At 38.2% G+C, this 72089-nt stretch overlaps 2 protein-coding genes and 1 pseudogene across 2 annotated transcripts; 2 read left to right on the top strand and 1 right to left on the bottom strand.

Annotated features, from left to right (window-relative positions):
* Positions 1–5598: 5598 nt before the first annotated feature.
* LOC138901824 (uncharacterized) lies at positions 5599–6048 on the bottom strand. Its single transcript, XM_070189619.1, has one exon. It carries the CDS (start codon positions 6046–6048, stop codon positions 5599–5601), a length of 450 nt encoding a protein of 149 aa, XP_070045720.1.
* Positions 6049–28977: 22929 nt separating this feature from the next.
* On the top strand, positions 28978–43757 carry LOC117273439 (putative late blight resistance protein homolog R1A-3; annotated as a pseudogene).
* Positions 43758–50431: 6674 nt separating this feature from the next.
* LOC104120404 (putative late blight resistance protein homolog R1A-3) lies at positions 50432–56812 on the top strand. Its single transcript, XM_009632157.4, has 3 exons — positions 50432–50955; positions 53990–56265; positions 56482–56812. The coding sequence occupies exons 1-2, from the start codon at positions 50512–50514 to the stop codon at positions 56252–56254; spliced, it is 2709 nt and encodes a 902-aa protein (XP_009630452.1). The 5' UTR covers positions 50432–50511; the 3' UTR covers positions 56255–56265; positions 56482–56812.
* The last annotated feature ends 15277 nt before the right edge of the window (positions 56813–72089 follow it).

Raw genomic sequence — 72089 nt, 5'->3', positions numbered from 1 at the left:
AATCTCTCCAGCATCTCGGGCTCTCAATAATCTTGAAATCAGCCCAAACAACAATGATATGATGTATTAATAATAATAACTGAGACTGAGATAAAATGTGCAAGTAAAAACTGAGACTGAGTACATGTAGTATTTAGTAGGCAATTCAACAATTACGTGACCTTTGTGGGTCCCAACAGTACTGTCACATAGCCTAAGCATGATTTCTAACATGATTTACAGTTAAATTTTATCAACACATAGAGAGCATACAGCTAACAACAAAATATTCAACTTTACAGTTTCCCGAGACGGACCAAGTCACAATCCCCTTGGTGCATGCCCACATGTGCGTCACCTAGCATGTGCGTCACCTCCAAAATAATCACATGATACAAAATAGCTCCAAATTGAAGTCCCATTTTCAAAACTTAAACCCACTGCCCACGCTTTTCTGACTCCCGAACGCGGTCAGTGCCTCGCGTTCGCGAAGCACAAAATAGCTCCCATCCAAAATCCACCTTCGCGAACGCGACATCACCCTCGCATTCACGAGCACAAAAATGCCTCTGCCTTAATGCCTTCTATGCGAACGCGTTCAACCCCTCGCGAACGCGATGCTTCTTTCCCCCTCACTACGCGAACACGACACTCCCTACGCGAATGCATAGACCAATTGCCTAGGGTCCTCAGTTGCTTCCTCTCTTCTTCGCGAACGTGTAACACCTCTTGCGTTAGCGATGCACACCCAGTCCACCCTTCGCGAATGTGAAGAGAAAATATTGCCAGCCTCTCAGTTTCTCTTCGTGAACGTGAGGCTCCATTCGCGAACGCGATGAAGGAAACCAGATGATGTATAAGAAAAATTCCAGAAGAGTTCCAAGTACAAAATCCAACCTGTTAACCATCCGAAACTCACCCGAGCCCCTTGAGACCTCGACAAAATATACCAACAAGTCCTAAAACATCATACGAACTTAGTCGAACCCTCAAATCACCTCAAACAACGCTAAAATCATGAATTACACCCCAATTCAAGCCTAACGAACTTTGAAATTTCTAATTTCTACAAACGACTCTGGAACCTATCAAATCACGACTGATTGACCTCATATTTTGCACACAAGTCATAAATGACATATCAGAGGTATTCCAATTTTCAGAATCATATTCCGACCCCGATATCAAAAAGTTAACCCCCAGTCAAACTTCTCAAAAATGAAACTTTCGGCATTTCAAACCTAATTCCTCTATGAATTTACAAATAATATTCCGGACACGCTCCTAAGCCCAAAATGATCATACCGAGCTATTGGAATTATCAAAATTCAAATCCGAGGTCATTTACATATAGGTCCATTTCTGGTCCACTTTTCTAACTTAAAATTTTCAATTATGAGACTAAGTGTATCATTTCACTCTGAGTTCCTTCCAGACCCGAACCAACTAACCCGATAAGTCACAAATTAATTGCAAGACATAAATTGAGTAGTAAATGAGGGTAACGTGGTTAGAATATTCAAAACGACCGGCCGGGTCGCTACATTCTCCCTCTCTTAAACAAACGTTCATCCTCGAACGGGTTTAGAATAATACTTGGAGTCTCAAATAAGTGTGAATAATTGTTCTGCATCTCCTGCTCAGTCTCCCAAGTAGCTTCTCCGCCTGGCTGGCCTCTCCACTGCACCTTCACTGATGCTATGTTCTTTGACCTCAGCTTTCGAACTTGCTGATCTAAAATAGCCATCGACTCCACATCATAAGTCAAATTACCGTCCAGCTGTACTGTACTGAAATCCAGAATGTGAGACGGATCCCCGACATACTTTCGGAGCATGGATTCAAGGAACACTGGATGAACACCAGATAGACTAGGTGGCAAAGCAAGTTCATAAGCCACCTCCCCAATTTTCTTAAGTATCTCAAAAGACCCAATGTACCGAGGGTTCAACTTACCCTTTTTCCAGAACCTCAACACACCATTCATGGGTGAAATCTTAAGCAGAACCTTCTCCCCAACCATGTGAACAACATCACGAACCTTCCTGTCGGCATAACGCTTCTGTCTAGACTGTGTCGTGCAAATCCGTTCCTGAATCACTTTGACCTTCTCTAAACCATACTGAACTAAGTCAGTACCCAATAGCCTAACCTCACCCGGCTCAAACCAACCCACCGGAGACCGACACCGTCTCCCATATAAATCTTCATACGGAGCCATCTGAATGCTTGATTGGTAGCTATTATTGTAAGCAAACTCTGCAAGTGGCAGAAATTGATCCCAAGAACCCCCAAAATCAATGACACTAGCACGTAGCATATCCTCCAATATCTAAATAGTGCGCTCGGATTGTCCGTCCATCTGAGGGTAAAATGTTGTATTCAACTGAACCTGTGTGCCCAATTCTCACTGCACTGCCCTCCAAAACTGTGAGGTAAACTACGTACCCCGATCTGAAATAATGGACACCGGCACACCGTGTAGGCGAATAATCTCACGAATATAAATCCCAGCCAACCGCTCCGAAGAATAATTAGTACCGACTGAAATAAAATGCGCAGATTTGGTCAACCGATCTACTATCACCCAAACAGCATCAAACTTTCTCAAAGTCCGTGGGAGTCCAACTACAAAGTCCATGGTAATATGCTCCCACTTCCACTCCGGAATTTCAAGTCTCTGTAGCAATCTACCCGGTCTCTGGTGCTCGTACTTTACCTGTTGACAATTTAAACACCTAGATACAAACCCAATTATATCTTTCTTCATCTGCCTCCACCAATAGTGTTGTCTCAAATCCTTATACATCTTCGCGGTGCCTCGATGAATAGAGTACCGCGAACTGTGAGATTCCTCGAGAATCAGCTCGCGCAAACCTTCTACATTAGGTACACATAGCCTCCCCTACATCCGTAATACACCATCATCTCCAATAGTGACTTCCTTGGCGTCACTGTGCTGAACCATGTCCTTAAGGACAAGCAGATGAGGATCATCATACTGGCGCTCTCCGATGCGATCATATAAAGAAGACCGAGAAACCACACAGGCCAAAACTCGATACGGCTCGAAAACATCCAATCTAACAAACTGATTAGCCAAGGCCTGAACATCCAAGGCTAAAGGCCTCTCTGCTACCGGTAAGTATGCTAAGCTACCCAAACTCTCCGCCTTACGAGTCAATGCATCAGCCACTACATTGGCCTTTCCGGGATGATAGAGAATGGTGATATCATAATCCTTAAGCAATTCCAACCACCTTCGCTGCCGCAAGTTAAGATCCTTCTGTTTAAACAAATATTGTAGACTCTGATGATCTGTATACACCTCACACTGGACACCGTACAAGTAATGCCGCCAAATTTTCAAGGCATGAACAATAGCTGCTAACACAAAATCGTGGGCTGGATAATTCTTCTTATGTACCTTTAATTGTCTGGATGCATAGGCAATCACCCTACCATCTTGCATAAGTACTGAGCCCAGACCAATCCGCGATGCGTCACAATACACAGTATAGGACTCTGAACCTGTAGGCAACACCAATACTGGAGCTGTAGTCAAAGTTGTCTTGAGCTTCTTAAAGGTTTCTTCACATTCATCCGACCACCTGAACGAAGCACCTTTCTGGGTCAATTTAGTCATAGGTGATGCAATAGACGAGAAACCCTCCACAAAACGACGATAACAACCGGCCAAGCCGAGAAAACTCCGAATCTCAGTAACTGAGGATGGTCTGGGCCAATTCTAAATTGCCTCTATTTTATTCAGATCCACCTTAATACCTTCACTGGACACAATAAGTCCCAAGAATGCCACCGAACTAAGCTAGAACTCACACTTAGAGAATTTGGCATAAAGTTTCTCCTCTCTCAGCCTCTGTAATACAATACCCAAGTGTTGTGCATGCTCCTTCTGTCTATGTGAGTACACCAGAATATCATCAATGAATACCACGACAAATAAATCAAGATATGGCTGAAATACACTATTCATCAAATGCATAAATTATACTGGGGCATTGGTTAGACCAAAAGACATCACAAAAAATTCATAGTGGCCATAACGAGTCCTGAATGTCGTCTTTAGAATGTCCGAATCCCGAATTTTTAATTGGTGATACCTAGACCTCAAATCAATTTTGGAGAATACCCTCGCACCCTGAAGCTGGTCAAATAAATCATCAATACGCGGCAATGGATATTTATTTTTGATTGTAACTTTGTTCAACTGCCTGTAATTAATGCACATCCGCATAGTACCATCTTTCTTTTTCACAAACAAAACCGATGCACCCCAAGGTGACACACTAGGACTAATAAACCCCTTTTCAAGGAGTTCCTGAAGTTGCTCTTTCAATTCTTTTAACTGAGCTGGTGCCATACGATACAGAGGAATAGAAATGGGTAGAGTGCCCTGCACCAAGTCAATACCGAAATCAATATCCCTGTCGGGTGGCATACCCGGCAGGTCTGTAGGAAATACATCCGGAAAGTCTCGCACGATCGGTACTGAATCAATAATAGGAGCACCTGTATCAACATCTCTCACAAAGGCCAAATATGACAAGCATCTATTTCCAACCATACGTTGGGCCTTCAAATACGAAATTACCCTGCTAGGAACAAGATCAAGAGAACACCTCCATTAAACTTTTGGCAACCCCGACATCGTCAACGTCACGATTTTTGCGTGACAGTCTAAAATAAGATGACATGGAGACAACCAATCCATACCCAAGATTACATCGAAATCAACCATACCGAGTAATAAGGGATCAACTCTAGTCTCCAGTTCCCCAATAGTTACTACACACGACCGATACACACGATCCACAGTAATAATATCGCCCACCGGTGTAGATACACAAACAGGGACTCATAGGGCATACCTATATAATGAGAAAAATAAGATGATACATATGAGTAAGTGGAACCAGGGTCAAATAATATAGAAGCCTCCCTGTGGCACACTGAAACAATACCTGTGATTACTGCGTCCGAGGCAACATCATCTGGCCTGGCAGGAAAAGCATAGAATCGAGCATGCCCGCCTCCTGATCGGCCTCTCCCTCTTGGGCGACCCCTAGCTGCCTGACCCCCACCCCGAGATGGCAGGGCGGGTGGTGTAACTACTGGTGCTGGTGTCGTCGGATGAGAACTCTGCTATGAAACCCTACTCAATAGCCTAGGACACTCTCTCTTGAAATGACCAAATTCTACGCAATCAAAATAACCCTTTCTTTGACGGAACTACTGCTCTTGATAACCCCGAGGGATGACCTGCAGAAGCTTGTATGGACGAGGCATGATGAGAACTCTGCGCTGGCAGTGCACTGAATGAAGACTGACCTGAGTGAGCACTGTAAGAACCATGGCTAGCTGATGCACCACGATGAGCTGGACGACCCGTCTGTGCGTGTTTGTAAGAATGACCCCTACCACGGTAAAACTGAACCCCTGAAGGACCACCGTTGTAATCACCCGGACCACGAGGCCTCTTAGCCTCTCTCTCTCCATATTCCTGGCTACGAACCATCTCTATCTGTCGAGCAATGTCCACTACCTCATCAAAAGTAGCACAAAATACTCTCTCTCCCTAGTCATAAGTAACCGCAGCTAATATGTGAGGCCATCAATGAACCTCCTAATCCTCTCCCTATCAGTGGGAACCAACCAGATTGCGTGACGAGCCAACTTAGAAAATCTCATCTCGTACCACATCACAGACAAATCACCTTGGCGAAGCTGCTCAAACTGTCTACGCAACTCTTCTCCGCGGGACTGAAGTATGAACTTCTCCAAAAAACCCACGAATAATTGATGCCAAGTAAGGGGTGCTGCGCCAATAGGCATACACTTCTCGTAAGTCTCCCACCATCTGAGTACAACCCCCAAAAACTGAAAAGTAGTGAATGAGACCCTACTGGTCTCTAGAATACCTGTTGTCCGAAGCATCTGTTGGCACCTATCTAGAAAATCTTGAGCATCCTCTGACTTAGTACCGCTAAATGGTGGAGGTCGAAGCCTCTCAAATCTCTCAAGACTCTGTTGCTCATCATCTGCCATATCAGGAACTACCAGGGCATGAGCAGTTGCAACTGGCTGGGCTGGTAATGCCCACGGTATCTGAAGTACCTGTACTACCTGGTCTGGAGTACAGGCAACGGGGGTATGAGTACCTCTCCCAGCCTGAGAAGTGGCAGGTGCGGCCTAAGCCGAAACCATCTGAGCAAGACTAGTGCAGGCTGCCAATATCTAGGCTAAAGTCTCTTGAATGCCTGCAATCTCAATGGGCATAACTGGTGCCTGAGTTGATCCTGTCAGCTCAACTATATCTGGAATCTGCTACTGAGCTAGAACAACTGGTGGTACTATAGGTATTGTTCCATCTATGGTACGAGCTACACCTCGACCTCTACCTTGGCCCCGGCCTCTACTATAGCCCCGACCTCTCGCGGCCCTAACTGGTGGCACTGGTGGCTGACCGTCTGATCCGGTAGTAGGTGTCCTCACTATTTGTGAGAGAATAGAATAGCAGATATTTAGTTTCCAGAATCAACAAATTTGCACGACTCTCGAAGAAAGTGAAATTTTCCTAAGGGTTCTGCAGCCTCTCAAAGATAAGTACAGACGTCTAAGTATCGATCTGCAAGACTCTACTAAACCTTCTCATGACTCGTGAGACCTATGTAACCTATGCTCTCATACCAACTTGTCACGACCCAAAATCTCACCCGTCGTAATGGCGCCTATCTCAATACTAGGCAAGCCAAAAATCTCAATAAACCACAATTTCTCTCAAGATTGAAAATATAATATTTAAATACAATACAAACACTCTCCAAAACCTGGTGTCACTGAGTACATAAGCATCTAATATGAATACAAGTCTGGAAAATATAGTCTATAATAGTCTGAGACCAAATACAGTGAACAAAGAGGTAGAGAAGGAGAGACAAGGTCTGCGGAACACGGCTGCTACCTGAAAATCTCCTAAAATTCAACCGCGCGAAAGGATTAATACCCCATATGTTTGGGAATTCCTGGATCTGCACACGAAGTGCAGGGTGTAGTATGAGTACAACCAACTCAGCAAGTAACAATAATAAATAAGGAACTGAAGATAGTAACGAGCTACACAGTTATGTTTCATTTCCAGTAATCCCAGCAAAGAATAGACATGTTATCAAATCTGGCAGTTTAATGTCAAATAAATTTTTATACAGTTCTTGTTCATGTAATATGTATATCAATAATCTTTCAGAAATTTTACAACAATGACAGATAGCAACTAAGTGCAACAACAATTAGAATTCAAGTACAACCTCTCAGAACAACAATCACTCATTGGGCTCCCATCCCTCATCACTCACTCAATGTGTACCCGCGCTCACTGGGGTGTACAGAATCCGGAGTGGATCCTACAGCCCAAGTGCTATAATCTGCACGGACAACTCACGTGTTGCACGTACAACTCACGTGCCATAATATAAATATGTGGATCTGCAAGGCCAACTCACGTGCCATAGTATAATATAAGGATCCACACGGCCAACTCACGTGTTATAGTATAATATAAGGATTTGCATGGCCAACTCATGTGCTATAGTATAATATAAGGATCCACATGGCCAACTCACGTGTTATAGTATAATATAAGGATTCGCACGGCCAACTCACGTGCTGCACGGACAACTCACGTTCTATAGTATCAATATCTAACAATCAGGCCATCGGCCTCACTAAGTCATAAATCTTTCCAGTCTCTCGGGCTCTCAATAATCATGAAATCAGCATAAACAACAATGATATGATGTATTAAAAATAATAACAGAGCTTAAGATAAAACTCACTGCCTAGGCTTTTCTTCTTCGAGAACGCGGTCAGTGCCTCGCTTTCGCGAAGCACAAAATAGCTCTCGTCCAGCACAAAATAGCCTTCACGAACGAGACATCACCCTCGTGTTCGCAAAGCACAAAAATGCCTATGCCTCAATGCCTTCTACGCCAACCGGTTCAACCCCCACGCGAACACGATGCTTCATTCCCCCTCACTACACGAATGCGACACCCCCTACGCGAACGCGTAGACCAATTGCCTGGGGTCCTCAGCTACTTCCTCTATTTTCCGCGAATGCATAACACCTCTTGCGTTCGCGATGCACACCCAGTCCACCCTTCGCAAATGCGAGCTTCTCTTCACAAACTCGAAGAGCAAATATTTCCAGCCTCTCAGTTCCTCTTCGCGAACGTGAGGCTCCATTCGCGAAAGCGATAAAGGAAACCAGATGGTGCATCAGAAAAATTCCAACAGAGTTCCAACTCCAAAATCCAACGCGTTAACCATCCAAAACTCACCCCGAGCCCTTCGGGACCTCGACCAAATATACCAACAAGTCTTAAAACATCATACGAACTTAGTCAAATCCTCAAATCACCTCAAACAATGCTAAAATCATGAATTACACCCCAATTCAAGCCTAACGAAGTTTGAAATTTCTAATTTCTACAAATGACTCTGGAACCTATTAAATCACGTTCGATTGACCTCAAATGTTGCACAAAAGTCATAAATGACACAATAGAGGTATTCCAATTTTCAGAATCAGATTCCAACCACGATATCAAAAAGTCAACCCCCGGTCAAACTTCTCAAAAATTAAACTTTCAACATTTCAAGCCTAATTCCTCTACGGACTTCCAAATAATATTCCGGATACGCTCCTAAGCCCAAAACTACCATACGGAGGTATTGGAATCACCAAAATTCAAATTCGAGGTCGTTTACACATAGGTTCATATCCGGTCCGCTTTTCTAACTTAAAATTTTCAATTATGAGACTAAGTGTCTCATTTCACTCTGAGTTCCTTCCGGACCCGAATCAACTACCCCGATAAGTCATAAATCAATTGTAAGACATAAATTGAGCAGTAAATGGGGGGAAAGAGATTATAATATTCAAAATGATCGGCCGGGTCGTTACAATTGGCCTCTTCAGTTTTGCACGCAAGCCAACCTCCAAGTTATTAACTTGTTCCGTAAAAGTTGATTTATGCTCGGCGGCAGCAGTCACAGTATCGTGAAGCTCGAACCACTTAGTCTTTGGTTCTTTAAGGTTCTCAAGCAGCTAGGCGGCTTCTTAGCTATGAACCATCCTATTTTGTTCAGATTGCTGCAGTCGGGCCTCGAGCTCATCCATTTGAGTGATTTTTTTCCTCCAGCACTGGGAGGCTCTCGGCGAGCCAATTCCTTTTAGCCAAAAGTTGATCTTGTTCTGAAGAAAGCCCTTGCTTTTCCAGGATCAACCTCTGCGAGCCCTCAGAGGCAAGAAGATTGGCCTGAAGAAGGGATAAAATCAAAGTTATTACTTCAAAATGTAAATCGAAAAAAGGTAAAGAGAAGTAAGGTTGCTACATACGCCAAGAAATGCATAATGTTGTTTATTAGGCACTCCCCAGAAAGAGAGTCCATCTTTTTCCAATCCTTCATTAAAGCCAGCGACTTCAGGTAGTTGGCAATCTCCACCAGCTTGAAGAGAATATGGCACTCCTTCGAAACCGAAAGAGTGGAACATCACCTCCCACGAGGATCTTGAGAATGAGTCAAGTAAGTATTTCCCAAGTTCCCGTGGTTGGGAGATCATGGAGGAAAGGCATTCCCTGCTTGTTCGACTGATGCTGGTGGAGGAGAAACGGCTTGTACTGGTGGAGAAGGGACACCTGGTGCTGGTGGATAAGGAGTTGTTGGTCTATATGGAGAAGAAATAGCTGAAGGAGTGGCGTTTATTATTGGCCCAGTGATTGATGGCAGAGGAAGGTCAGGGAATGAACCCCTCTGACCGGAGGCATCGACAGGGATTGGGAAATGAGAATCAGCATTTTCGACCAAGCCCATTTCCCCCAGAGCGCATAAACCTCCTCTGCTGGTGAATTTTGAAGCTCCCCAAGTTGAGCATCCGGTTGATCTGATGAAGACCTTTTTCTTCTTTGAAGAGGGGCGTCTTCATCATTGGCCCCTTTTTCATCATCAAGCACCACTGTGATCGGTCCGGTTGGTGTTCCTCTTACTTTCTTCAATTGAGTCCCAGTCGAGGAGGTACGCTTCCTTTTCGGTTTCTTATTTTTGGACTGGGGACTGCGGGAGGAGGCACCCTTACCAGAAGCAAGAGTAGATCCGCGAGCCCTACTCCGGTTAAGGGCAGTCAGCAATGCACATTCGGCCTCCTCGGGGTCATCGAGGGCCTCGACATCAGGGCATACAACGGAACCCCTCGAAAGACCTGTGCAAAGCAAAAGTGCAGTCACCAATTTATTCATGAGGCGTTTGTGTTCGAATAAGGATGAAAGAAAGAATAATTTTGCTTATCATGGTTCTTTACTTTCCACTTGTATTTGGGAGCCATTTCTTTCCACCGTCGGGATTCAGGACTTGTAATATCCAGCATTTTCTGAACCAATCGGTCCATACCGTGAACCGTTCCTAGTGAGTTGGTGGAATGAAGAGAATAAAAAATCAGCAAAGAAAGAAGTGTTCTTTTTACGAGGAGAGGAGACGGGTACCCGAAGTTCTTCTCAGTAATTCTTCTTAGTAATTCTTGCATCACAAAATTTAAAACAATGATATATCTCCATAGTTCTCATCAAAACAATTCCATAAAATCATGTAAAAGAAATTTTCAATACAGTCCATACATTAAAGAAATATATGCAAGTCATGAATGCATGAGACATGATTTATGGAACAACAGATTATTCTTGAGTTATTAACCATGATAATCATTTAAGATCTTTTATACAATTCTAATGGATAATGTGAGTCAACTCGTTCCATTCAGAGCCCACATTAACACCCTATACAGTCTAACAATAACTTATGGCATGATCTTTGTGACAAGACAACTTTAGTAAAAGCATTGTCTCTACTCACCTTGATTCCTTGCTTTTGAATACCTTCGTTTGCTCCAATCCAATGGGTTCAACTCACCAAACAAATCTATACATAATTAATTTAAAGATCAATACTAGAAATTCTAAGATTTCCAAAATATAGAAACCCTAGGTTTGATTCTTCTCTCCTTCTAGGGTTCATCGTTAATCTAAGTTCTTGTAGTAGTTTCTAAGAACAAATATCAACCATAAACCTCTCTAACAATTATGGTTGAAACCGGTTACGAAACTTATCTTGAATCGTGGAACCCTAGGTTATTGGAGAGACTTTGTTCTTAAGTTCTTGTTGAGAATCTAGCGATTTTGAGATTGAATATTGTTAAGATTTATGTCCGGAAGTAGTATTCTAACACTAATCGCATTGAAAACTCACCTTGGGTAGTGTGAGAACCCTTGGATGACTTAAGGATGAGAGGGGATGTTTAATCTTTAAAAAATGCGGCTATTTTCTCTCTCCCCATCCCTTTTTATTTTAATTTCACGCCTTCAGCACCACGGTCCGCGCCCAATGCCACCAAAAATGCCCCAACAATTTTACTTCTAATTTTGGCGGTTTGATTCGTGCCTGGCGACCGCCTTGGAGCCCAAAACGCGGCTCATTTTTGTGACAGGGTAGTCTTCAGTAAAACTCCTATAACCATTCAAAATGATAAATGGTTTGAAGTGTTAGAAACTAGACTTCAAGGGCTTTCTTTAGATTTATAGCTCAAATATCAATTCATCATATATTGATTAATGTGCTCATTGAAACTTAGGTCATGTGCGGCTAAGGTCATTTGCATCCCTTAAAAAACTCTAATGGATTCCAATTTACTCATCTTCTCTTATAACTATCCATTCAATCTTCTAAACATAAGGTTTATGTATTTTATTCCTTCATAACATTTCACACATCTTTGTGTCCAACTTAGAGCTTGAGCGAGAACATAATACTTAGCAAAAACATAACTATCGGGGCTTTACAATCTTCCCCCCGTATATGACACTCGTCCTCGAATGTCGAATGAGTAACTTAAAGTTAAAACACCTTCCATTATGTCTCTGTCTCTTTTGCATAGTTTACCTACAACGCAAAAAAATTCCAATACTTTAAATTTCTTATAATTTCTATAATACCTCTTTTGGAACTAGAGCAACCACAACATTTTCAACATGTCAAATCTCAATCATTTATAGCCCATACGACTATCCAACTACAACCCAAAATCCAGGCCACTCATGATCACACATAACTATCAAAACTTGTACATATATAGATAGGAAAACTTTTCAAAACTTGAAATAGTTACATGCCTCTTTCTCAAATAAATTATAGTACTTTTTCTTCAAACCCTCTTTGGCTTCCCATGTAGCCTTTTCTAACTCTTTTTTTAGTCTATAATTTCTTGAGGATAACATAGAGCATGACTTTATGTATATAGATCTTTTGTGACCTTTAAAAGAAATTACATAATATTAAAACCAATATAAGTTCCCTTATATATCGTATGCTCGAATTAGCCACTCTTGCTATTCTGGTTTGCGACATGACCGTAGTCACTATTCCACTTCTCTTCTAATCCTTTCATCATGCAAATACATATATAGGTTGGGAAATGCACCCTCTATTGTAGGTCTGCTCATAAAAATCATAAAGTTACATCGGAAACATGACTCATATTTAGGCACTTCTTTCTTGATTTTTCTTTCTAACAAAAGGTTTAGGGGGATTGAGACATCACCTCCCTTTTCTTCTCAGAGTAGATGTACTTTCCCTATAGATCACACATTTATAATATACCATATTTTTTGCAACCTCAATCTCCGGACGCCATTCTTTCACATAGGACTATTGCTGACCTTTAATCATTTTATATCTAGCATTCCTTTTATCCATTTTAGTTCTTAGGATACCACTTATCTTATCAAGTTCGCTATATCAATTTGGCAACTCGTCCCTCTGCGCACTTGATTGTTACAAATAGAACTACTTCTGAACCTGTGATAATATCTAACTTTATGAATTACATGTTCTACGAAGAGGCTATTATCCACCTCCATATGTCTCGTGACAAGTGGTGACACATAAACTCTAAAGCATCCATGTATGTTCCTCATATTCTCATCTTTTCTGATTTCTTGAAATTACCTAAAACATAGTGGTGCTCTTCTACCATTCTTTGGATTACTGCACTTTAACGTCTGTCATGCCTCACTAATTGGCACCATTTTCAAGTTTATCATGCAACCCACTATACGATAGGCATATGTAAGGGCTACGGCAGTGCATAGCTTAGGCGCTCTAGCATACTTTGCTCTATTTCTTTGGCTAACAATACTCTACTGCTATTTTAGCCTCTGAGGTTATTAACACTCTAAAACTTCATCCCTTTGTCTTACGCTATATGTGCGCTTAAGATATTCATTTTTCATGTGGCATATCTCATCTCGCTCTGTTAATCCCTTGATTCATACTAATCTACTACAACATCCATAGTACTCTTATATCACTTTTGGTATGAAACTCGCATTATACAAGCACCTTTAAACTTGTGTTCATACTTGGACCTGCCATATACTTCGATGATTGTTTGCTAGCCAACGATAAATAGTTTTGGCTTTGATTCTTAAAAGAATATCTTAATTCACTTTATAGTATGAGTCTATGGTCCTGACACCACAAACATTGCAATTATATGTACCTACTATCTATTTGTTTCTCAAATGGATGAGGTTTTTTCTTGTTGGGTCAATCTCATACCTATTTTACTTATCACGATTCACCTTTGAAAGGATTGGCTTGTTCTTTACCCTTCTTTGTGATTCACATGATTCCTTCTTAATTGCAGAGGTTTCTCTTCGGTAACCTAGTAATCAATCACTATTGTCGTAAGGAGATATGTTCTTTCATGTATCCATCTTCTTGGAGCAAAGTGTCCTCCATTCACTTCGATACTTACCTCGTATATAGATTTTTTGAGTACTAACCATTGATCTAGATTTATCCTGGTATTGTCAACATCTCTTTAATTTTTCTTTCCACACCCTTTTAGTCCTTCTATAATATCCAAGACTTCCTCGATTTAATACTTTATAGATGAAACCCTTCTTGATTCATTACTGCATCTCTTAATACCACTAGTTAGTCATGATCTCATCTAGTGTCTTATTTTCTTCCAGTTATCTATCTCTTTAGGATATACTTTCGTATTTTTTCATCTAACTCGTGTAATACCTAACACCTGACCACTTATTTGATCAATTGGCTCACTCATCCTGGGCCTTCTTGGTTCTTATAGTATCTGAATTTTACGGCACTACAAAACTACTAACCTTTTGTCTAAACATCATGTACCATCCAAGTTATGGTATTAGGTTGTACACTTCACATGCAAATCAATTTGATACTATTTCTTATAATGTTCTATTCTATTTTAAGTCATATTTAGCCGAACTTGAGAAAGTGAAGCTATCTGAGAAAGCCATATGCCAACCCTCAAAATCTACTCTGAATTGATACAACTATTCGTGTACACCACAGAAAAATATATATTTTATGTAATCTTACCCCTTTTTGATATCATACATTTACCTAAATTCATGGGGTATCTCGAAATTAAACTTCTAGCGGGAAGGTTAACATTTCTGATATCTTTTCCCTTAGGGCTTGACTTCTCTGAATCTTTCTATGATACTATGGTACCTTAGCCAGACTAAACATCTATCTTTATAAAATATATAAATATCATATATTCCCATTATGTATATACCTACATGCTATAAATTCTGGGTTTAGCTTGTTGACATGTGATTATTCTCAACCTCAACCATAAGTCATATTAAGCACCATTGACGATGATCAAAACATTATATAATTGAGATTTGAGTCCCTTTATCCAATATCTTTGAATATTTCATAACTCTGCTAGCTTTAAAATGTATCGGTATCACTATAAGAACTCTAGGACCTTTCACTCCTATATCTTATTGGAAGTATATTCTTCACTTCATCCCATTGTCTATAGCATACATTCTCGCCATAATGCAAGGATGGCTTTCTGAGTTTTGTGACTTTTCTTTTCCCTAAAGAGGAAACCTTATAATATATATTTCCCCTCTCTTCTATATCCTCTTGTTCTTTGGTACTCATGATCAGACATCATATCCTTAAAAAGTTTGGTGTTGTCATTCTACCGTGGTTCACCTCATGGTGGTGATTTATCTCAACTTTGAAATTCTGCAGTCATGTCTCTTTGCACTTCTGAAATTGTAGTAGACCACGCATGCACTTCAAAAGATCTATTCATTGTGTTACTATAGGCTAGCATACATATAATAAACCACCAGTTTCTTCTTATCGTCTTCATCATCTAGAGGACATTCTTTGATAGGAGCCACAAAGTACTCGCTGCAACTACCATAAGTTTCATCCTAAGAGTATGTACAATTCTTATCTAACCCCCGTACATAACTTATTAGCCTCGTTGTTTTGAACAAAATTTGATCTCAACTCAGGGACAGAATTTGGATATGTATTTCATCTGCCTAATGTCTTCACATTAATAGTAGCATATTCCATGACTGACATCCTTGGTATATAAGTTAAATCTAGACATAGCTTAGGGATATAGTCTTTCATCGTGTTGCTACTTACCTTACTAGCACCAACTCCTTGTGAGTTTTATGACAACTTTAACCTTATTGAAGACATCATCACCTCATATCTTCAGTACAAAGTCTTTGACATATTTATGATAGTTCTAATTTGTTACAGTCTTGAATTAGGTGATCTCGGTATTACCTCATTCTCCCTTTTGGGATACATTTTTCTTGGTTGGTTCCCGACTTCGCCTTTATTCTCCCTTAAAGGCATTTAGCACCATAAGCCACCTCACTTGTAGAAAGTGATGCTTGCTAGCTTTTCTTCTTATAGTGTCTAATTGTATCGGTATATCAACCATTCAATTAATCGACGAAAATGGAAGTATGATTCTCACTTTAAGCTGTAACGCACGATCTAGAGTAAGGAAGAATGGAAAACTTTTCTTAAATGTCTGTAGACCCTCGTTTATAGAAGTGAGGCCCTTAAAATCATAAACGAGACTCTACTGGCACGGCTTCATAGATCCCTAGGACTCTTTAAACCTGCTGCTCTGATACCAAGTTTGTCACGATCCAATTTCTAACCAAGTTGTAACCCGCAGTCGGTGCCTTAACTTGGCCGAGTGAACCATCTTGGCTTTTCTATTCTGTTTTATTTTAGTTATGCTATGCATCTCAACACAATTCGATATGATTTAAAGTAAATACTTTTCTAAATCTTCAAATGAAATAATATTCTGAAAAGAAATTCATTCTGCTATCTTGAATACATTGAAAAATAAATATAATGCAAAGTAGAAACCCATGACTCTGTTTTGACTTTGTATATGAAGCCTCTAAGAAATACTGAAATAATAAGATAAAGTTCTGGAATCAACGAACTCCACGAACTAAAATGGAGCTCACCAAATCTTCGGGTAATGGGAGGAGAATATCCAAGCTCACAGCCTGCTTACCTGTAAAATATGTGCCTACATTGACATGTGTCAATGTAGGTTCCTATAAAGCGAACGTCAGTACACCATGGTGGTACTCAGTAAGTAAAACAATCCTTCCACTAAAGCTGAAACGAGACTCTGAAAGAAGTATATACGCATGATAAAGAAAATTATAAAAGCTTTTGATAAAGAGTTGAAACAGACAACTCATATATCTATTGTAAAATTCTTCTTAATGTCATTCATGAAAATTCTCTCTTTTCTTTTCTCTTCTTTTTTGAAAAAAATACAAAATTCAAATAGATAAATATATAAACTTTCTCGGAACAATCCTTGTAAATTTTCTAAAGCATTTTCATTTCTTTTCTTTTATGGGAGTTCAATTGATTCTGACATTCTTTCTCATTCTGATTCTGATTCTGAAAATATCACCATATGATCGGTATGGTGGACGATCTCAGCCTGATCGCCTGGACCCCATTCCTGTGGTACCTCACAGTTCAAGGTTCTAGCATGCTCATGTTCTTGTGCCTTACCAGGGCACTTCTATCATAGTGCCCGAACCAACGATACACTAATCTCCTACTCTGGCACGAGTAAATTCGGGGTAACATAAATCACTAGAGACTATGAACCCTTCTGAGAGATCTAAGGAAACTCTCAAAATATTCTTCTAAGTAATTCTTACATCACAAAATTTAACACCATGATATATCTCCATAGTTCTCATCAAAACAATTCCATAAAATCATGTAAAAGAAATTTTCAATACAGTCTATACATTAAAGAAACATATTCAAGTCATGAATGCATGAGACATGCTTTATGGAACAACAAACTAATCTTGAATTATTAACCATGATAATCATCTAATATCGTTTCAACAATTCTAATGGATAATGTAAGTCCACTCGATTCGTTCAGAGCCCACATTAATACCATATACAGTCTAACAATAACTTATGGCATGATCTTTGTGACAAGACAACTTTAGTAAAAGCACTGTCTCTACTCACCTTGATTCCTTGCTTTTGAATACCTTCGTTTGCTCCAATCCAGTGGGTTTAACTCGCCAAACAAATCTATACATAGTTAATTTAAATATCAATACTAGAAGTTCCAAGATTTCCAAAATATAGAAACCCTAGGTTTGATTCTTCTCTCCTTCTAGGGTTCATCGCTAATCTAAGTTCTTGTAGTAGTTTCTAAGAATAAATATCAAACGCATAACACCTCTCACATTTGCGATGCACACCCAGTCCACCCTTCGCGAATGCGTGCTTCTCTTCGCAAACGCGAAGAGAAAATATTGCCAGCCTCTCAGTTCCTCTTCGCGAAAGCGAGGCTCCATTCACGAACGCGATGTAAGAAACCAGATGGTGCATCAGAAAAATTCCAATAGAGTTCCAAGTCCAAAATCCAACCCGTTAACCATCCGAAACTCACCCGAGCCCCTCGGTACCTAGACAAAATATACCACCAAGTCCTAAAATATCATACAGACTTAGTCGAACCATCAAATCACCTCAAACAACGCTAAAATCATGAATTACACCCCAATTCAAGCCTAACGAACTTTAAAATTTCTAATTTCTACAAACGACTCCGGAACCTATCAAATCACGTCCGATTGACCTCAAATGTTACACATAAGTCATAAATGACATAACAGAGGTATTCCAATTTTCAGAATCGGATTCCGACCCCGATATCAAAAAGTCAGCCCCCCGGTCAAACTTCTCAAAAATTAAACTTTCGGCATTTCAAGCCTAATTCCTCTACGGACTTCCAAATAATATTCTGGACACGCTCCTAAGCCCAAAACCACCATACGGAGCTATTGGAATCATCAAAATTCAAATCTGAGGTCTTTTACACATAGCTCCATATCCGGTCCACTTTTCTAACTTAAAATTTTCAATTTTGAGACTAAGTGTCTCATTTCACTCCGGGTTCCTTCCGGACCCGAATCAACTAACCCGATAAGTCATAAATCAATTTCAAGATATAAATTGAGCAATAAATGGGGGGAATGGAGTTATAATATTCAAAACGACCGGTCGGGCAGTTACAATTGGCCTCTTCAGTTTTGCACGCAAGCCAACCTCCAAGTTATTAACTTAGTCCATAAAGGTTGATTCATGCTCGGTGGCAGCAGTCACAGTATTGTGAAGCTCGACCCACTTAGCCTTTGCTTCTTTATGGTTCTCAAGCAGTTGGGAGGTTTCTTGGCTATGAGCCATCCTATTTTGTTCAGACTGCTGCAGTCGGGCCTCGAGCTCATCCATTTGAGTGATTTTTTCCTTCAGCACTGGGAGGCTCTCGGCGAGGCAATTCCTTTTAGCCAAAAGTTGATCTCGTTCTGAAGCAAGCCCTTGCTTTTCCAGGATCAACCTCTGCGAGCCCTCGTAGGCAAGAAGATTGGCCTGAAGAAGGGATTGAATTAAAGTTATTACTTCAAAAGAGACGGGTACCTGAAGTTCTTATGAGTAATTCTTGCATCACAAAATTTAAAACAATGATATATCTCCACAGTTCTCATCAAAAAAATTCCATAAAATCATGTAAAAGAAATTTTCAATACAGTCCATACATTAAAGAAACATATGCAAGTCATGAATGCATGAGACATAATCTATGGAACAACAGACTACTCTTTAGTTATTAACCATGATAATCATTTAAGATATTTTCTACAATTCTAATGGATAATGTGAGTCCACCTGTTCCATTCAAAGCCCACATTAACACCCTATACAGTCAAACAATAACTTATGGCATGATCTTTGTGATAAGACAACTTTAGTAAAAGCATTGTCTCTACTCACCTTGATTCCTTGCTTTTGAATACCTTCGTTTGCTCCAATCCAATGGGTTCAAATCACCAAACAAATCTATACATAGTTAATTTAAAGATTAATACTAGAAGTTCCATGATTTCCAAAATATAGAAACCCTAGGTTTGATTCTTCTCTCCTTCTGGGGTTCATCGTTAATCTAAGTTCTTGTAGTAGTTTCTAAGAACAAATATCAACCATAAAGCTCTCTAAGAATTATGGTTGAAAGCAGTTACAAAACTTACCTTGAATCGTGGAACCCTAAGTTATTGGAGAGACTTTGTTCTTGAGTTCTTGTTGAGAATCTAGTGATTTTGAGATGGAATATTATTAAGATTTATGTCTGGAAGTAGTATTCTACCACTAATCGCATTGAAAACTCACCTTGGGTAGTATAAGAACCCTTGGATGACTTAAGGATGAGAGGGGATATTTAATCTTTAAAGAATGCGGATATTTTCTCTCTCCCCATCCCTTTTTATTTCAATTTCACACCTTCAGCATCACGGTCGGCGCCCAATGCCACCCAAAACTCCCCAACAATTTTGCTTCTGATTTTGGCATTTTGATTCGCGCCTGGCAACCCCCTTGGCGCCCAAAACGCGGCTCATTTTTCTGACAGGGTAGTCTTCAGTAAAACGCCTATAATCGTTCAAAATGATAAATGGTTTGAAGTGTTAGAAACTAGACTTCAAGGGCTTTCTTTTGATTTATATCTCAAATCTCAATTCATCATATATTGATAGATGTGCTCATTGAAACTTAGGTCATGTGCGGCTAAGGTCATTTGCATCCCTTAAACAACTCCAATGGATTCCAATTTACTCATCTTCTCTTATAACCATCCATTCAATCTTCTAAACATAAGGTTTATGTATTTTATTCCTTCATAAAGTTTCACACATCTTTGTATCCAACTTAGAGATTGAGCGAGAACATAATACTTAGCAAACAAAAAAACTATCGGGGCTTTACAATCTTCCCCCCTTATATGATTCTCGTCCTCGAATGTCGAATGAGTAACTTAAAGTTAAAACACCTTCTATTATCTCTCTGTCTCTTTTGCATAGTTTACCTAAAAACGCAAAAAAATTCCAACACTTTAAATTTCGTATAATTTCTATAATACCTCTTTTGGAACTAGAGCAACCACAACATTTTCAACATGTCAAATCTCAATCATTTATAACCCATACGACTATCCAACTACAACCCAAAATCCAGGCCACTCATGATCACACATAGCTATCAAAACTTGTACATATATAGGTAGGAAAACTTTTAAAAAATTAAAATAGTTACATGCCTCTTCCTCAAATAAATGATAGTACCTTTTCTTCAAACCCTCTTTGGCTTCCCATGTAGCCTTTTCTAAGCCTTTCTTTAGTCTATAATTTCTTGAGGATAACATAGAGCATGACTTTATGTATATAGTTCTTTTGTGACCTTTAAGAGAAATTACATAATATTAAAACCAATATAAGTTCCCTTATATATCGTATGAAGCTACCATACAAATATAATTTTACAACCTCCCTCGTTTGTGATTCAACCTCTATGCTCAAATTAGCCACTCTTACTATTCTGGTTTTCGACATGACCGTACTCACTATTCCACTTCTCTTCTAATCCTTTCATCATGAAAATACACATATAGGTTGGGAAATGCATCCTCTATTGTAGGTCTGCTCATAAAAATCATAAAGTTACATCGGAAAAATGACTCATATTTAGGCACTTCTTTCTTGATTTTTCTTTCTAACAAAAGGTTTAGGGGGATTGAGACATCACCTCCCTTTATTCTCAGAGTAGATGTACTTTCCCAATAGATCACACATTTATAATATACCATAATTTTTGCAACCTCAATCTCAGGACGCCATTCTTTCACATAGGACTATTGCTGACCTTTAATCATTTTATATCTAGCATTCCTTTTATCCATTTTAGTTCTTAGAATACCACTTATCTTATCAAGTTTGCTATATCAATTTGGCAACTCGCCCCTCTGTGCACTTGATTGTTACAAATAGAACTACTTCTGAACTTGTGATAATATCTAACTTTATGAGTTACATGTTCTACGAATAGGATATTATCCACCTCCATATGGCTCGTGAAAAGTGGTGACACATAAACTCTAAAACATCCATGTATGTTCCTCATCTTCTCATCTTTTCTGATTTCTTGAAATTACCCAAAACATAGTGGTGCTCTTCTACCATCCTTTGGATTACTACACTTTAACGTCTGTCATGCCTCACTAATTGGCACCATTTTCAAGTTTATCATGAAACCCACTATATGATAGGCATATGTGAGGGCTACTACATTGCATAGCTTAGGCTCTCTAGCATACTCTGCTCTAGTTCTTTGTCTAACAATACTCTACTGCTATTTTAGCCTCTGAGGTTATTAATACTTTAAAACTTCATCCCTTTGTCTTACGCTATATATGCGCTTACGATATTCATTTTTCATGTGGCATATCTCATCTCGATCTATTAATCTCTTGATACATACTAATCTACTACAACATCCATAGTACTCTTATATCACTTTTGGTATGAAACTCGCATTATACATGCACCTTTAAACTTGTGTTCATACATGGACCTGCCATATACTTTGATGATTGTTTGCTAGCCAACGATAAATGGTTTTGGCTTTGATTATTAAAAGAAGATATTAATTCACTTTATAGTATGAGTCTATGGTCCTGACACCACAAACATTGTAATTATATGTACCTACTATCTATTTGTTTCTTAGATGGATGAGGGTTTTTCTTGTTGGGTCAATCTCATACCTATTTTACTTATCACGATTCACCTTTGAAAGGATTGGCTTGTTCTTTACCCTTATTTGTGCTTCTCATGATTCCTTCTTAATTGTAGAGTTTTTGCTTCGGTAACCTAGTAATCAATCACTATTCTCGTAAGGAGATATGTTCTTTTATGCATCCATCTTCTTGGAGCAAACTGTCCTCCATTCACTTTGATACTTACCTCATATATAGAGTTTTCGCGTACTAACCATTGGTCTAGATTTATCCTCGTATTGTCAACATCTCTTTAATTTTTCTTTCCACACGTTTTTAGTCCTTCTATAATATCCAAGACTTCCTCGATTTAATTCTTTATAGATGAAACCTTTCTCGATTCATTACTGCATCTCTTAATACCACTAGTTAGTCATGATCTCATCTAATGGCTTATTTTCTTCCAGGTATCTATCTCTTTAGGATATACTTTCGTATTTTTTCATCTAACTCGTGTAATACCTAACACCTGACCACTTATTTGATCAATTGGCTCACTCATCCTGGGCCTTCTTGGTTCTTATAGTATCTGAATTTTACGGCACTACAAAACTACTAACCTTTTGTCTAAACATCATGTACCATCCAAGTTATGGTATTAGGTTGTACACTTCACATGCAAATCAATTTGATACTATTTCTTATAATGTTCTATTCTATTTTAAGTCATATTTAGCCGAACTTGAGAAAGTGAAGCTATCTGAGAAAGCCATATGCCAACCCTCAAAATCTACTCTGAATTGATACAACTATTCGTGTACACCACAGAAAAATATATATTTTATGTAATCTTACCCCTTTTTGATATCATACATTTACCTAAATTCATGGGGTATCTCGAAATTAAACTTCTAGCGGGAAGGTTAACATTTCTGATATCTTTTCCCTTAGGGCTTGACTTCTCTGAATCTTTCTATGATACTATGGTACCTTAGCCAGACTAAACATCTATCTTTATAAAATATATAAATATCATATATTCCCATTATGTATATACCTACATGCTATAAATTCTGGGTTTAGCTTGTTGACATGTGATTATTCTCAACCTCAACCATAAGTCATATTAAGCACCATTGACGATGATCAAAACATTATATAATTGAGATTTGAGTCCCTTTATCCAATATCTTTGAATATTTCATAACTCTGCTAGCTTTAAAATGTATCGGTATCACTATAAGAACTCTAGGACCTTTCACTCCTATATCTTATTGGAAGTATATTCTTTACTTCATCCCATTGTCTATAGCATACATTCTCGCCATAATGCAAGGATGACTTTCTGAGTTTTGTGACTTTTCTTTTCCCTAAAGAGGAAACCTTATAATATATATTTCCCCTCTCTTCTATATCCTCTTGTTCTTTGGTACTCATGATCAGACATCATATCCTTAAAAAGTTTGGTGTTGTCATTCTACCGTGGTTCACCTCATGGTGGTGATTTATCTCAACTTTGAAATTCTGCGGTCATGTCTCTTTGAACTTCTGAAATTGTAGTAGACCACGCATGCACTTCAAAAGATCTATTCATTGTGTTACTATAGGCTAGCATACATATAATAAACCACCAGTTTCTTCTTATCGTCTTCATCATCTAGAGGACATTCTTTGATAGGAGCCACAAAGTACTCGCTGCAACTACCATAAGTTTCATCCTAAGAGTATGTACAATTCTTATCTAACCCCCGTACATAACTTATTAGCCTCGTTGTTTTGAACAAAATTTGATCTCAACTTAGGGACGGAATTTGGATATGTATTTCATCTGCCTAATGTCTTCACATTAATAGTAGCATATTCCATGACTGACCTCCTTGGTATATAAGTTAAATCTAGACATAGCTTAGGGATATAGTCTTTCATCGTGTTGCTACTAACCTTACTAGCACCAACTTCTTGTGAGTTTTATGACAACTTTAACCTTATTGAAGACATCATCACCTCATATCTTCAGTACAAAGTCTTTGACATATTTATGATAGTTCTAATTTGTTACAGTCTTGAATTAGGTGATCTCGGTATTACCTCATTCTCCCTTTTGGGATACATTTTTCTTGGTTGGTTCACGACTTCGCCTTTATTCTCCCTTAAAGGCATTTAGCACCATAAGCCACCTCACTTGTAGAAAGTGATGCTTGCTAGCTTTTCTTCTTATAGTGTCTAATTGCATCGGTATATCAACCATTCAATTAATCGACGAAAATGGAAGTATGATTCTCACTTTAAGCTGTAACGTACGATCTAGAGTAAGGAAGAATGGAAAACTTTTCTTAAATGTCTGTAGACCCTCGTTTATAGAAGTGAGGCCCTTAAAATCATAAACGAGACTCTACTGGCACGGCTTCATAGATCCCTAGGACTCTTTAAACCTGCTGCTCTGATACCAAGTTTGTCACGATCCAATTTCTAACCAAGTTGTAATCCGCACTCGGTGCCTTAACTTGGCCGAGTGAACCATCTTGGCTTTTCTATTCTGTTTTATTTCTGTTATGCTATGCATCTCAACACAATTCGATATGATTTAAAGTAATTACTTTTCTGAATTTTCAAATAAAATAATATTCTGAAAATAAATTCATTCTGCTATCTAGAATACATTGAAAAATAAATATAATTCAAAGTAGAAACCCATGACTCTATTTTGACTTTGTCTATGAAGCCTCTAAGAAATACTGAAATAATAAGATAAACTTCTGGAATCAACGAACTCCACGAACTAAAATGGAGCTCACCAAATCTTCTGGTAATGGGAGGAGAATATCCAAGCTCGCAGCCTGCTTACCTGCAAAATATGTGCCTACATTGACATGTGTAATGTAGGTTCCCATAAAGAGAACGTCAGTACACCACGGCAGTACTCTGTAAGTAAAATAATCCTCTCACTAAAGCTGAAACGAGACTCTGAAAGAAGTATATACGCATGATAAAGAAAATTATAAAAGCTTCTGATAAAGAGTTGAAATAGACAACTCATATATCTATTGTAAAATTCTTCTTGATGTCATTCATGAAAATTCTCTCTCTTTTTTTCTCGTCTTTTCTGAAAAAAATATAAAATTCAAATAGATAAATATATAAACTTTCTCGGAACAATCCTTGCAAATTTTCTAAAGCATTTTCATTTCTTTTCTTTTATGGGAGTTCCATTGATTCTGACATTCTTTCTGATTCTGATTCTGATTCTGATTCTGATTCTGATTCTGAAAATGTCACCATATGATCGGTATGGTGGACGATCCCAGCATGATCGCCTGGACCCCATTCCTGTGGTACGTCACAGTTCAAGGTTCTAGCATGCTCATGTTCTTGTGCCTTACCAGGGCACTTCTATCATAGTGCCCGAACCAACGAGTAAATTCGGGGTAACATAAACTACTAGAGACTATGAACCATTCTAATAGATCTAAGAAAACTGCCAAAATGTTCTTCTAAGTAATTCTTGCATCACAAAATTTAAAACAATGATATATCTCCATAGTTCTCATCAAAATAATTTCATAAAATCATGTAAAAGAAATTTTCAATACAGTCTATACATTAAAGAAACATATGCAAGTCATGAATGCATGAGACATGCTTTATGGAACAACAAACTAATCTTGAGTTATTAAACATGATAATCATCTAAGATCGTTTCAACAATTCTAATGGATAATGTAAGTCCACTTGTTCCGTTCAGAGCCCACATTAACACCATATACAGTCTAACAATAACTTATGGCATGATCTTTGTGACAAGATAACTTTAGTAAAAGCACTGTCTCTACTCACCTTGATTCCTTGCTTTTGAATACCTTCATTTGCTCCAATCCAATGGGTTTAACTCGCCAAACAAATCTATACATAGTTAATTTAAAGATCAATACTAGAAGTTCCAAGATTTCCAAATATAGAAACCCTAGGTTTGATTCTTCTCTCCTTCTAGGGTTAATCGCTAATCTAAGTTCTTGTAGTTGTTTTTAAGAAAAAATATCAACCATAAACCTCTCTAACAATTATGATTGAAAGCGGTTACGAAACTTACCTTGAATTGTGGAACCCTAGGTTAGTGGAGAGACTTTGTTTCTGAGTTCTTGTTGAGAATCTAGCGATTTTGGGATGGAATATTGTTAAGCTTTATGTCTGGATGTAGCATTCTAACATTAATCGCATTGAAAACTCATCTTGGGTAGTATGAGAACCCTTGGATGACTTGAGGATGAGAGAGAATGTTTAATCTTTAAAAAATAAGGTTATTTTCTCTCTCCTCGTGCCTTTTATGTCAATTCCATGCCCTGCAGCATCACGGTCCGCACCCAGCGCCACCCAAAATGCCCCAAAAATTTTAATTCTGATTTTGGCATTTTGATTCGCGTTTGGCGCTCCCCTGGGCCCCCAAAATGCGGCACATCTTTCTGACACGATAGTTTTCAGTAAAACGCCTATAACCGTTTATAGGAACATCGAAATGATAAATGATTAGAAGTGTTAGAAACTAGACTTCAGAGGCTTTCGTTTGATAGATAGCACAAATCTCAATTCATCATATATTGATAGATATGCTCATTGAAACTTGGGTCATGTGCGGCTAAGGTCATTTGCATCCCTTAAACAACTCCAATGGATTCCAATTTATCCTCTCCTCTTATAACCATCCATTCAACCTTCTAAACATAAGGTTTATGTATTTTATGGCTTCATAACTTTTCACACATCTTTGTGTCCAACTTAGAGCTTGAGCGAGAACATAATACTTAGCAAAAACAATTCGGCGCTTTGCAGTTATCTACTTAATTATAGGGTGGCCCCAAAATCCCCTTGAACTATTTTTCCATTCATACTAAAAACCCTTCGTTGCTTACCTGTCATAATTTGTCTAATAACTCGCCAAATAGCGCTTGAAGGCTGAAAAATGCCATCAAAATATCCCACCTGACAGTGTTTTATGGCTAATTAGCCTTACACCTTTTAAAAATTTATTTTTATTATTTTCTCCTCATTTGCTTTATTTTTTTACCTTTTTTCTTCATTTTTCACCTTTCTTCCTTATTTTTTAACCTTTCCTTTTCGGATCTCCCTATAGGTTTCCTCCAGAAAATTTTCACCTCTTTTGTTCCTCAAAAATTATTTATTCTTTTTTTTTTGTTTTAGTCTTCTTTTAATTCTTGCCTATATTATTGAAAAAATACTCATTTAAATCTTCTTATTAAACCCAACACTTTGTAGAGAATAAAATTGAATCTCTTGAACCTTGTTTGGGTAATCTAGAATTAGAAAATTTAGTTACTAGTTGATTGATTTCTTGTTTGTGGAATGTTAGTTTTTGTAATCTTGTTTGTTTAATATAAGATGATATTTTCATAGATACAATACTATATGACTTTATTTATTTTTTTCTGCAAAGTAAATATAAACAAGGACTTATTCAACTGAAATTTAGCATACAACACAACCACAATTAAAGCTAAAAATAACATATTTATTTTAGATCCTACTTTGGCAAAATAATTCCAGAATTAGTTAGTCATCCGAGAGTAATATGTCATGAGTAAGCTAGCTACATCAAAAACTTTGTGCAACCCATAAGTTAATATAGTTATACAGATACACCTTTAAGAATTCAACAAGGAGTTTTTAATATATAGGGAAATATAGTTTAAAAGGGGGCTTTGAGGACACCGAATAGTTTGGGCGGGGGAGGGAGAGGATTAGGCTGAGTTAAATAGCAACGTATAGTGCCATATGGCATGTTTTTAGTTAATTAGGAGTGTGTACTAGACGCACCTCTAAGAATTCAACCGAGGGCTTTTATTATGAAGGTGAATATAGTTCAGGGGGGTTTTGGGGACACCATACATTTTAAGTATATAACTCGTGAAAAGTTGATAGTTAAAGAGGGTTTTAGGGTATTAACTCGTTTGCTAATGATTATCCAACTAAAAAAATATAGGAAGACCGTTGTACCCTCAGTTTGACTTTATGATTTTATCCTCAAGTAAAATTCATTTTGTCCGACCCCCAAATCAGATAGAAAATGGAATTCAGGTGCTAGAACGAGAAAAATTAGAAAGACTCCAAAAAGTAGGAAAATTTTACAAATATATATTATTACAAATACGGTTTTGTTGTATATTAATGTAGTGTATTTATTCATCTCTTCAGCTACCATCTTCCAGATGAGTTTGGTCTGAACCTGCTTAGAATTCTAACTACATTTTATTGTCATCTCTTTTACTCCTTTTTAGGATTGGATAAAAAAATGGGAGATACAAAAAAGGCAAAGAAGACAAAGGTGCTCTTTACGCTTGATTGATTGCAAGACTAAACAACTTTTGTTTACTTTTTTTTTTTTTTTTTTGGGTTGAAATCTCTAAGTTAGTTTGGTAGTGCAACTGAGAGTGAAATAAGCAAATAAGAGGGAAATTAGAAATAGATGGAGAAGTAGACATAGAAGCTCAACACAAAATTGAATTCAATAGGCAATAAATGGTATACAAAGAAGGGGCAAATTTGACCATTTCTTTGTTGCAAGTACACAAAGTGGCTGTTTGGACATAAGAACAGTAAAATTTCGGGAAAAAGTGAAAATAATATTTAAAATTTTTATAACTAAACATTAATTACCGAAAAAAATGAATTTTTTTTATGGCCAAACAGGGCTAAATATGAAGAAGGTTCGAAAAAGTTTAAGATCATAATAGAGGTATGTGTAACCTCAAAGGGGGTTTGTGAAAGTTTTCATAATAAAAAAAATGTCAAGAATGTGTATATTCATAAACACTATAGCTTCTCATCCTAGTATTGAAAGACATGAACAAAAATTCCTCGATTAATATGACAAGAGTTTGGTGAACTTGCAGGAATATAATTTTATACTTTATCTACGGAAGATGGTTCATAACGACATTGAGGATATATTATATCACCTACAAAGGATTAAGAGCGGAGGTGATCTTAATGTTGTCAAGTTCGATGAAATTGAGACACTTGAAATAGAGCTAAGATTTTTAGAACCTTGATAAACTACCATCATGTTCTTTTGCCTGATTCCTTAGACAAAATCACAAAGAAGGCCCAATTGATTGTTGAAATGCTTCATTCTGTTTTTGGTGGAACTCCTAATGAATGCAAAACTAACCTGAATGTGGAAAGACTAGTATCACAGTTACTGGAACTCATTGAAGGTAATACCAGTTCAAGGTACAATTATGAGCTGAGTAATTCCTATTTGTCAGATTATATGGTTTTCCTCGGCAATAATCTGATTGATGCGCTAAGGTATCTAGTCAAATTTCTCCTTTTTTTGATGAAAGAAATCAAAATCCTTCAGAAGACAGATAGATATTTAAAGAAATTGCTCTTCATTCACAAGAAAATGAGGTTTCTGAGATACTTATATGACACAGATAAATGGCTACATTGACCATGAGAAGCTAAAAGGTTTGCAGGCACAAATTCAATTCATGGCTGACAATGTGGGAAAATTGTGTCTTGCTATTTGGGTTAACGAGGATGGAGATGATACATCTGATATTTAGAGTAAGCCTCCTTATCTACTATGCCTGGTTATGCTAGTAGAGCTGGAAATGAAAAGATCTTTCTTGGAGAATTAAAGGCTTCAAAGTTTGCTAAATCAAGAACTGTCAAGGACAAGAAATTACCAAAAGGATTTTCACATCATCTCAACAGTTTGCTAGTTTATCTCAGAGAACAAAAGTTTAGAAATTTCCCTTCTAATGTCTCTGCTCACAACATTGATGTGGCAATGGAGTTTCTTTTGTTTTTTCTTGCTGATGTGTCAAATCATTTTATTAATGGTGAAATGTTGAATGAGGTCATGGAAAAGGTCGGAGCTCTTGTCAGTGTCGGAGCCAGAAATTTCATCAAGGAATGTTAAAATATAAAAAATTAGATACATCGAAAAGTCAAGGTGAGTCAACCTATATTAAATATACATAAAATAAAAAAAATTATCTAGCAATATAGTGTAATTTTCCGGCAAAGGGATGTCACTTAACACCCCTTGGTTCAATGTGGCTCTGCCACTGGCTCTTACGGGTGATGTTCTGTGCGTAATTCATAAGCTTCGTACAAGCTCTGTAATCAAAGATGACACTAGCAAGATAAATCTGTGCTCGATACTGATACTGGAGAAAACTGAAAATCTGAAGGCACAAGTGGAGAGGTACTACAAATCCTTAGAATTTACTCCATCTCAGTTTCCTACAACTGGCAGATTGAGCTTTCTGGATTCTCTCCAATGGAAGCTGAACGAGAGATTGAGATCTGAATCAAGTTTAAATTTCACTATGAAGCCTCATATTGTTATTTTAGAGAAAGAGCTCTCATATTTAACATCTGTTTTCAGAGAAGTCGAGAAGGTGAAGCATGAAGATGAAATTAAAGATCTTCAGAAGCATACTATAATTTAGCATATGAAGCTGAAATTGCTATTGACTCTTGATGGAAACTAAAGATCCACCAAACTTATATAGAGAACCAGGTTCTCTATTAATTTTTACAGAACACACACACAGCTATAAGTAAATAACACAAAAGAGTTTTAGGTGGAAAACTCTCAACTCACGAGATTAAAAATTACGACCTACCTTTGTAGGATTTCAACTTCACTACTAAGCAAACTTTAGATTACAAACTATTGTAATCTAAGAATTAACCTCTTAATCCCTCATTAACTTGTAATAACTCTATTACAAGCCCCTTTGTAATAACTCTATTACAAAGCTTACAACTCGACTAACTCTAGCCAAGACACAAACACATGGTTTATGATTTTACAAAGGTTTCCTACACAATACTTCTAACTAAGCTAAGTAGGAATTACAAGTAAATCACCTTGACAAATTTGTTATACAACTAAGGATATATGATGACTCAATGCAGGAAACTGGTCCTTCGTTATGTTGCTCTTTATTCTTGACGCCTTGAATGTCACTTGCAGGTTGGCAATACATTTGAGAGAGAACTTACTGAATTCTAGAGTGTGCAAGTGTAATATTTTGCCTTTGCTTCATGTTAATATTACATAAGTGACATCACTTGAATGATGCAAGCATGTTTGGTACAAAGGCATTCCCCATAAAGTGACTGCTCCACTGTTTGCACTGTTGCGTGTGTGTAGAGGAACAGTTGCAGTCACTTTACAGTTGTGGGGAGTTGATTGGTACTGTCAGCAAGATAACTGGTGTCGATTTGTTCCCTCTGTTGTTTCTTGGACTCTAAATGTTGGAACATTTTCCAGACGTGATACTTGTTGATCTTGAGCACTCAGAGGATATGGAACAGGCTCCCCATCTGGTTCTCAATAATAAGTTTGTTAAATCATCAAAACATAGCAAGACACATAACTTATCAATGTTTCTCTTTTTTATGATGACAAACTTGTAATTGAAATTCCCCCTGAGACTGTGTTTGTTCCCCCTCAATTAATTTTTCCCTTTTTGGCATCATAAAAAGAGTGACAGACAATAAGAAAAAAGAAGTCTAGGCTGATTAACTCATGCCACTTGTGTGCACACAAACATGACTGAAAACAAAGCAAGAAAAAGACAAGAGAAGCATAGCAAAAGGACAAGATATTCTTTAAATTTGGAAATGAACAGGGAGCAGTTCCATTTGTTGCAAAATCATCCACAAAATAAAAATAACATAAAAGGTACTAGTCAGTAAACATATCCAAATTCAGAACACCAAAACGGAGTAAAAACACTAGAACTTGACACTGGGAAGGGAACGATTTTAAGGAGCACTGGAAGGGGGAGGCAAAGATGAGGAGGCAAGAGTTCTAAGGAGGATATCCATTTGAGAATTGGTAGACCCTTGCTCAGTGAGTAACCTCTCTTTCAGGTCCTCGACTTGTTGCCTGAGATCAGCATTCTTTTTGGTCAAATGGGCAACCTTTGCGCTGTGTGTGCTACTGGAACCTGGTGCCTCCTGGGCCTGACTAAATTGTCCCTCAAGAATAACATTTCGGGCCTTCAACTTCCTTATTTGTTCATTGGCAATGTTCTGAGCTTCGATCAGTTGAGAGATAGTGGAGTTGATGCCGACCCCTTTTTTTTATCGATGCACTCACACTCTTCTAAGGTGGTTTTGGAGAAGGTCTACTTGCGAGTACCTACTGAGGCCTTTCCCAACGGAACTTGGAAGAACTCAAAGACTTTGGTGAGCAAGAACCCGTATGGGAACCCATGATTACTATCCTTGAAATCCGCCACTTTCTTCATGTGCTCAATTATGATACCGGGCAGATTGATAGTGGAGTATGAATTCAATGCTTCCATGAGGAACAAGTCTGCTCGAGACATAATAGAACGCCTTTCTGCACGAGGGAGCAACACTTTGTTCACTATATCAAATAATAGTTGGTACACTAGAAGGAGGGCCTTTTTGTGTACCCGTTCCCCCTGCTGTATGGCATCATCCTTCAAAATGGCATTTCTGAAATTAGAAGAACAAGTCCCCTCAATGGAGGATACTCCACCAGTAGGCACACCCATGATGGTTCCCAACATAACCTTATCCATCACAAAGTCGACATCGTTTACCTTCATACAGATGTTGACATCCTCCACTATGAAAAATTCAGCATAGAAACTGCGCACCTCTGTCTCTCACACTTTAGGACTCTTATTTGTGAAAAACTGTGTCCACTGTTGAAAGTCATAGATATCCACCAGCTGGTGCATTCCAGGCATGTCAAGAATATCATGGGCAAATGTTCTGCCCCACAACACTTTTAGATTTCTCAGATTTTCACTTCCTTCATTCTTGGCCACCCCCACCTTGGTCTTCTTTGAGGAACCAGGTTCCTCATTGGCATCAACCTTCCATTTCTCTAATTTTCTCACACCTTTAGCTTTCTCTGCAAGTTTCTCAGACACCTTCTTAGACAAAAATTTCATAGATACGTTGTTACCAGACCCCTCAGCCACTTTTTCTCCAGACTCACCCACTTCAACATTACTAACCTCTATCACTTTCATAGATGACTCTTTTCCAAATTTTTGAACAACAGGTTTCTTGGAGGACTTACGGATTAAGGGACTAGGTTCCTCATCCACCTCGTCATCAATGTTGACAACAAGAGTTGTAGGCACTACCTCTTCATATACTAACTTTCCACCCTTCACGAACATTCTCCTCTTCGTTTCTTTCTTATTTTTCTATAGAGCTGACTCAAGAGCCTCCTTCTGTTACAACCTAGTAGTAGGTCTTTTAGGAGTGGGTGTTTTGGGAGTTTCCATGCTACTCCTAGCACTAATAAATCTTGTAAGAGCCACATTACCATAGTCTTCTTCACTACCGTCATTCTCCTCCTCAGACAGAGATCTCATCTCGGGAGCAACAATGGCCAATGGCTCAGCATAGAAATAAGGAGAGGGAGCGGGATCAGTACTGACCTGGGTTCTTTTGATGAATATGGAGTTTCATACCAAGTAGGAGCAGAGGACTCCTCTTGGGCGGAGGGATCAGGTCCCTCGAGTGGTTCCCCAGTAGTACTTTCAGGTGCCAAATTTTTAACAGGCACCAGTTCCCTACCCTCTTCCTCTAGACTCTCACCTTCCCCCTAAGACCCATTGGTTTCAGACACACCTTCATAGAAACCATCCACACACCCCTCATTAGCTATTGACAACATATTCGCTATGGCCTCTTGTTCTTTTAACCCCAAAGTAAACTCAGAAGGCATAGAAGGAATATTACATGTAAGATCTACAGCACTCAAATCGAGACTTCGGGTAGTCATTGCTGATTCATCAACAGTGCTAACCATAATTTGTTGTGCTTCAGAACATTATTCCAAATATAGACTTGAAACTTCCTAACTTTCTTCTCTTTCTACTGTTTCTTCCTCAGCCATTTTCTCCGGCGAGGAGGAGAGAGAGGCCAAAGCTACAAATCTCTTGGGATTCGAGGTCTTGCGACTCTGATGAGAACCAGAACTTGATTGTTTTGGAGAAGAGGCAGTGGGTGGTTGGGAATCCTGTTTAGGATTTGGACTAGGTGGTGTAGGGTCTGTCACTGGTACTTCAAGAGATGAAGATATGGTGGGGACGATACTGGGGACATTTGAGGATTCGAGAGTTTTAGACATTATGAAGTTTAGTGAGAGTTTATGAATGTTTGAGAGAAAAGGGAATTTTTGGCTTTTGGTGTGAATAGTTATGAGAGTGACAGAGCTTTGGATTTATTTAAAAGGGGAGAGGGATCGGTTGGGAAGGTGTCTTAATTTTCTGGGTAGACGGGTCATTTTTGAACGGGTATGACTCTTGAGTTCCAAAAAGAAAAAGAAGAAGAAGCTGACATTTTAATAACGTGGCACCTTTTTTAGCCATTAAAAAGATTGTGCATGAGAGTACAAAAGAAACTACTAACCTGTGTCGTAGGAACCAGGTTCCCTGGCAAATTTTGTAAATGTGAGACTCATCCTTTTGCAAAGATGCAATACATTAGCTCCTTATTTGATCTGGAATCGTTATGCATGTCTACCTGTATTGGTATTGAAATGAGTTAGACCTTGCCAGAATTTTTTTTTTAGCAATTTTACCTGTACATTTATTTCATAGCCAATAATTGAGGGACCAGGTCCTCAACTAGATTTTATCAATCGTAGTGCAAGACGATTCTTTTCAAAGTGCTCTCTCCTCAGTACTTTGGTGAAGATGTCTGTAATTTGATCTTCTGTGCTACATAACTTCATGTAGATAAGACCTTTTTCAACATTGGCACTAAGAAAATGATATAGCACATCAATGTGCTTTGTTCTCTTATGCTGAACTGGGTTCTTTGCTATGTTGAGAGCACTGGTGTTGTCACATAGTAACAACACACAATCAGAAAACACACCAAAATCTTCTAGTTGTTGTTTGATCCACAGTAGTTGAGCACAGTAAGAGGCAGCCGCCACATATTTAGCTTTTGCAGTTGAAAGAGCCATTGAGTTTTGTTTTCTTGTACCCCATGAAATTAGACACAAACCCAGAAAGTGTGCCATGCTAGAAGTGTGTTTACTGTCTACCAGATAACCAGCATAATCAGCATCAGTATACCCGATCAAGTCGAAATTGTCTCCTAATGGATAGTAGAGAACTAGGTCCTGCGTTCCTTTGAGATACCTCAAGATTCTTTTGGGAGTCTTCAGATGAGATTCATTTGTATTAGATTGAAAGCGGGCACAAAGTCCCAAACTGAAGACGATATTTGGTCCGCTTGTTATGAGATACAAGAGTGACCCAATGATACACATGTACATGGTCTCGTTCACAGGGGAACCAGGTTCATCCCTGTCCAGACGGGTGGCAGTGGCAATAGGAGTATCAATGTTTTTTGAGCTTTCCATTTCAAACCTCCTCAAAAGCTCTTTGATGTACTTCTGTTGACTTATTATTGTGCCCTTAGGAGTTTTCTTAACTTGCAGACCCAAGAAGAAATTCAATTCCCCCATCATGTTCATTTCAAACTCACTTCCTATGAGCTTTGCAAACTCCTCACATATAGAATCATTTGTTGCACCAAAGATGATGTCGTCAACATAAACTTACACAATGAGCAGGTTCCTCCCCCGTTTCTTCAGAAATAAGGTGTTGTCAATTTTTTCTCTGTAAAGCCATTTTCTAGGAGTAATTTGGACAGCCTTTCATACCATGCACGAGGAGCCTGCTTCAGCCCATATAAGGCCTTGTCGAGTTTAAAAACATGCTCAGGATGCACATGACATTCGAAGCCAGGAGGTTGCTTTGCGAAGACTTCTACTTTTAGAAAGCCATTCATAAATGCACTTTTGACATCCATTTGGAACAATTTGAATTCCATATGAGATGCAAAGGCAATAAGAATTCTAATGGCCTCCATTCGAGCAACTGGGGCAAAAGTTTCATCATAGTCAATCCCTACTTCTTGATTTTATCCTTGAACTACTAGCCTTTTCTTGTTCCTTGTTGTTTTCCCAAATTCATCAAGTTTGTTTCTAAATACCCACCTGTTTACTATGACAGTTCTGTCAACAGGTCGAGGAACTAGGTACCACATGATGTTTCTCTAAAATTGATAAAGTTCATCTTGTATAGCAGTAATCCAGTCAGCATCTTTCAATGCTTCCTTGATATGTTTGGGCTCAATTTGAGAGAGAAACGTTAAGAAGGCAAGTGAATTTCTTGACTTTGATCTAGTTTGAATCCCTGAGTCAAGAGGAATTATCACATTTTGAAGAGAATGTGAACTTTGTGCTTCCAGTTAGATACTTGAATCTCTTTGCGAGAGGGTCCAGGTATTTCTGAATATGACCCATGGTTGACATGAGTCCTGCTTCTCAGCTCAATATCTAGGGTTCTTTGCATAGCATCAACAACTATGTTCACAGCTTCAGTTATTGTGATCGAGGAACCAGGTTCCTCTACAGTAGTTGGAGATATGGATGCATCATCATTATTTGATTCCTTGACGTAGCTTAGCATGTCAGCATTTCCATTTGCCATATCAATGACTTCACCAGCGACAGTTGACTACTCTCCTTCTTGATCAATCTCATCATGTGAATCTTTCCCATGTAGGTGGTGTGATTCATCAAAGATCACATGTATTCTTTCCTCAACACATTGAGTTCTTTTGTTGTAGACCTTATAAGCTTTGCTTTGTGATGAATAGCCCATAAAGATTCCTTCATAACTTTTGCCATAAAATTTTCCAAGAGCTTCCTTACCATTGTTGAGGATAAAGCATTTGCAGCCAAATGTTCTCAAATGTGTTAGCTTTGGTTTCCTTTCGTTCGGCAGTTCATACGGAGTCTTGTTCAGTAGGGACCTGATCATGCACCTGTTCACTAAATAGCATGCAGTGTTAACTGTTTCTGCCCATAAGTTCTTAGCAATGCCACTGTCAATCAGCATTGTCCTCGCCATGTCTTCGAGAGTTCTATTTTTCCTCTCTATGACACCATTTTGTTGAGGTGTTCTAGGAGCTGAGAAATTATGACTTATGCCATTTTCAGCACAGAATGCATCGAATTTTGCATTATTGAATTCTATTCCGTGATCAGATCTTATACACGCAACATTGTGGCTCAGCTTTACTTGGATCTTCTTCACGAAGGCAACAAACACTAGACAAGTTTCATCCTTGGTTTTGAGGAACAAGGTCCACGTGAATCTAGAGTAGTCATCAACTATAACAAAATTGTACTTCTTTCCTCCTCTACTTGGCACCCTCATAGGTCCATACAGATCCATATGGAGGAGATCGAGTGCCCTTGGGGGTGCTAACATCCTTTTTGGGCTTGAAAGAAGACCTGACTTGCTTTCCTTTTACACATGCATCACACACCTTGTCGTCTTTGAGACTTGACATCAGCAGGCTACGAACCAGGTCCTTCCTGACCAGTTTGTTTAGCAACGTAAAGCTTGCATGACCGAATATTCTATGCCATAGTTCAGCATCATCATCAACAACACTTAGACAAGTGAGATCCCCATTTTGCAGGGACTCAAAATCGGCAACATAAATATTCTTGTATCTTTTTGCCATCAGGACCACTTCTCCAGTCATAAGATTTGTGACCGTGCAGACTTTTGACACAAATTCAACTTTGTTTCCTTTGTCACAGATTTGGAAAACAATCAGTAGGCTATATTTCAAGCAGTTCACAAAGTACACATTTTCGATTGAGTGAGTGAGTGAATTTCCAATTCTTCCTACTCCCAGATTATATTCATTTTTGCCATTGCCAAAGGACACACTCCCTCCATGCAGGGCTTTGAGTGAAAGGAAATCATTGATGTTTCCAGTCATGTGCTTAGAACGGCCATTATCCATGTACCAATTTTGGTTGCTTCCTTTCACTGCTTCCTTTTACTGCTCCCTGCACAAGAGAATCAAGGATTAGACTTAGGAACCCAAACAAGTTTGGGTCCCTTGTACTGAGGAAAGGGTCGAATTAAACTTTTTTTTGTCCAGGCAGGCAGTATACATTTTTTTAACGGAGGGACCAAGTTCCTTAGCAGTAGTTACCTTTTCAACAAATACCTTATTTTCTATTGGGATTGAATTCTAGCCTTCCAGTGCTCTTTAAAGTGACCAGTGTTACCACAGTGAGTGCAAAGCCAGTTATCAGGAATAGTAACATACTTGCTATGTGGATTGTAGGAAATATTTTCCCTCTAGAACCTGACTCCCTGACTATTCCCATTATTGCTTGTATACATGGCAACAATTGTATCAGAGGACCAAGTCCACTTTAGAGATTTTTTGAGGTCAATTTTAACTCTACCTAGATCTTCTTGAAGTTGTCTGTTTATTTCAAGTTTAGCACACAACCTAGATTTCACATATTGTAGTTCATTTTCAAGCTTAATGTGTGCCTCACTTGCAACTTCCTTTCCCGTTTGGACAGTCCATGAACTGTTTCCCCTTTTTAATTCTTCTATTGTTTCTTTTAGGTCCATGACGACTACTAACATGGAATCTCTCTCATTTTCTATATTTTCAACTTTTTTAATCAAAACACCTTTTCCTTTCACTAGATTCTCGATGGTTTCTTTTAGGTCGGCCACTACAATTACCAAATCATTTCTCTCATTTTCTACCTCTCCTAGCTCTATAGTGAAGATATTTTTATCGTTTATAAGATTGTGATAAGTGTCAATTAGAACATTTCCCAAAGATATCAGCTTTTTCTGAGAGTAAGACTTCAGATTTCTTTGAATGTCTAGAAAATTTACCTCATCATCATCATTATCTTTATCATCGTCAGACTTTGCCATTAGGGCAAAGATGGAATCATAATCAGTTGCTTTACTTTTGACTGCCATCATGGAGGTGTCACCTTGTGCATCATCTTCTCCAGATTCGCTGGAAGAGTCTCCCCATGCAGCAAGATCTTATATCACAACATTCTTAGTAGTTTCTTTTCTTTTAATTCTTTTGTTAGGAATCGGGTTCCTCTTGGTTGCTTTGTCGATGTTAACCTTGTACTGGTCTTTCTTGAGGAGGGGACAGTCCTTGATGAAATGTCTTAGCTTCCCACACTTATGACATAAGTCATATCCTCTTGGCTTGCTGGAGCTGCCTTTCTTTGGAATACCTCCATTTCTACGGACCATCTTCTGAAATCTCTTTGTCAAGTAATCCATATCAGCATCCTTACCATTTGATTCATTGTTATCTGTCTTGAGGCCCAGGTTCTTCTCCCTATTGGGCTCGCTTATCTCATGATTCTTTTTCTTCTTCATTTCATACGTTTTCAAATTACCAAAAAGTTCATCAATGGTTAGCATTTATAAATCATTTGCCTCTGTGATAGCATTTACTTTGCTTTCCCAGGAACCAGGTAATACGCTGAGTATTTTCCTGACAAATTTGTTCCTTAGAATGATTTCTCCCAGGGAATGGAGCTCATTGATGATAGAGGTGAATCGAGTGTGCATGTCTTGAATGGACACATCGTCCTTCATCTTGAAGAGTTCATACTCAGTGGTTAGTATATCAATCTTCGACTCTTTGACTTGAGTTGTCCCTTCATGTGCTATTTGGAAAGCTTCTCGGATCTCCTTGGCAGATTGACAAGCAGAAATCCTGTTATATTCATCTAGCCCAATGCCACAGACGAGGATTTTCTTTGCTCGAAAGTTCTTCTCTATAGCGTTGTAGTCAGCATTGCTGTATTCCTTCCTAGACTTTGGAACTTTTACTGTTGGTTCCCTAATTATTTTCATAGGAACGAAGGGACCATCGCAGATAACATCCTAGAGTTTTGAATCTTCAGCCATGATAAAATCATGCATCCTGGTCTTCCACCATCTGTAGTATTGGCCATTGAATCTTGGTGGTCTGTAGGTGGATTGACCTTCTTAGAAGTTTGGTGAAGCAGACATGAGGATCCATTGTAGGTGTTATCCTGATAGAAAGAACCTGCTCTGATACCAATTGACAAAACTAAGGGTCCACCAAACTTATATAGAGAACCAGGTTCTCTAATAGTTCCCATAGAACACACACACACACAGCTGTAAGTAAATAACACAATAGAGTCTTACGTGAAAAACTCTCAACTCACGAGATTAAAAACCACGACCTACCCTTGTAGGATTTCAACTTCACTACTAAGCAAACTTTAGATTACAAACTATTGTAATCTAAGAATTAATCTCTTAATCCCTTACTAACTTGTAATAACTCTATTACAAGCCCCTTTGTAATAACTCTATTATAAAGCTTACAACTCGACTAACCCTAGCCAAGAGAGAAACACATGGTTTATGATTTTACAAAGGTTTCCTACACAATGCTTCTAACTAAGCTAAGTAGGAATTACAAGTAAATCACTTTGACAAAGGTGCTACACAACTAAGGACATATGATGACTCAATGCAGAAAACTGGTCTTTCATTATGTTTCTCTTTGTTCTTGATGCCTTGAATGTCACTTGCAGGTTGGCAATACACTTGAGAGAGAGCTTGATGAATTCTAGAGTGTGCAAGTATAATGTTATGCCTTTGCTTCATGTTCATATTACATAAGTGACATCACTTGAATGATGCAAGCATGTTTGGTACAAAGGCATTTCCCATAAAGTGACTGCTCCACTGTTTGCACTGTTGCATGTGTACAAAGGAACAGTTACAGTCACTTTATAGTTGTGGGGAGTTGACTGGTACTGTCATCAAGGGAACTGATGTCGATTTGTTCCCTCTGTTGTTTCTTGGACTCTGAATGTTGGAACATGTCCAAGACTTAAAACTTGTTGATCTTGAGTACTCAGATGATGTGGAATAAGTTCCCCATCTAGTTCTCAACAATAAATTTGTTAAATCATCAAAACATAGGAAGACACATAACTTATTAGATTCTATTCTTGTTCAATATAATGCTCTTTGGCATTCATTTTGCTCACTTTGTATAATCACAAAAGATATCAAGCATATTCATGCAAAGGTAACTAGGCTTAAGAACCTTATTCTTAAGCCATGCTCTATGGTAGAGCCATCTAAACATTTGTAAATCAACATAGCAATCCTATGAATGATGACGAGATAGTAGGTTTTGAGAGAGCAGCAGAAAAATTAATGCTTTTTTTGACTCGAGGGACAAATGAGCTGAATGTCATCCCAATTGTTGGGATGGTGGGACAAGGTAAAACAACTTGTGCTAGAAAGTTGTATAACAATGATATCATTGTTTCTCATTTTGATGTTCGGGCATGGTGCATCACTTCCCAAACTTATAACCGGAGAGGGCTATTACAAGAGATTTTAAGTCAAGTTACTGGTTCTAAGGACAAGGTAGATGAGGTTGGCGAACTTGCTGACATATTGAGGAAAAGCTTAATGAGCAAGAGATATCTCATTGTCCTGGATGATATGTGGGATATTAAGGCATGGGATGATTTAAATTTATCTTTACCATATGAAGAAAATGGAAGTAGAATAATAGTAACAAGTCGACTTGTGGAAGTGGGTAAGCAAGTCAAGCACCATATTGATCCTTATTTCCTTCCATTCCCGACACCACAAGAGAGTTGCCAATTGTTGCAGAAAAAAGTGTTTCAACAGGAATGTTCCTCGCATCAACTAGAATGTGTGAATCTAGCAGTTGCATAAAGATGCAAAGGACTTCCTCTGGTGATTGTCTTGGTAGCTGGAATTATCAAAATAAAGAAAATGGAAGCCTCTTGGTGGGATCGGGTTAAAACTTCACTGCTTTCCTATCTTGGTGAGTCTGAAGGATATATTCTTTCAACTATGCAGTTAAGTTATGATAACTTACATGATTATTTAAAGCCTTGCCTTCTTTATATGGGGATGTTTTCGGAGGACGAAAGAATTCTGGTGTCTAAATTGATAAGTTTGTGGATTGCAGAAGGTTTCGTGCAGAACATTGAATCTGGGAGATTAGAAGAGGCAACTGGAGACCACGTGGAGGATCTCATTAGCAGTAATGTGGTAATGGTTTCACAGAGAAGATTTAATGGTAAAGTCAAGTACTGCCAGGTTCATGATGACGTGCTTCACTTTTGCATAGAAAGGAGTAGAGAAGAAAAGTTTATGCTGGCAATGAAGGGGCATTATAGCCACTTTCAACCTTCCCGTTGGAAGGAAACTCGAGTGAGCTTCAGTTTCAGTAATGAGGTTTCCAAGTGTGCAATGCTAGGCTCCAGATCACGAAAGACTTTACACCAACACTTAAGGTCACTAATAACCACCAATCGAGTACAAATTTCAGATTGGGATCCCTTTCGTCAGGTTATTAATTTGAGGCTTCTTAAGATCTTGGATTTGTGTTCCCATAAAGTGGGTCATTTTTCATCAGCTACATTGAAACCACTAATTCACCTAAAATATCCCGTAGTTAACACATAATAATTTGATTTCCATCCGAAAACACTTCTGCCCCATCTTGAAACTTTAATTATTAAGTGTTTTTCCAAGTCTACAGTGTTACCAGCGATTTTTTGGAAAATGGAAAAGTTAATGCATGTTGAGTTTGATGATGCTGATTTTGATTTGAAAAATAATAAGCAGCGTATATTTGAAGAATCCTCTAAATTGGAAAATTTGAGGATATTTAGGCGAGTTGAAACTAAAATTGTTGATGTCGATAGCGTGGATGTCTTATTACGGAGGTGTCCTAATCTTCAAGAGCTTGAGATATAGATTCTGTGGATATTTGTCCCTATTTGGAGAGTCTTACCTAGCTTCAAATACTTTGGTTTTTCGTTTGCTAGACCCTAGTTTTATCCAAGTTACACTTGCCTTCAAATTTTAAAAAGTTGGTGCTAACTGGGACTCATATAGAAAGCGTGATTTCCTTCATTGCGGACCAACCAAGTCTGGAGTATCTCCAATTAAGAAAGGCACGGGCTCAGTATTATTTTTAATATAGAGAGTGGTGCCTTGGAGATATCACGTTCCATAAACTTAAGTTCTTGAAACTAGTGGGCTTACATATCTCAAGGTGGGATGCCTCACATGAATCTTTTCCCCTACTCGAAACACTTGTTATAAAAGGGTGTGACATGCTCGAGGAGATCCCCCTTAGCTTTGCAGATATTCAAACACTGAAACTGATTAAGTTGATTCAGTGCAAGAAAGAATCCCTGGAGGCTTCAGCTGTAAGGATCAGGGAAGAAGTCCAAGATATTGAAGGATGCACACGTCTTAACGTCATTATTGCAGTAAGTAGAAAACATCTCCTAGGTTATATTTTTGAAGTATTTACGTCAGCTAATAGGCAGCAATATGTTTAATTTTCCTAATAGGCAGCTGTGAGTAGTGTCCTCACGAAATCATGGTAATTGTTTTTCAATTTTTCCTTGTATCTTGTTTTTGTATTTTTATTGACTCGTTTAGCTTTCAGATTTCGCTTAATTGCTTCGTATTGATCTCAAATTAACACGATGTGCTGAATCTAATAATTGCTTAGACAACAGAGAGCAAAAAGCACAGGCAGAAACGATGGAGTTCTTTCTTAGCTAGTTGTTAGAATCATGCTCATGTTGGGATCTATTATGCAACTTGCAGAAACCCCCATCCTATTGTATTGATTATTGATACCGCCATTGGTTGCTAAGTTTGTTTTGATTGATCAACTGTAATGGATACCCTATTTATGATGATTGCAGGCCACATCAGATACTGTGATTTCTTAATGCTCTATATAAACATTGTGCCTATTTTGTGGAGCTATATTTTAGAACTAGTTAAAGCATTGTTTCATTTTATTATTTTAGTTTGATGCTCGTTTTCTTCTTTAAATTTCTAAAATTCCCATCTTAAACCTTTTATGCAACACCTACAAAAATCTACTAAGGATATGTAGTTAAACAGAATATGGGTATAGAGGGGTTTAAGAGGAGAAGCAAATGTAAATCTAAAACATTAGGAAAAGCAGATGTTGAGCATATTTAAATGAAAGCTTTTGTACTCTACTACACGGAGCTAATGAAGAATCTTATGCCACCATCCACCACTCTTTTCGCTCCATCACATTTTGACTAGCTAGGAGTGAAGATAACATAACTAGCATGATTTGCAAATTATATATGTTGGTAGTAGAAAGAAAACAATCTAAAGCTCTTTTCGCTCGTCAACAATGTATGGACAACAGTGTGAGTGTTGTCAAACAAAACCAGAGAAACCTTATCTTGGATACATATTCTGCTACTTTCTTCAAATATGGACTGACCCTTTCGGACGATTTGATCCTTAATACACATATATATTGGAATAAGCACATAATAAGTTGTAGTCTGCACCAAGGTTGAATAGCTTGAGAAAAAATGAATGTGTTTACAGGTGTGTTTAAGACAAAACAACTTGAAAATTTTAATAATTGATGTACCAAAGTATCTTTCTAGTTGAAACTAAGTAGTCAAGGATGTATCAACTCCTTTAGTTAGCTAACTTAACCATAGTTAGAATGATAGTTATTAGTAGAGTTAGTACAGCTGTCATAGTTAGTCGGTTAGAGTACTTGTATAAATATACACAGTAGCCTTCCATTTGTACTGTACAGAACATAACAAAATTGAAAATTTTCTCTCAACTGCTTCTTCTCTTCTCTCTTCGACACTAATTTCTTTTCTCTAGATGCATGTTAATTATGAATTCATCATGGTACCAGAGTAGTTAATTGAGTGATTCTAGGGGAGTTTTCATGCAATTGAAGAAAATTTCAAGAGAATCTACTCAAATCTAGAAATTTTGAGCCCTAATTCTGCACATTTCCATGGCGATTCCTGAAAATTCAGCGAGTACTGGGAATAATGGAGCTGAAGTGAGCACTGGAGTAGTCACTAGCTCCATCGTTCTCGATCATAACCATCCTCTTTACCTACACACCTTTGACGATCCTGTATCGATGTCGGTGGGACTCATTCTGACAAGAATGGAGAATTACTCTCTTTGGAGTCGTGCGATGAAGGTAGCGCTATTAGGTAAGAATAAATTGTGTTTAGTTGATGAATCGACATCAAAGGAAGATTTCGATTTTGAGTTGGCGAGTCAATGGGATCGATGTAATGCTATTATGACTTTATGGCTCATGAGCAATGTGAGCAGAGAATTGGTAACATGAGTACTATTTTCTTCTAATGCACAAAACGTTTGGGTTGCCTTCAAGGAGAGATTTGACAAAGTGAATGGATCAAGATTGTATTACTTGCACAAGGAAATATTCACCCTAACACAGAGGATTTCGTCAGTGTCAACTTATTTCACCAAGCTCAAAGATCTTTAGGTAGAGTATGACTCAATAATGCCACCTCCTCCCTCAGCCACAGAGTATGTCGATCAATTGGAATATCAGCGGCTGCTATAGTTTTTGATGGGATTGAATGAAAATTTTGAGCAAGCAAGGAGCCAAATCCTCTTGATGTCGACTTTACCATATATTAATAAAGCTTATTCTATAGTAGTTCAGGATGAAAGTAGGGAGATGATTGTTGGTGGTACCTATGGGCAAACTGGGCATATTGATCCTACTGCCTTGTTCAGTGCTCATTCAACAACCAGACCAAGGAGAAATTATAACTTAGAATGTGATTTTTTCCATGTGAAATGTCATACTAGAAATGAATATTACAAACTAACGAAGTGTTAATTTTGCAATAAGACGGGTGCATCTAAAGGAGAATTGTTACAAAATTATTGGATATCCATATGATTTCAAGCAGAAGAGGAAAGTGAATGCAGTCATAGTTGTACAACTGGACAACAAGGGTTGAGAACTTCACCAGCTACACATCAACCAAGAAACAATGCTGAACCTGCTCATTTCTTCACTAAGTAGCAGTACTACAATTGTTGAATAAAAACTCCATTGAAGAAGCAAGTGCTAACATGGCAGGTAAATATTTCTGTGGTAATGTAGCATTGTGTGAAAACACAGAACTTTGTAAGTGGATAGTTGATACTGGTGCTACTAACTATATGACTGGTGACAAAATTTTACTGAAAAATGAATCATCAGTAGGAAATACAGGGTAAGTTCAACTATGTACAGGAGATTCAGCAATAATTTCTCATATGGGTGAATGTCAGCTTACAAGAGGTGATGCACTGAAAGATGTGCTTTGTGTACCACCTTTTAAATTCTATCTCATGTTAGTTTCAAAAGTGATAAAGGATCTCAAATGTAGTGTTACCTTCTTTCCTCAATGTTTTGTGTTTCAGGACCTCTTGTCTGGGATGGTGAAGGAGATTGGTAAAGAGGAGGAAGGTTTATATATTATGTCAACAGCATTAGGAAAGAAATAAATAAAGCTTTTACAGTAACTAGTAAAGCAAGTATGGATATATGGCATAGAAGAACTAGGCATGTTCCCATTCAAGCTCTCAGGAGGATTCCTAATCTACAAGATTGTAGTGATAGTTTACCTAATAGTCAATTGTCTAAATGCGAAATCTGTCCTTTAGCTCGACAAACTAGAGTGCCATTTCCAACTAGCACTAGTAGAAGTTTACATAGATTTGATTTGATTCGTATGGATGTATGGGGACCTTATAAGGTTGCTACTCATAATGGAATGAGATACTTCCTTACATTAATTGATGATTTCACTAGGTGGACTTGGGTGTTTCTCATGAGACTTAAGTCTGATGTTGTTTTCCTACTTAAGAACTTCATTGCTATAGTTAAGACACCGTTTGGCCAACAAATTAAAGTGTTTAGATCATATAACGGTAGTGAATTTTTTAATAGTGCTTGTAAAGACTTATTTCAACTACATGGAATTGTCCACCAAAGTTCTTGTCCTTATACTCTTCAACAGAATGGAGTTGTGGAAAGACGACATAGACACATACTTGAGACTGCTCGGGCAATTAGATTTCAAAGTAATTTACCTATCATATATTGGGGGCATTGTATTGACACTGCAGTCTACATCATTAACAAGATTTCTTCTTCTGTTTTAGCACACAAATCACCCTATGATTGCTTCTTGGTAAGCCACTTTCATTGACACACTTGAAGGTCATTGGTTGTCTATGCTTTGCTACTAATTTGACAAGCCATGATAAATTTTCACCTCGAGCTGTGAGGTCAATTTTGCTCGAATATGCTGCACATCAGAAAGGTTACAGATTGTTGGACTTGAAGAAAAAAGTGTTATTTATCAGTCGAGATGTAGTCTTCTATGAAGAAATGTTTCCCTTTCATATAGTTGAAAGTACATCAGAATCACTTTTTCTAGATATATCCCCAATGCCAATACAGGATTTTGCTATGAAACCAGTTGCAGTGGATAGTCTTGTTCCTACCACAAACTCATGTAGTCATCATAATACACCTAGTGTCCCATGTTCTCCTATTACAACTCTTGCTCCCTTATTTGAGCAGGACATTCCTTCTTCTGCTGAGAATGATAATGTTGACGTTCTAACTATTTCTCCTGTTATTCCTCCTGTTAAGGAAACAAGGAAGTCAACTAGAGTATCTAAGCCTCATATATGGCTTAAACACTATGTTAGACATGACAAGTTGAAGTTTGTAAACTGATATAAATATCCCATTTCAGAAATTATTGGATATGAAGCAATCTCTCCAAAGTATCAAAGCTACCTTGCTAGCTTCTCTGTTGAGGTGGAACCTACAACATATTCAGAGGCTATCAAAGACAAGAGATGGATACAAGGCATTGGTTTCTTTGCCACAAGGACAGAAGGTCATAGGCTGCAAGTGATTCTATAAAATCAAATACAAGGCATCAGGAGAGGTAGAAAGGTTCAAGGCTCGATTAGTAGATAAATGGTATAACCAAAGGGAATGACTAGACTATCAAGAAACCTTTTCTCCAGTGGTGAAAATGGTTAATGTTAGGAGTGTGTTGTCTTTTGCAGCCTCAAGACATTGGTCCATCGATCAAATGGATGTCTATAATGCTTTCTTGCAATGTGATCTCATTAAGGAGGTGTACATGACAATTCCTCAAGGTTTCAATGGATCCAATGATAAATCTACAGTTTGTAAACTGCTTAAGTCCCTCTATGGACTTAAGCAGACATCTAGACAATGTAATCTCAAGTTAACTTCAATATTAGTGGATATTGGTTTTCAGCATAGTCATTTGGATTATTCCTTGTTCATCAAAAGGACAACATATCACATGGTGGTAGTCTTAGTCTATGTTGATGATCTTCTTATCACTCGTGATAGTCTTGCATTGATTCAACGGACTAAGGATGATTTGCAAGCCTCATTCAAGATCAAGGATCTAGGAGAGCTTAAGTACTTCTTAGGCATAGAATTTGCCAAAAATAAAGATGGTATATTGATGCATCAACGCAAATATGCTCTGGAGCTTATTGTTGAGTTGGGACTCTCAGGTTCCAAACCTGTGGCCTGCCCTATATAACCCAATCTCAAGTTGAGCACTTTTGAATTTGATACTTATACAGGATCCTCTGCTGATGTTTTGCTGACTAATCCTGGCACATATCAAAGGCTCTTAGGGAAGCTACTTTATCTTACCATCACAAGGCCAGACATTTCTTTTGTTGTTCAGGGTCTTAGTTAGTTTATGCACAGTCCTAAAGTTTCTCATATGGAAGCTGCACTCAAAGTGGTCAGGTATATCAAAACCAGTCCAGGATTAGGGGTCTTCTTGACTGCCCATTGTTCTGAGTCACTTTCGGTATTTTGCAATGCAGATTGGGCTGCATGTCCTAATAAACGAAAGTTAGTTACAGGGTATTTTGTCAAGCTTGGTACCTCTTTGATCTCTTGGAAGTTTAAGAAGCAATCTACAATTTCTAGAAGCTCATCTGAAGCAAAATATCGAAGTCTGGCTTCAATTGTTGCTGAGGTTGTGTGGATTCTTGGTTTACTCAAGGAGCTGGGGCTCGAGCATCAGTCTCATGTGCCTATCTACTCTGATAGCAAGTCAGCTCTTGCCATTGCTGCCAATCCTGTTTTTCATGAACGCACGAAACATATTGATATTGTTTGCCATTTCATCCGTGAGAAGGTTCAACAGGGCCTCATTTCCACTCTCTACTGTGCTACAACAAAGCAAGAAGCTGACCTCCTTACTAAGGGACTGGGTCGACCTCAACATGAATATTTGATGTCCAAGCTAGGACTTCTCAACATCTTTCCCAGTCCTAGCTTGAGGGGGGGTGTCAAGGATGTATTAGCTCATGTAGTTAGCTAACTTAACCATAGTTAGAATGATAGTTATTAGTAGAGTTAGTACAACTGTCATAATTAGTCGGTTAGAGTAAGTTGTATAAATGTACACAGTAGCCTTCCATTTGTATTGTATATAACATAACAGAATTGAAAATTTTCTCTCGACTGCTTCTTCTCTTCTCTCTTCTCTCTTCGACACTGATTTCTTCTCCCTAGCTGCATGTCAATGATGAATTCATCACACCTACAATCATCAACCAATAAATTTTAAATTTAAGCAAATGGAAGTCAGCATATTTGGAAGGTAAACCAGATTAGATCATTGATCTAAGTTCTTTTACTACCTCCATAGGAATTGGAACCAGAGAGGTTAAACATGCGAAACTAAATATTTTAACAAATTAACATTAATAGACAAAACGTTATCCATTAACCAATCATTGCAAAGCACAACTCATGAGCTGTAACGATAACACCAGTACGTTAAATAGTGCATCCATTGACTTTGAAGGCCTTGTTATTGATGACATAACGCAACCGGAAGGCCAATGAGAATGGATGCTCACATGCCAATTAGCTTTCTCTCTGTACTAATAATACTGAGTCGTTTAAGGTTCTAAGGTTTCCATTACGAAAATACTAAGTACAACGTATAGTTTACTAAATTACCCTTATTTATTACTTATTTCCTCTCACTTTATGCATCCCTATTAAATTAGAAGTGAGTATTATTAATCACTTTTGACCTCTTTATTAATAGCAAGCGAGGGTAAAACTGAAAAAAATAATAACTATATCTTGATTTTCTAAAACGACAATTAAAATGCGTCTGAGGGAGTATGATAAGCCCATGGTACCTAATTTTTGTAACATGTATCATCGCATAAATTGAAATCCAAACTTATTGAAGCTAGCAAAATAATTAATGGATTGCCTAGCACAAGTATTTGTTTTCACCCTTTCAAGAATCTCTCACATTGGTCGAGCATTATATATTGACATTGGAAACCACTGATAATGACATCCACTAGTTGCTAATATTTTTATGTGCTACATGTTTTGTAAGAAAAAATAAACTGCTGGTGGCTTGGCCGGTGAAAAGTACATTAGAATACAAAAAGACCATTTAAATAATTCTGGACACGAAGTCAAGTTAAGAAATTATATTGGATGACCACGCTTATAGTCTTCCATTCTATATATACATACAGCTTTAGTAAAGTTAAGAACTCATTGCACCTATATATTCTCTCCATTTACATTCTTGCTTAATTAAGAAAATGGCAGATGTAGCACTGCAATTTGTAGTGGAGACCCTGATGCCTATTATAATTGAAAATTGGAAGCTAATTGGTGGTGCAAAAGAAGATTCTGCACATCTACTAGGAGAACTTAATCGCTTAAAGGCCTTCTTACAAGATGCTGCAAAATATCGTCAAAGCAACAGCGAACAGTGGAAATACTTTATCAAGGAAGTCCAGGTTATGGTATATAAAGCTGAGGGTCTTATTGATAAGCTCCTGGTTAAGGGGAAGCTACACCAAGATAAAAATATACTTATGCAAAACTTGGATGCTAAATATGCCAAAACCGTTTGGGATCTTGCAAAAGAGATTAGAGATGCCCTTGAACAGGTGAAGAAGATTCGCGAAGAAAATCCAGAGGCTTTTCAGGCTAAGCCAATGCTTGATGATCAGCCGGAAATCGTTGCCCCGGGGCCACAAGTATGTATGAAATTTTTTCCAACTTTTGATCTCAATGGTTGTGTCTCTACCCTCAATGGTAGTTATGTATGATTGTTAGCATATTTTACATTTTCTTTCTAACTACTTTAAATACTAGTTTATGTGAATCTATTTTTTTTTTGTCCGTTCAAAAAAATATGATCATTTTCGAATTTGGAAATAATTTTGCTTAAACTTATAATTTTACCCTTAATGAGAAACTTTTATAACCACACAAATACTGTGGCCCCATTTTTGAATTATTTAGGACCACAAATTCTAAAAGTCTTCATTTTTTCTTAAACTCCGTGTCCAGTCAAATATGTTCACATAAATTGAAACGGATGAAGTATATATTTAGTGCACGTACTATTAGAATTACAATCATAAAAAATAATACTTTTTGCCATTTCAGTTTATGCGATGCAATTTTCTTACTAGTTTATTTCATATAAAATGACACATTTCTATAGTTAGAAATAATTAACTTTAAACTTCTCAACTTACTGTTAGTGAGAAACTTTTATAGACACACAAAAGTTATAGCATACTTTTAACAACAAATTTGAAAAGTTTTTATTTTTTTTTTCTTAAAACTCCATGTCGAGTCAAACTATGTCACATAAATTGAACCAGAAGGATAATTGATTTTATAACAAATTCAAAAAGGGATTACTTTATACTTTAAATAAACTTAGTTACAATTTAGAATAAGATATAACATAAATTGAATCATAGGTAAAGCACATATGGGTGAGTGTGTATACATATATATACTTGATCACGCCCAACTATACATTGTAAAAAGGACTAAGCGGTCGCTGCAAATATAATCCGGTTCAAGTCCGGAGTCGAATCCCACAGTAAACTAACCTATTTACTACAATTTTTAACAATGCTAATGATAAACTCAGACAATTTTCAAATGCAAGATTTTTAATAGAGCATAAGTGAAATTTATTTATCTAATGAAAAATGACAACAAAATTAGCAATAATCAAGAATAAAGTTGAATTCAAAGGTAAAAGGATCTAGGGCTATTGATTTCCCCAATTGCCGGACTAATTCCTGATACGTTAGCTATAATCTCGCCGTAATATTCTATGAGGATTATGAGTTCCGGACTACCGTACTTATCTCTCAATCAATTACGATAATTTACTAGAAGCATTCTCTTGAACTACTCTAGTAAACAATTTATGCAACTCAGAATTATCCCACCAAAGTTTCGTTATCTCTAACCCTGCTTTTAAATTTAAGTAATTAATCTCTTAACTTACCCGAAAGTGGTATTGTTCAACAACAATCTAACCAAGTGTTCTTTCTCAAGCAACACAAGATACTAGACACGATTAATCAAGGGCCCTTTCAATTAATCATAACACAACACATAGTTGAACAATCATAGAATAAGAACGACTCAATTATATCTAAACATAGTCAAAACTTCATCCAACAATTGGTTCCATCAACCCTAGATGATGGGTTTAGTTACTCATACTAATGGATAAAAATTCACTATAACAATTCATAATCAACAATGGAAGTAAGAAGAAGAAGATGAAAACTCTTAGGAAATTCTTCGTCTTCTCTCTCTTGTTCTTGCCTCCAAAATCTCCTAAAAACAGCTCTCCCTCTCTTCTAGGCGAATTAGGCTTCATATAGATTTAGGTTAGTCGCCTTAGAAATTACATAATTGCCCCTGAGTTGTTGGCCTCTGTTCGCCCGTCCGCGGCCGCGGATTCAACCGCGGATCCGGCCGCGAATTTTAGCCAGTGTTCTGCCTCCAGTGCGCGGTCCAATTCGCGGTTAACTCCGCAGCCGCGCACCTGGAGGGGACCTCCCTGCTTGCTTTTCTCGCTCCTTTTCGACCGGGCTAACCTTCAATTGGCCTTCCACACTCCATATTGACTCCAAAACACTCTTTCGCTTACTCCTAGCTCGGAATGGCTTCTGCAAAGCATAAAATTCCTTTTTCCATACTTCAGGAAGAAGAGATTGCCGGGTTCAACTTCCACTGGTGATGACAATTTTTAATTAGAGCATTTTGTTATCTTTTAGCATTCAAATATCAATAAAGTGCAGCTAAATTAGAGTATAAATAGTGTCTAAATTGCATAAATATAGCCTACTATCAATACTCACCAATGTTTGTGTTACTCAAGCAGATATTCTCGCTTCTGCTTCGTCCACCACCGCTCGCGCGGAGGCTTTTTTCTAAGGCAGAATGCTCCCCTACCAATGTATTTTTTACATCCCACAGCTTCGGCAGATCGCGTAGCCCCGTTTATCTTGGGCGTAAGACTGCTAGATCGGTGAGCTATTACGCACTCGTTTAAGGGTGGCTGCTTCTAGATAAACAAATTTCTTGGCTGTCTCTGCACCCCTACCTCCTTTATCACTGAGCGATCATGTAGGGGCCTTAGCCAGTGATCCAGAATATATAATATATAATATTAAAATATTACTACATAAAGAGGGGCACTATTAATTGCAAGGGCGAAATGGATATTATGTAGGACATGAGGGGGGAAATGTTTATTGTTCAAAAGAGGGAGAATTTGATTATTAAAGGAAAGTTGAAGGCGGAAAATGATATTTTCACCCTTTCATTTTTGCAATTAAAGGATTGTTCTTAACGAAACAATTTGCCACAGAAATCAACTGCAAACTAAATGAATTATTTTAAAATCAAAATAACAGCATTTAGAATGAGTCCCTCCAAGTTATTACAGAGAAGTCCCATCCAACAGAATTCACTACAAAGCTCAACCTATTGATCTAAAGAAACCGTGAGTATATTTGCTCACTGTTTGTTATATAGTATTTAGTTTGTAAATTTTACAAAGAAAAAAAAAAATTTAATTGCTCTATTTGTTATTACCCGCGACATTTTTATATAGAGACATCTCATGGTAAGTATTACACGAAATTAAGAGGTCTTTTTATTCTTTAAAAAGAAATTTAAGAAGAAAATTCTAATAGTATCTGTTTTATTTTTTAAAATCCAAACCATTTCGATCATCTTTAACAGGATACTTTGTTAGAAGAAAATGAAGTTGTGGGCTTTGACGAGGAAGCGAAAATAGTGATCGAACGACTTGCTAAAGGAACCGATGATTTAGATGTTATCCCTGTGGTGGGTTTGGCTGGACTTGGCAAAACCACACTGGCAATAAAAATCTATAATGATCCTAAGATTTCCTATGAATTTTTCAAGACCATTTGGGTTTACGTAGGACCACAACAATACAAACCAAAGGAGGTCTTTCTTAGTATACTTGAAGAGTTCACGAAACGCACGACAGAATATCAAAATATGGCTGTCAGTGACTTGACAAACATAATACGTGAATTCATTTTAAAAGGAGGTAAATGTCTCATTGTGTTGGACGATGTGTGGGCGACAGACGTTGTGGATTCTGTGATGAAAGTTTTCCCGGAAATCAGCAAAGGCCATCGAATCATGTTCACCACTCGTGACTTGCGTATTGGTAGATATGCCAATCCTGATCCTCACTCATTGAAATTTTTGACGGACAAGGAAAGTTTTCAACTGTTGGAAAAAAGAGTTTTTGGCAGTAATATTAGAAAGTGCCCTGAAGATTTAATAGCACATGGAGAAAGTATTGCTAACCAATGTAGTGGATTGCCACTTGCTGTAGTGGTAATTGCAGGAGCTCTAAAAGGACATACAAGCGAAAGAGTGTGGCAAATGGTTAAGGGCAATGTTGGAAAGCACCTTATAAATAAGGATGACCCACAAAGCTGCTTGAAATATGTGGAAATGAGTTATGGTCATCTGCCCGAAGATATGAAGGCGTGCTTCCTGTATTGTGGCGCCTTTCCACAAGGCTTTGAAATTCCTGCTTGGAAGTTGATACGCTTGTGGATTTCCGAGGGACTTATAAACTCCAACTTAGATGGCAGACCCGAGGATATAGCAGAGATTTACTTGAACGAACTTGTCAACAGGAATTTAGTGATTGTCATGCAGAAAAAGGTAGATGGTCAAGTAAAAACATGTCGTCTTCATGACATGTTGCACCAGTTCTGCAAGATGGAAAATGGAGGTCTTTTCAAAGAAGTATGTGAAAAGACTGATCAGCCTGGTACTCTTATTATACCAGATCTAGATACTTCTCGTCGTTTGTGTATTCAACTCTCTCTTTTGAGAGCTTTTATATCCAAAGGACCATCTGCTGAACATGTTAGGTCTTTCTTATGTTTTTCCACAAAACAAAAAGAAAGTGAGCAACTGGGCAATATCCGACTCCTCCACAAAGCATTTCCACTAGTTAGGGTCTTGGATGTTGAATCCCTCAAATTTACTTTCTCAAAGGATTTTCAAGAGCGATTTCATTTGAGGTACATAGCTATCTCAGGTGACTACAACGCTCTTCCGGCGTTCTTTGGTAAGTTTTGGAATTTACAAACTCTTATTCTTAATACAAAAGCGTCCACCATTGAAATAAAAGCAGACATATGGAACATGCTACGGTTGAGGCATCTGCACACCAATGTCCCTGCGAAATTGCCCCCTGCTACCCAAACAACAGATGAATCTTCATGCCTACAAACTCTGTCTAAAGTTGCACCAGGAAGCTGCAGAGAAGATGTGCTTGCAAGGGCTTGTAATCTCAGAAAAGTGAGTATTCAAGGGGAAATGGCTGATTTTCTTGAAATTAACAAGGGTGGGTTCAACAACTTTCGAAAACTAAAGTGCCTGGAACAATTGAAGCTGTTGAATGATGTTGGCAGCTCCATGAGCAAAATTCTTCAACTTCCTCCAGCATTTGTCGAGTTTCTATGCAAACTGAAGAAGTTAACTTTGTCAAATACAAAGTTTGTTTGGAGTGATGCGAATACACTAGGGCGGTTGGAATGCCTTCAGGTCCTAAAGCTGAAAGAAAATGCATTTAGTGGGACGGCCTGGGATTCAGATGGTTTTAGTCAACTCAAGGTATTGTGGATTGAAAGAGTAGATTTCGAAACTTGGAAAGCTTCAAACAGTTCATTCCAAAGACTTAAGTACCTTGTTCTTATATCTTGTGATAAGCTTGAGGCTGTGCCATTTGAGTTTGCCGGTGTGAGTAGCCTTCATGAGATGACGCTGGAGAACACAAAGAAGGCCAATAAATCTGCAAAAGCTATAGAAGACAGGAAGACACAGATGCAAGAACTGATGCGAAAAGTTGCAGAAAGAAAATCTGGAACAGATAGTCAAGCTCCAGAGAGTTTCAAATTCAAGCTCACTATATTCCCCCCTGAAACAGCTGATTGCATTGCCACAGAGTGAAGTTGAAAAAGGTCGGTCAGTCAAATTCATTTTATTTTGATATGATTTTAAATCTTCATTATGTTTTTCACCAAGTGTGTCTATACATTCATGTTTATCATGTAGGGTAACCGTTATCCTTGGAGATTAGAAAAAGATAGTATCTGCATCTATATGATATGTGTGTTTCATTTGGTAGAATGTATCTGTATGATCACCTAGTCCACTAATTTTCCTCTTCTCTGCAGGAGTCTAAAGCTTGGGGTAATGGAGTATTTGATATGGTGTGCACTTCATGTTTTTCTGCAGTCCAGTCATCTGATGAGATTGTTCAATAAATTAAGAAAACAAGTTTGTCTTTTATTTATTCAAGCATTCTGAACTTTAAAATTAGTCTGTGTGTGGTTTTGGAGATGTTAAATAAATGTGTTCCACTATCGGCTTGGAACAGTACCCTTCTAATTGGGTTCTGTAGCATTTCCAGTAATCCGATCATGTAGGGGTGTTTTCTTCCTCAGTTGTAAAACTGTTTGCATGTTTCCTATTCTGTTATATATGGTTGTATTTACTTTGTTTCAAGTATTTTTGTTTTGTCGAAAGACATGTTATTACTTATTGCATCCAAATAAAGTGTTGGGTGTCTGTCTTCGCTAAGTTTTTCTTTTTTTTTTTGCACGGCTAAAATCTTGTCCATACATTATCCGTGATTATATATATATATATATATTTTCTTTCTACAAACCTGTATATATCATAGCAGATGTGACTACATGGAGGTGGCGGACGTAGAGTACGGTTACGGATTCATCCGAATCTAGTACTTTCGACATATAGCATAAATTTGTGTATAAAAATTCACTAAAATTACAACAAATAAAAGATATAAACCTGTAATTTTAAAATTTTAATAGGTTCAACATTAAGAACCTTAAAGATTAAACTCATAAAGTTTAAATCTTGAATTTGCCTCTGCATAGAGGTGGATTTTTGTCCACTTGTTGAATTAAATGAAAGAGTTCATCCTTGTTCAAAAAGATGCTAACTATCAAGTTAGTGATTACTAATCTACGCAAAAGAAATGAGGACCCCTCCTTTGCATCTTGAATTTTGAAGATTTCAAAAATAACAAACTAGCTAGAGAACATTTGGGCATAACCTCTTTTGGGGAGGGGGAGTTCGGGGGAGTGGGGAGACTTTTAAAATATTTATCATTATGTCATGACCCGCCGCATCATCATGCCACGTAGGTGTTATTTGACATATATTAATACCATGTGGAAGCTTACATAGGAGGAATGCTATCATTTATGAGAAGATTCTAGAGAAGTATGGACATTTCCTTAGGAAGACCCTAGATCCCTATGGATTTACTAGAAAAGTCCTTGGAATCTTCTAGGTTTATAGAGAGTTCTAGAGAAAGCCCTTATCTTGTAAATATTAATGACTTGTGTAGCAATTAATATTTACATACTAGCCCCTAGGAGACTAGTATATAAAGGGGGTCATTCATTTGTAATTCACCAAGCAAAACAATCAAGTTCTCTCAAATACAAAAGCTTTCTTTAGCAATTCTCATGTGTTCTAACATTCCCTTAGCGATCTTTAGTAACGTGAGCAAGTTGTGCAAAATAGTGAGCAAGTTGTCAAGTGTCGCACGTGCGCTTAATTGAAGACTAAGGATGTGACAACGTGGTATCAGAGAAAAGGTTGAAACTAAGGGAATGGTGAACGACGGAGAAATTAACGCTGCCAACACTCAAGCCAACGTCATCCAGGATACTACTGGCAAGAAGAGCTATAACAAAAAGAGAAATGTCACCAATAAGAGCCAGGAGGTGCCGCCCGAGATTGTGCCAAACGAGGGGCTTACATTCCAAGAACCATCTACCACTAAGGGGAGCGAGGATGAAGTGGAGGTCTTGCCGAAGGACGTCTCGCTCGGTAAAGAGTGGGTGATGAAGGTAAATGCGGGGATGGATGCCGTCAAGATCTTTGGCCAATGGTTGGGGAAGGTGGAAGGCACCCTTAGAGTTCTTGAGGGACACGCTCTTGAGGAGATTGAGAGTATCCGAAATGACTTGGAGGGACGTATACAGACTGAGATGGAGCTAAGGCAAACCATCTCTACCTTGGAATGCAGACTCGTGGAGGCCTTGAGTACTATTGATGCTGTGAAAGCAAAGATAGAATTACTCGAGGAACATGTCAATGTTGGCGTGACCGAGGCATACAGTAATGTTATTGTGATGAGGGAGGCCAAGATCGAGGCTCCCAAGCCACCGATGTTCAAATGTGTTCGTGATGCACAAGAAGTGGAGAATTTCCTTTGGCATTTGGAGAACTACTTCAGGCATGGCAAAGTGAAAGACGACGAGGCCAAGATCAACACTGATGTGTCTAAGAGATCGCCACGTTGTGGTGGCATCGAAAGTGTGTTGACATGGAGAAGGGGCTATGCAAGATTGAGACGTGGGAGTCATTTAAGAAGGTGTTAAAGAAGCAATTCTACCCGGTGAATGTGGTGTATGAGGCTAGGCGAAAGCTAAGGGAGCACCGACAGATGGCCACAATTCGGGAGGATGTGCGCGAGTTCACCACCCTAATGTTGCATATCCCATCGTTGTCTGGGGAAGATTCCCTCTTCTACTTCATGGATGGGTTGAAAAATTGGGCAAAGCAGGAGTTAAGAAGATATCAAGTAGCCAACATAGATGAGGCCATAGCGGTAGCCGAGTCGCTCATTTACTTCAAGATGGAGCCTGCCAAGTTCAATGAAGGCAACGCCAAGAGGGGTGGGGGAGATCATGACAAGGATAACTGGAAAGGCATAGCCAAGGTATACAAGGGCAATGGCAAGGGGCCATCCCATAACGGGCTGCGGTCCAAGCAAAATAGCAAGGGGACAGAAAATGGTAGCGAGTACATGCCTAAGGGAGGGTGCTACTTCTTTAAATGATCACATCGGGCAAGTGAATGCCCAGATTTGGGGAGGCTTACAGCAATGAATCGGGAACTTTGCTCAAGCACACAAGGGTGACATAAGAGGGACTGCCTGTATTGGGGGGATGCGCTTGGAATCTAAGCCGAAAGTAGGGGCCTCCAAAGCCTATCTTGGTACCATGCAAATGGAGCATGGCGGCAGCAAGAAAAGTTGGGCGGACATAGTTGAAGAGGATGGCGAGTTACAAAGTGATGGCATGCTATCAGACTTGGACGATGCACCAAGAAGAGGGGTCAAGTTTTCTAGCAAGGTTGTGACCACAGAGGGTAGCCAAATAGGGAGTAGAAGCATGGACCCGCTGCTTCAGAAGCTGCTAGACTTGGTTGAGTCATGGGGAGATTAAGGCCAAGAGGAAGGAGAGGCACTTGATGGGCGGAAGATCGAGGTCATCATTTCTAGCCGTCCAAAGTACAAACGGGGCAAGAAGAAAGGTGACCAGTACCTTGTGACATGGGAAGGCGAACTGCTCCATAGAGAATCATGGCTAATGGACAAAGATCTCCAACGACACCAAGGCGAGGTGCGCGCATACGTGTCGATGCTTTGTGCCGAGGCGGCACAAAATTAGGTGGGGGAGAGTAATGACCCGCCACATCATCATTCCACGTAAGTTTTATTTGGAATATATTAATACCATGTGGAAGATTACATAGGAGGAATGCTAGCATTTATGAGAAGATTCTAGAAAAGTATGGACATTTTCTTAGGAAGACTCTAGATACCTATGGATTTGCTAGGAAAGTCCTTGAAATCTTCTAGGTTTGTAGAGAGTTCTAGAGAAAGACCTTATCTTGTAAATATTAAGGACTTGTGTAACAATTAATATTTATATACTAGCCCCTAGGAGACTAGTATATAAAGGGGGCCATTCATTTGTAATTCACCAAGCAAAACAATCAAGTTCTCTCTAATACAAAAGCTTCCTTTATCAATTCTCATGTGTTCTAACATTCCCTTAGCAATCTTTAGTGTAGTAAGGCTGACTTGGCATAGCAAGAACGTGAGCAAGTTGTGCAAAATAGTGAGCAAGTTGTCAAGTGTCGTACGTGTGCCTGGTTAAAGACTAAAGACGTGACAATTAGTGCTAATCTCAAAAGAATCACTTATAGTAAAGATTTGAAACTTGAGTCACTTTTCCATATATAAGATTGAGTCATGTTTGGTCAAAACACGCCAACTAGCCATTCTCTGATTCTTGATTTGTGCGTGTTATGTAGGAGTATGCTAATCTTCTCTATCGTTTCAATTTTATTGGATGTCGCCAAAGAGACCGATGGGAATTAACTTAAATACTAAGATCTAAAACAACATGTAGATTACAATAAAAACAGGATGCAACCCAATGAAGCAAACAAATATCTAGACAGATATGGAGCTTCATAGATATTCCAAGTTGATGTTGGGCTAAAAATCTATGTTTTCGCATGTAATTTGCCTTGCATTATACCTCAATCTTGTTAACTTTGGTGTAAATATTTGTGATTCGAGCTTAATAATGGTGTTTATATGTGTAGGAGGCAATTTGAAGTGATTTGGCAAGCTTTCATGCAAAGTGAAGTAAAAACAAAAGAATTTGGAGGGAGTATGAGTTTGGTGCCCAGGTTGGCGCCAGGCACCAACCAAAACGCCAATGGAAGAAGAGCACAGAACTGTAAAATTTTGGTGTCCAGGTTGGCGCCAGGTGCCAAGCGAAATGGCTAAGGATAGGTCTCACCCTGCACGCCCCCAACATGTATAAAAGGGGTTCTAAACCTATTTTTTAGGAGGGATACTATTAGAGAGGCAAAGGGAGCCGCCACTCTTGAGGAAGAGAACACTTTGGGGAGGCAAAAACACCATAGAAGCAAGGAAAATGATTCAACTTCAAGTTTTCCCCTCTTTCTTCTTCTATTTCCATTATTAGTTATGAATTCTAGTATTGTAGTTATGCATACTATTATGAATAGCTAATTTGTTATCTAGGTTTTGATGGAACATGTTGTAGGATAAATTCTGTTTATGTTTTCATATAATTGAGCCATTGAATTTCTCTACTTGTTCAACTATGTATTTGTTGTTGTTGATTGAATGCTCATCAATTGATTGTGCCTATTTAGTGTATATTGCTCGAGAGAGAGTATACATTTAGGTAGTTGTTGAACAACACCATTCCTAACATATTTGAGAAGTCAATACATAGGGTTTAAATGCAGGATTAGAGATAACGAAATCTTGGTGCGATTGTAGTGAGCGTTGAATTAGCGCAAGCTAGCGTAGTTCGAGAAAATACGTCTAGTAAATTATGGTAGTTACTCGAGAGAGATCTACGATACCCAAAGTACTCACGAGTGGGAGAGAATACTTTGGCAAAATTATAAAAGAGGTAGCAAGAAGGATTCCGATAATTGGAAAAATACTAACTCTAGACCTCCTTAATCTTGTCTCCAACTCTAAGTCTCCTTAGTTGATAATTTTACTGCTTTCTTTATTTGTTAGTTAATTAGTTAGAAATATAAATCTCAATCTTTATAATTTAAAAAAATTATTTGGACTTGTATTTCTTAGCAATATTGAACAACTATATATAAGCCTTAGTTCTCTGTGGGATTCGACTTAGGACTTGTAAACCGGATTATATTTGCAACGACCGCTTAGTTCTTTTTATAAGGCATAGTTGGGCATGATCAAATTTTGGCGTCGTTGTCGGAGAACTAATGGTGTAGCTATATGTGTACATATTGCATGGTTTCTAGTTTGAACTTTTATTTTTATTTTCTTGTATTTGATTTTTTTAAATTTTTGTTTTACTTGTTAATTTGAGAAATATGGCATCGTTGAATTATGGAAGTTTTGATGTTGATAATTCTACTGTTGATCTTCCTTGTGTGTATTGTGGAGGAAACCACCTGTGGAAAAATTGTCAAAAATATTCTTGAGAGCGAGTTATGTGCACCAACTCAATCTTATGTGTGGAATATATGTGATATGTGTGGTGGTCAAGCTAGTCACTTTCATGGTTGTGCTTATATTTCTTATCTTCCTCCAACCCCTTATTTTGATGGTTCTTCTTTTTCTTGTGAAGTTAATAAGAACAAAGAACCCAGTGATGATGACTTGAAAGAGATCAAGGATATGCTAAGGTACCTTGTGGAACAAAATAATGAGAAATAACTGCACATACAAAGGCAAGATGCTACTATTCATAACTTTGAGGCACAAGTGAGTCAACTAGTTAAAATATTTAATGCTCAACAAGCCAATATTATGGTAGTAGCCAAGAAGAGCATGAATTAGATACCAAAATTGAGGTTCTAATGGTAGAGGTCAGAGTAGAACACCAACAATCAATCAAACTAGAATTTGAGGACGTCGATGTTATAGAAGAGATACTAGAGTCAACCAAGGATATTCAGGATACATATTTAGTTGACTTTAGTGTCATTGGTGTTGAGGATGTAGACAGTCCCAATGTTCATGTAGTTGAGTGTATTGGTCCACACTCCAAGCATTTTTCCACATTGTGTTTGGATGATGATATAGAAATAGAGTCATCCGAACCACTTGAGGAGTCAAGGAATGAGGAACAAGGTGACTACGATTCTGGAATTCTTCTTGCCAGAAAGTCGAGATTACACACCTCATCTAAAGGCCAAGAAGTGCAGATTACTACATTATTTTCTTGGGCCAATTAGATTTGTTCCACCACCCCAGGAGCATAATCATAAGCTTGAAGCACAACTTGGGGTTCAATTCATAAGTTCGAAGTGGAGGCAGAAAGTGATTCACGTCGTGCCGCGACGTTAAATCAAGCACTTATTGGGAGGCAACCGAATTTTCTTGTTGTCATTTAGTTGTCATTTAGTTTTAAGAAAAATAAATTTCAGAAGTAGTTCAGTGCCCAGCTAGGCGTCGGGCGCCAATGAAAACAGCAAAGGTAGAAACAAAAATGCACAGTTGCCTTCTTCATTGCCAAATGTGGATAAAAACGCCCAGGTAAGTCCCCAGCTCGTTTTACCCCAAACCCGACCCAAACTCGTCACCCCACCTAATAATAATAAAACATTACCCCCAACCCGACCCATCTCACCCTAAATCCCTAACCCCTACCTGCCTAGTTCTCTCTCTCTCTGAAATCCCTTTCCCCCGCTCGTTGCTTCTTCTTCTCTCAAGCACAAAGTGAGTAATTCTTCTTCTTCTTCTTCTTTTATTTTTGTTTTTTTCTTGTTGTCTTTTCTTCTCTTTTTATTTTAATTACTTCTGGATTTTGTATTCTTATTTTTTTTATCATCTCTCACTCTTCTTCCCCCCCAAACTTCCCATAGAGTAGAATGTTGGCAAGTGTGTATTGAATTCCAACTGAGTTGTTTGGCGTTGTTGATTGACTACGGGGTGTACAACTAAAAGTCCCACCACCTCGTTCAATTTGGGAGGGTATGGCACTTGTCCAATGGTTTGAAAGACTTAAATGAAAGTGTTGTGCATCAAGTGTTTGATGAAATTCTTAAACGAAAATTGTTAATTGCCGGCAAAGTCTGAGTAACCGAGCATTGTTTGTTGGCACTACGGTGGGACTGTGGGGTATTAGGGAGTGTTTCCGTGCACGAAGGTCATATGTGTGGGCCTATTTGTGTGCACTAGTCGTGTATTTTTTTTTCCTTTTAGATGTTTCATTGAATTGTAGAGTATCTTAATTGCGTGGGTAGCGACTTGGGGCAAAGAATGTTATGATCACAATACTGTAAAGACCCGAGTATAGTGCGATACATTTTAATGTATGTGCTGCCATTATATACTACATGTGGATGTTGTTGGTTGCTAAGGGGAATTCTTGAGTACCCGAAGCATTGCTTGAATCTTAAGTGTGGGATCACCCCAACCCTACCTTTTGTCTAGTGAGGATCTTTACAGTTTTCACTAACGCGGCATTCGTTGTTCACAGGTGTCGGTACTAATGGCTCATGAAGATCCGCAAAAGGAAAAGGAAATGAAGCTGATGTGTGAGGTGTGGGGATCAACTTGCAAGCTCAAGTGTTTTATGAGTTTTGGGGGGGCTCCGAACCATGATCCACGAATTTTTCAAAAGTTTGTGCGCAGTATAGATTACCCGGCCATCCGTCAGATATTATATGGGGACAACTCGATGGCGAAGTGGATCCGTTCATAATGAAATGACACTCACAGCTATATGTGTCGTACTGACTTCAACAGAATAGCTAAGGTCTGGCATAACTTTGTTCTTGCTCGTATTATGCCGGATTTCTGAATGACTCCAGGAGGTTCTTCTACGGGAACTTGTTGACACAGCTGTTGCTGCAGCAGAAGGTGCTAGTTTATGAGGGAGCTGATGAGATTGTGCCAGCTCCAACAAAGTTTCTAGATATTTCGGCAATACCGCCGGGGAATGTTCCAAAATGGAGCGCTGCAGCCAGGCAAGAATGGGATGACAACCTGCAGCGTCATATGTATTATATGATGAGCCTGATTTTGCAAAAGGTGGGGGTGATAGAGGAAGAAAAGCATAAGCTGAACCAGTATTGTCCACTGTTAGGGTCGACCAAGAAGCTTGTGGGATTGTCACCGGGTAGCCCGCTCCACTCTTCTGAAGATAGGAACACTATTCCATCATCTACTGATAGGGGCGAGGGTGGTGAGGAGTTTGATGAGCCTTTAGTCGTTGTGAGCACTGCGGAGGACAGCACATCAGGTAGTAGATCGGAGCAGGTTAGTAGATGAGGACTCAAACGGAGAGGGCTCCGAATACGACCCGAACGGGTTCGCTTAGTGAGGGAGTTCCTTCCATCCACCATACTGCTTTATATTTTTATTGTAGGTGCGTTGGAGACACTGCATTTCTTTTTAAGTATGGGGTGGGGAATTTCCTTTGATGAGTACTAATATTATGCCAGTACCTAATAGTAATGTAACTTCTTATTATTTTTTTTAGATTCTAGTTTCTTTTTAAATTCTAGCTTCTTGATTTTAATTGTGTAGTTAATAAAAGCAGTAATGTAGTATAGTAGAATTAGTTTGGTATTTTAATTCAAAAAAAAAATTGGACTTTTCCCGACAATGGATCTCTTGGACAGCTTTCTTGAGGGATTAAGGCCCAATGAAAAAAATTCCAAAAATATTTTTATTATTATTATTTTTAGTTAGTCGTAGATATATAATAATCCCCCTTGATTTTTCTTTTGGCATCGGTTCTTTTTCAAGGGATGTAACTTGAACCGGGTAGTTTTTTTATTTTTTTTATTTTCTAGGAAACCGAGGAAAGAAAACTTGAGTGTCCTATAGGCCTGTTGACCTGTTTGATGCTAACATAGTTAGGCCATAGCATGCAAATTACCTTCCCAACACGTTTTAATAATAATTGATGCCGTGAAAGATTGAATAGCCTGTCTTTGACGCTTTCTCTCAGTTACTTGACTCATTGTTCATGTAGTGCTTTATTGCTTAATACTTCTTGAATTTGTGATTACTTGCCTAAACTTGAGAGTTGGAATGGAACCGTACCGATTGGGGTCATGTGCATTGTGTGATGTGAGATGTGATTACATTATGTGCTATCATGTGTTTGTCTAGAACTTGCCCTGTGTGTTAGTCGAAGAGAAATAAGTAAGCTTTGTGAGTCTAGCAGGTGATGTAGGCGTTTCTTTGATTGTCCATTGAGCTATTATTCCCCCATAAATAAAATTATCCTTAGATAGCCCATTTGAGCCTATAAACGTTTTCTTTGGCACCCACATTACAAGTTGATTCGTATTTTGTTCTTAATTAAATCTTTTCGAACCTTTACCTCCGAAAGCACTTAAGCCGCTAGAAGAGTAAGGTGAGAGTTGGGTATCTTTTGAGTGGAACCATAGAAAAGGCCAAAAGGTGCATGTATTTTTTAGAAGATCATTATCCGGACATACTAAATTTATGGAGAGTGTCGAAAAAGAAAAGCAAAGAAAATACAAAATTACCAAAAAGAGAAAATACACCTCCTAGTCCTCTCAATCTGGGCTAGTTTTGCTTAAAGAAGAAGGGCCAAGTGTATATGATTTCGTGGCATTGCTTGAATTGGTCATGAAGAATGTGTATTTGAAAGTAAAGTGTAGTGTATTAAAGTACTTATGAGGGTTAGTTACTACACCCAAAATATATCCTACATGTCCCCCAGCCTACATTACAATACGTAAAAACCTAATTGATCGTAGACTTTACGAGCTTAGATTAGTAGAGATATACACTACGGACAAGCCTATGGTACAACCACAGAGTGCATATGAATTTATTTGTAAGAGTGAGTGGTTCTTTATTCATATATGTGATGTCCTTAAATTATATTCGAATGCGTATTTGAATGTGTGGACGAAATACCCTCTTATTCTTTGGTGAGGAACATGATTCCATGATGGATAGGTGACGTTATTAAACATCTCTTGTTGGGTGAGTGCACGAGTTGAGAGTGCTTATTGGTGACGAGTCGGTCTTTGAGGTTGGGTAGTTATGGGCAGGTTGTTTGAGTGTTTGTAATTGGTCACTAATATTCCGGCATGTGAAAGTTGGGAAAGGTATGAATGCGTATGCAAGGGCTTAATTGTTGGTATCAACCATGGTCATAGGTATAGTATGTTGAATTACCAAATGTTCCTCCATTGTATGATGTCTTGCATGCATTTTTTGGTTAGCAAGGTTTTAGGTTCCTTGAGGACGAGCAAGTTCTTAAGTGTGGGGTGGCGATGTTAGGCTAAATATCCATGTTTTCGCATGTAATTTGCCTTGCATTATACCTCAATCTTGTTAACTTTGGTATAAATATTTGTGACTCGAACTTAATAATGGTGTTTATATGTGTACGAGTCAATTTAAAGTGATTTGGCAAGCTTGCATGCAAAGTGAAGTAAAAACAGAAGAATTTGGAGGGAGTATGAGTTTGCGTCAGGACCCAAAATCTCACCTATCGTGATGGAGCCTATCTCAATACTAGGCAAGCCGACAATCTCAATAAACCATCATATCTTTTAAAATTTCAAAAATATAATAATTAAACACAATCCACAAATCTCGCAAATACTGATACAAACACTCCCCAAAACCTGGTGTCACTGAGTACATGAGCATCTAAATGAATACAAGGTCTGACTGATAAAATCATTGTCTGAAAATTAGAACAGTACAATAACTAAAAAGGAAGGGAGTCAAAGTCTGCGGACGCCAAGCAGCTACCTTGATAATCTCCACAGAATAAATTCTGAAATCTAGCAACCACCGTATCCGGGAGCACCTGGATCTGCACACAAGGTGCAAAGTATAGTATGAGTACAACCAACTCAATGAGTAACAAGACTAACATTTGGGCTGAAAGTAGTGACGATCTCCGCATGTACAGTCCGGTAAAGAAATAACAATACAAAAATATAGGCATGCTTTCAAGTTCAATAGTTTCTCTCAGTACAAATAAAATAGATCAATTCTGAACAATGTGAGGAATATGACATCTCTGTATCTACATGTCAATGTACATGCTGTATGTGATGCACCTTAGTGAAAACTCCGTGTACTCACGATCTAAAATACTCAGTCACTCAGTACTGTATATGGCCAATCCAACCTAGGGAAGATCCATCCCAAAATATATATGTATATCCATCAAGTGACCGTCAGTCACTCAGTACTGTAAAAGGCCAATCCATCCCATGGAAGATCTATCCCAAATATATATATATACTTCGGGCAAGATCCATGCCCAGGGAAAATCCATCCCTCAATATAAATGCATCGGGCAGAATCCACGCCCAGGGAAGATCCATTCCTCAATATAAATGCTTCGGGCAAGATCCATGCCTAAGGAAGATCCATCCCTCAATATAAATGCTTTGGGCAAGATCCATGCCCAGAAAAAATTCATCCCTCAATATAAATGCTTTGGACAAGATCCATGTCCATGGAAGATCCATCCCTCAATATAAATCAACCGCGCTCACTGAGGGTGTGTGCAAACTCCGGAGGGGCTCCTTCAGCCCAAGTTCTATAAATCAACCACGCTCACAGGGGGTGTGTGTAGACTCTCGGAGGGGCTCCTTCATCCCAAGCGCTATATAAAGCCTATATGGCCTACTGCAGGCTGGCAGTCCCGATCTGTATAATAATAAAACCTATAAGGCATGCTGCAGGCGGGGCAGCCCCGATCCATATAATAATAATGTATAAAGCCAATATGGCCTACGGCAGGCGGGCAGCCCCGTTCCATATAGTAATCATATATATATATATATATATATATATATATATATATATATATATATATATATGCCAATTATGGCCTGCTGCAGCACGCAGCTCGATCCCATAAATATCCTCACAATGGATGACTATGACTGACTGTGAAATGTATATTTTTGAAATAATTAATTCAACAGCAACACGACCCCCATGGGTCCCAAAAATATTGGCACGTAGCCTAAACATGATCTTCAATAAAAGCCTCAGCTCAATTTTCCTAACACGTGGAAAATGTTCAGATAATAACATGATTCTTTAATTTTTTTTATAACTTCACAGAATTTATTCAAGTCACAATTTCGATGGTGCACGTCCACACACTCGTCACCTAGCATGTGCGTCATCTCCAAACAATTCATACAACACGAAATTTAGCGATTTATACCCTCAGAACCAAGTTTAGAAGTGTTACTTACCTCAAACCGTATAATTCTTTATTCCGCTATTCCCTTGCCATGAGAATTGGTCTCCAAAAGCCTCGTATCTAGCCACAATCAATTCGATTCAGTCAATACCAATTATTATAAAAATTTCATACATAAATACTAATTTTCTAATAAAAATCCGAAATTAACTCAAAAATTGCCCGTAGGGCCCACATCTCGGAACCCGACAAAAGTTATAAAATATGAACGTCCATCCAACCACGAGTCCAACCATACAAATTTTACCAAATTCCGACATCAACTCGACCCTCAAATCTTAAGTTAAAGTCTTTGAAGATTTCTACCATTTTCAACTCAATCTTTACCCATTTGAACTCAACAATCTTTTCACAAACCTTATTGGTATGTATAAATAATACTATTATACCCAAGAATCATACTCTTAATCAGTCATCTTTACTCAAACTCAAAATTGAAGACTAGGGGTTAGAACCTTACCTCTTGAGTGAAGATCTTGTGATATTTCCTTGTTGGATTTCAAAGCTTGAACAAGATCTTGATGAACAAAGCACTTGAGCTTCTTCCTTTCTCTAGAACACTCTCCTTTCTCTCTAAAAATGTCAGATATTTGCTCCAAAATGAGTCCCAAAACCTATTTATCAAAATGGGGTTGGGTTATGAACATAGAAAAATTAACCCTCCGAAAACAGGTCTATGGTCGCATAATGGACTGCAGAATTGGTATGCGGCTCGCAAAATGGTTGCAAAAATCAGTGCCCAGAAATGGACTATTCTAGCGACCAGTTTGCGGTCGCAGAAGTAGTTTCACGAACGCAGAATTATTCTGCAGTCGCAGAAGTAGTTTCGCGATCGCAGAATTATTCTGCGATCGCAGAAATGTCGCAGAATTTCATTTTTTCAGCCTTTGGTAATTTGGTCATAACTTCTTGTAGGAATGTCCAAAGGACGAACGGTTTAAGCGTTAGAAACTAAACTCAAATATCTTTCATTGGATAGGTAATACACCATATAACACTTCGTATCATGAGAGGTATGTTCATTTGAAGTTAGGTCTTGTGCGAACTCACTTGAAACTTTAGTCTATTATGAAATTTCCAACTTCTACATTCGATACCGAAACCTATCAAATCAAGTCCGATTGACCTCAAATATTTTTTACACAAGTCATAATTGACATAACGGACCTATTTCAATTTTCGGAATCAGATTCCAACCCCGATATCAAAAGTCAACCCCCAGTTAAACTTTTCAAAAAATTAACTTTCACCATTTCAAGCCTAATTCCACTACGGACCTCCAAATAATTTTTCGGACATGCTCCTAAGTCCATAATCATCATACGGAGCTATTGAAATCATCAAAACTCTATTCCAGTGTCGTTTACACATAAGTCAATATCCGGTCAACTATTTCAACTTAAGCTTCCAACATGAAATTCATTCTTCCAAGCTAACTCTAAAATACCTTAAAACCAAAACCGACCATCCGCACAAGTCATAATACCTCATAGAAAGTTATTCAAGACTTCAAATAGTTGATAGGAGCGTAAATGCTCAAAAATGCCCAGTCGGGTCATTAAAGTTTGGTGCCCAGGTTGGCACCACGAACCAACCAAAATGCCAATGGCAAAAGATCACAGAAGTGTAAAAATTTCGGTGTCCAGGTTGGCGTAAGGCGCTAAGCGAAATGGCTAAGGACGGGTTTCACCCTACACACCCCAAACATGTATAAAAGGGATTCTAAACCTATTTGTTAAGGGGGGCGATTAGAGAGGCAAAGGGAGCCGCCACACTTGAGGAAGAGAACACTTTAGGGAGGCAAGAACACCATAGAAGCAAGGAAAAGGATTCAACTTCAAGTTGTTCCCTCTTTTTTCTTCTATTTTCAATATCGGTTATGAATTTTAGTATTGTAGTTATGCATACTATTATGAATAGCTAATTTGTTATCTAGGTTTTGATGGAACCTGTTGTAGGGTAAATTCTTGTTATGCTTTTATATAATTGAGTCATTGAATTTCTGTACTGTTCAACTATAAGTTTGTTGTTGTTGATTGAATGGCCATCAATTGACTGTGCCTATGTAGTGTATATTGCTTGAGAGAGAGTATACATTTAGGTAGTTATTGAACAACACCACTCCTAACGTATTTAAGAGATAAATACAAAGGGTTTAAATACAGGATTAGAGATAACGAAATCTTGGTGCGATTGTAGTTAGCGTTGAATTAGCGCAAGCTAGCGTAGTTCGAGAGAATACGTCTAGTAAATTGTGGTAGTTTCTCGAGAGAGATCTATGACACCCAAAGTATTCACGATCAGGAGAGAATACTTAGGCAAAATTATAGAAGACATAGCAAGAAGGATTCCGACAATTGGAGAAATCATAACTCTAGACCTCCTTAATCTTGTCTCCAACTCTTAGTCTCCTTAGTTGATAATTTTACTGCTTTCTAGTATTTGTTAGTTAATTAGTTAGAAATATAAATCTCAATCTTTATAATTTAGAAAATTTGTTTGGACTTGTGTTTCTTAGCAATATTGAACAACTGTGTATAAGCCTTAGTTCACTATGGGATTCGACTCCGGACTTATAAACCGGATTATATTTACAACGATCGCTTAGTTCTTTTTATAAGGCATATTTGGGTGTATTCACAAGTCATCGTAAAACTCCTTGGCACGCAATTTTGATAACAAAAGAGTGTTGGGAAAATTAAACTTGGTTATTATTTTGCTTCTATCTCGTTGTGCATATTGCATGTACTTGTTATTTTCCAACATAGTGGATCAAAGCTTGTGGTTATATTGATTGGTAATTTTCTATTTTAATGATGGAGGTAAACATGAGCGAGATGGGGTGTTTAAATGGCAGTAATTATCACATTTGGAAAGGCAAAATGAAAGATCTTCTGTTTGTCAAGAAAATATATTTACCTGTGTTTGTTTTTAGTAAACCCCAATTTATGTCTGATGAGGATTGGGAATTTGAGCATTTACAGGTTTGTGGTTATATTGTACAATGGGTTAAAGATAAAATTTGAAATTATATTGTGAATGAGACACATGCTAGAGGTTTGTAGGAAAAGCTCGAGACACTTTATGCTTCAAAGATTGGCAATAATAAACTATTCGTGCTGAAACAATTAATGAATATTCGATACAAAGAAGGCAGTCCTATTTTTTATTTTGAAGGTGTCCTA

This window comes from Nicotiana tomentosiformis, chromosome 11, assembly GCF_000390325.3.
Source record: "Nicotiana tomentosiformis chromosome 11, ASM39032v3, whole genome shotgun sequence".
NCBI lineage: Eukaryota > Viridiplantae > Streptophyta > Magnoliopsida > Solanales > Solanaceae > Nicotiana > Nicotiana tomentosiformis.
This window is presented reverse-complemented; position numbering and strand designations above follow the sequence as displayed.

Bases quoted from the DNA above. Each gene is read 5' to 3' on its own strand.
- LOC138901824 (XM_070189619.1), bottom strand. From the start codon at position 6,048: ATGGCAGATGATGAGCAACAGAGTCTTGAGAGATTTGAGAGGCTTCGA.
- LOC104120404 (XM_009632157.4), top strand. From the start codon at position 50,512: ATGGCAGATGTAGCACTGCAATTTGTAGTGGAGACCCTGATGCCTATT. The intron at 50,956-53,989 runs GTATGTATGAAA...CATCTTTAACAG, and splicing joins TCGTTGCCCCGGGGCCACAA to GATACTTTGTTAGAAGAAAA.